The following is a 72,089-nucleotide window of genomic DNA, read 5'->3' on the forward strand; positions in this document are numbered from 1 at the left end:
GTCTTCAGACTTGATAGACTACTGAAAAGAGGCAGAGGTTTGGCTCTAATGCAACAGAGTGAGTTAAGTACTCACTGCTTAGTGATTCCTTCCACAGACTGTGAAGGTTTTCTCTTCAAAATCACACCCCTTGAGCAAGAGACGTTTAGAGGAATATGAGTATATCGTCCACCTGGTACTAAAAACAAATTTCTGACTAGTTTTCATTCCTTATTAGAACTGGGTCTCCAATCTAACCATTTTACAGTTTTAGAAGATGTGAACTTTCATTTAGAATCAATGACAGACAAAGACACATCAGACCTTCTTGAAATTACATCAGAATCAGGACTCAAACAACTGATACAAGACCTTACACCCTCAGCCTGAGGAAAATCGAATTTTGCCCTGTCATGTGTCCCTACGTGTTCCCCATCATATGTTATATGTGCATGATTAATATGCATATTTACCCCCTTGACCGAATAAAGACGCATTTACAGTTGTGTCCAACGTTAATATGCCAGTTATCCAGTCCTTCTTAAAGCAACGTGAATTAGGCTTCTAGGCCTATGTTGCCAACGTCTTTACATTGTGCACGATACATCATCGAGTTGCACCCGTTTCTAGGCCTCATAGGGCCCGAACACCAGATTCAAGCCTCAAGTCTCCTGGACCACTCCGAGGAGAGATGCAGCCCCGCCCGCATCCCTGACTCTTCACTTACTTCCTGCCAGGCAGCGCGGTGCCCGGCCTGGCCTCCCCCTGACTCAGTCTCAGAGCCAGAGACAACGACGGACAGAGCGGGGTCTCATATATCCTGAGCCAGGTCCAGGAAGAGGTGAGGTCCACTCCCCGGACACCCTGGTACTAAATCGACCAGGTGCCGAAGAGAGGAGTTGATACAGTAGAAGGAGAATCATATCCTTTTCTGGTTTTCACTTGTGTGTTTTTTGTTTAGTTTTTCACACGTTCATCACTCATAATGCAGTAGCATATATTTAGAACAGAGACCCTGACGAAAGCCTGGGCAATTTTCCCACTGGGGCTGAAACATGTTGGTCTCCTCGCAGCTATTTGTGTGGACTGCGCTGATGCTATTATACTGTTCTTGTTTTTAAAGGGGAAGGGGCTAACGTTTATTAAAACTGGTTTGTGTTAGGTTCCCTATCCTGTTTTAAATCACCACGTTTTTTTGCTTTTGCACTGCACTTCCCATTGTATCAACATCATGTGGTAGTACCGAGTGATTGTGGGTCGCTACCCCTAACTGGTTGTCGGGGTATGCCAGTCTCAATGATCAAGAGACACGATACCCGATAAGGACTACCAAATGAGAATATTGATCTATACAAGACTTTTGATGGGAATCCTCCACCAGGGGTGACTCACGTTACCTGGTGCTTCACTTTTTGGTGGTATGGTTTGTTGGATTTGCTGTGTTTGTTTCTCATGTACTGTTGACATGATTACAAAAGCATAGAACTACTTCCGGAGTTCTAAATAGACCCCTAAGTTTGCTGTTTCGTAGTCTGTTCCTGTGGGGGATACTACTTAGGCTTGGTCTCTTAAACGTCCCTCCAGCCCTACAATACTGTGTAGTTATTTCCTGCCTGCCTGACTGCCAAGAATATGTTATGCCTATAGTTATCAGTTCAGCTCCCCGGTTTCACATTCCTAGCTAACGAACCGCATAAACATCTTCATCTATAGTCTAGTCTTCCTGTCTCCATGCAAGTGATTTACTGAATTTGTATCCCAAGAAGATCCATAGCTCACGCAATACATGAAGAAATATATGCATGCACTAGCCTTAGTGACAAGTAGCTTTTGCCCTGATGACTTTTAGATTCAAGCAACATGTACTCCAAACACAAGATATCAGATATGCTATAGGTACAGGTCGTTCTGACATCCCAGACTTTAGTCTCCTCTTCTAGTGCTAGAAGTCAGAGCCCCCAGCTCTCCTCAGTTACACGTCATGACCCGTTTGCGCGCACCAGTAGGTTAAAGGTTCCAGCTGCCCATGAAGCCCCATCCATGTATCCACCCACTTATGACACTTCTGTGACGTTTACATCACACACCTCCGTGCACGCCCTGTGCACGCCTTCTTTTACGCCCATATGTTCTTATCTTCCGTTTGTCACTTGTTACGCCTACTGTATTCAATGCAATTGTACTGTTTTACTATATATACTGTATGATGTTAATGAGATATGAGCTGCAGCTGCTGTCCCTTTCTTCTCTTGTCTGTCCCTTCCTGAACCTTAGTAGGTGATGGAACCCGATGGTCCATTGGCTCGAGCCACTTAATTAAAGCCCGTATGACTCAGATATCACGGATTCTGCCTCTTATTTATTGAGCTCTCCTTTTCAGTTAATGCATAGAAAAATAGTACCGGTAATTATTTATTTATTTACCACATAAATGGCGCCCGAACAGGGACGAGCCCTTCCCCACGCGCCGGCGATGTAACGCAGGCCCCCTGACCCTTCTACAGCCGTGACGGACCCCTACTGTGCACCTGCAGATATTTCTGCTCAAGTCTCCCTCAGGCCCACGGAGGAGACGGAGACTGCGGTCCAGCATCCAGACGAGGCGGTGAGGAAGGCGGATCGTCCCGACCAGAGCCCAAGCCGAGAGAGCAAGGTCCGAGGTATCCTGAGGCCCACCTGTTTCCGAAGCCCGAGGCGCATGCGTAGTGCGTAGCAGTAACCAGACGTCGTAGCAGTCCAGTCCGAGGCCTTCAGTTTTGCTTCCCGGTGAGTACCGTTGCTGGGAACGTATCTAGACGGGTTCATTAATTTGTGCCCGGTCCGACGGGTTTGGGTACACAGATCCGGTCCGACGTGTTCACCTAGGTGGATACGGTATGACGTGTCTCTTTAGAAGACCGGTATGTTCTGTACTGTTTTAGCAGTGCATCCAGTAATTCTAGTAAGTCTGTTCTCTAGTATAGTTTCTCGTGAAGTTCCAGTATTATGTTTTTCGATGTATTAGGTAGTATCTGTTCGAACTGTTTTTTATGTGATTTTGATGTCGTGGTATGAGTGATTTGTTTGCTATTCGTTACTGTGTTCATTGTGTATTGTGTTCAAGTTCAGGTACGTTCAAATATGCCTCTTTTTTCTAAGTTACGTCAGATAAAAACCAGAAAAGCATTACTCGAAGAATCAGTTCCTGTCCCTCCCAGGGACAGTCCTGGACATTTCATGTATCATAAGCATGGCTTAGATGCCATACTGTATCTAGACTTATGGGTGGACTACACCAAAGATCTCGAAGAGAAATATAGATGGCCTGTCTCAGGAACATGGGATGCCGAGTGCATCATGAGAGTAGAGGAAGCATTATGGAAAAAGAAAGCCAGACAATCCCAGAAAGATGCCATAGAATTGTGGCGTAAAGAATGCATAAAAGATCAGAAAAGGAATTTAGAAAAGCCGAACTAAGTAGGGAATCCTCAGAAAAAGCCCAAGAAAGGGAATTACTAGAAGAAGGTGAACGAGTTAGAGCAGAACAGTCAGACAGACAAAGAAATGCCCTTATTAAAGGTATTTATCCCCTTCTCGCCGAGGGTTTGCCTAAGGCGACCCCGGAAACACCTTGTAATTTACCGCCACCATTGGTTCCGACTAAACTACGTCATAAACCGACCGCAGCTGAAATTTTCCTTTCTTCCTATTTAGACGACACTGTCCCAGAATATGCTAATACGAATCCTACTCCGCCTGTTCAACCTCAGCATCCTGTTAATAACATAATTACTGTGCCTCCAGCCGTTGGTCCCGGGAACCCTGTTAATGTGCCAGTACCCCAGGACCAACCCACATTACGTACGCCTACTTTACCAGTCACATTACCAGCAGCCGCACATTCAGTATTAATTGACGATTCTAGTTCGGGAGGGGCAGGGGGAGGTATTCCTATCACCCCGCCTCAAACAAAACGACTGACGCTGAGAGACGCAGCGTTACAGCGCACGCCAAAAGTGGCTACGTACGAAGCTCTCAAAAGGTACCTTACTGATTGTAGATATGATCCAGTGCCAGGCGAAGATCACATGATATTATATTCCGTACGTTTACGACGAGTTGCAAACTTTTTGATTACCATATCAGATATGGAAGAACATTTAGACAGAATATATCATTTCATCCGAACAGGGGAGAAACCAGAAAGTATTCACGAAGCTATGACACACAGGAAAGTTGAGATTCAAGGCATGATTTTGCAATTTTTAATAAATTGTTTAATAAGAGAACAGGATTATCCTGATAAAGACAAAGACGAGATGAAGGCCCTGACAAGGTGGAGCGACAATATAGCAGAAGGAAAACACAAGACACAAAATTGTATAGAAACCATGTACAGAAAGATTCGTAAAGAAATTATAAGCATACACGAAAGGGAGAAAGCAAGGAGAGTAGCCGAGAAAGAAAATGACTCTTCAGACGAAGATATAGACAATGAGAATCCCACCAGAATAGCGTATGTAGGTAGGACGAGACCTTTTGACAGACACACACGCCTAGAATGCAAGAAAGCTTTTTCTCCTCCCGTACCAGAACAGTGTTCTCTTGAACATTTATTCCAAGCTACCGATAAAGTTCTGAAACTACGAATAGGTTACAGTGAGCTTAGCACCATGCATGAACAAGAACTAGCCCGATCAGCAGTTCGATGGATTAGTGATTCTACCACGTATTCAGACGAAATAGTGGCCCAAATGTTTCTGAAGCTTCCCCCAGACGAACAGCGACTGGTGGGTATATATATGATCCAGCATCTCATTACACTGTATGAGGATCAGCATTCTGATCCAGGTCCTCTATATAATGTATTGAACGAGTTACTTCTAAACCGATGGAAAGGTCTAGGTACCGATTTGATTAGTGTCATTTTAGAACAGCGCCACAAATACAGAACGTTCCTGACTCCACATTTTGTTCCCGTTCCACCCCCATTCTACATAGATAGACAGAATCCGTTGCAAGAAGTGCATCCTGTTAAGGGAACGGGGGGTGAGCTCGAACGAGTATTTGTTTACACCCCCATAACGAAAATAGAACTACTAGAAATGAAAAAGTTAGTACCCTGTCACGATAAAGATCCAGCAGGGTTCCACCGTGAGTTAAAGGACATGCTCCGTATGGGAGAATACACGTATCCTGATATCCTCAAAATGTTAAAGGTCCTGTTGCCTGCGGGCATATATGAAAAACTTAAAGAAAAAGAATGGGAGGTGGGAGAGAAAAAGATTGACTGGACAGCGTTAGAGAACGAAGATAACACACGAGTTCCAGGTACTGGTCTCGGGGAAAAAGCCAAGGAATTACCCGAACTGTTAATACAAGTCTTGCCAAGATTACTAGCCACGAAAAAGGAAGACTGGGATGCCATCTCAGCCTGTAAACAGAAACAAGAAGAAGACACTAGTGATTTTTATTCCAGATTTGAGAAATGTTTCATTATCAATAGCGGTTTGAAAACAAGTAGTGAGTCGTATCCACATCTCTTTGTTACCAAACTAGTTGAGAATTCTTTACCACAAGTTAAAAATCGAGTATTAAAGGTCGAGAGTACATGGCAAGCTAATACCCCGTCCCAAATGCTACAGATGCTACAGTATCATCAGAATCGAATCAGAGAAGAACAAGAACACGAAAGGAGACGTATGAAAGACACGAAAATTAAAGTATTAGTTGCACAGACTGTTCCAGCAGATGGTCAGAAGAGGGGTACGAATCAGACTAGTCATTCTACAGCTCCCATTAAAGGGACATGCAATTACTGTAAACAGCCAGGTCATTATATAAACGAATGTGCAGTTCTGAAACACAACATAGCTACAGGTAAGACGAAAGAGAGACCGCGTCCTCCTAGACAGGAACATGTTCCGCAGAATACGCAACCACCACAGAACGCACAACAGACAGTTACAGTACCGCAGCCTATAGCTGCCACCCAACACGTTACACAGCAGATGTACCAGTACGCACAGTCAGTTTATCCAGAATATCAGCAGTATTCATGAAACAGCCTAGAGAGGGAGGTTGGCTTGCCTCTCATCGAGGTTCCTGTAGATCAAGAAGGTCCCTATGTACACAGTCAAGTATTAGGGAAAGACAGAAAGTTTCTGATTGATACAGGGGCAAGTAGGACTACCATCAGTCATGACGAGGTTCCAGGGGCTCCACTCTCAGGCTCAAGAAATGTTTCCCTGGGATTTTCAGGAAAGCCTATTGTTAACGAAATATCGAAACCAGTTTCCCTAGAAGTTGGTCCTTTGTCCCGAACTACAGACTTGTTACTTACTAAATCATGTCCTGAAAACTTACTTGGTATTAAAACATTGAAAGAATTGGGTGCTGTTATATGCTGTTCTCCGGAAGGAGTGAGATTGTTTTTACGTGATTTTAAAGGACATTATGTGTTACGAGATTTTGATCCACGATTACTGAATGTACCACAGCATTTATGGGCGCAAGGCCCAACTGATGTAGGTTGTATGCATATTACACCATATCGGGTCACTCTGAATCAAGGAGTTGTGTTACCACGAATCCGACAGTACAAATTGCCACCTGAGGCTGTAGCAGCCTTATCGAAAATCATTGACGAGCTCATTGCTCAAGGAGTAGTTGTAGAAACTGACTCCAATGTATGTAATTCTCCTATCATTCCGATTCTTAAACGTACAGACCCAAATGCTCCTCCAGTTTATCGATTAGTGATTGACCTTCGAGAACTTAATAAATGTATCATACCCCAGTACCCAGTGGTTCCAGATATCTCTTCCCTATTGACTGCCATTGATTCTGAAGCTACGTTCTTTACTGTTATTGATCTCAAGAACGCATTTTTTAGTGTCCCCATTCATCCAGACAGCCAGTTCCTTTTCGGATTCTGTTTAAATGGAAGAAGCTATAAATTCACACGTGCACCTCAAGGTTTTACAGAAAGTCCTAGTATTTACAGTCAAGCACTTAAACGTCAACTAGATAGTATTCAAATGCCGACTGACACTGCCCTGCTCCAGTATGTCGATGATCTATTGGTCACAGCCCGTACAGAACGTGACTGTGAACGTGCGTCACTGTCCGTCTTGTATTTTCTGGCGGAGATGGGGCACAAGGTGTCCCCTTCGAAACTGCAATTCTGTGTCCAGCAAGTGGTATACCTTGGACACTTGCTGTCCAAGAGGGGTAGACAGTTGACACCTGACCGTATCCAGTTAATAGCACATCTTCCACAGCCCAAGACACAGAAGGAGGTACGAGCTTTTATCGGCCTCACTTCTTACTGCAGACAATGGATTCCTCAGTATGCATATCTAGCCAAGCCACTGATACAGTTGACAACACAGGAGGCAGCGACATCGACTGTCCTCCCTTGGACCCAGGACCATACACTTGTTTTCAATGAGTTAAAGAAAGCTTTATGTAATGCACCTGTGTTAGCGACACCAAACTACAGTAAGCCTTTTACACTTTTTGTCACTGAACGTGATGGTACAGCATTATCTGTTCTCACGCAAGATCAAGCAGGACAACACAAGCCTTGTGCTTATTTTTCTAGCACATTAGATCCAGTAGCCCAGGCTTTGCCTGCGTGCCTCAAATCAGTTGCAGCCACAGCTCTAGCTATCAGACAAAGTGATTCCATAGTGTTAGGACGCTCCCTGACAGTACAAGTTCCACACTCCGTGGAAGTTCTTTTAAACCGAACACAGACTCAGCATTTGACAATTGCACGATTAACAGGATATGAACTGACACTGTTTCAGCCACACATAGAAATCAGACGCTGCAACAATTTTAAATCCTGCTACACTGTTACCCTCGATTACATAAAACCCTGCCACACATGACTGTGTGGAAGTTATTAACACCATGACAAAGCCAAGACAAGACTTGACGGATATTGCATTACTTGATCCAGACCTGACACTTTACGTGGATGGTTCATGTATGAGAACAAATACAGGAGAGTTAGTAGCCGCGTATGCAGTGACTACTGAAACTGAAGTTATAGAAACACATCGTATTGACACCTTGTCTGCTCAAGCAGCAGAGCTCATCGCTCTGACTCAAGCCTGCATACGAGCCAAGAACCTGAAAGTAAACATATATACAGATTCACGTTATGCATTCGGAGTCGTTCACGACTTTGGAGTCCTCTGGCAAGAAAGAGGTTTCCTGACCTCTCATGGAGCCAAGATTCAGCATGGCCCCCTCATTCAAGCTCTGTTAGAAGCAATACATTTGCCGACAGCTATTGCCATAATGAAGTGCAAAGCACATACGAAAGCCACTGACACCATTTCCCAGGGTAACGATCTAGCAGATCGAACAGCCAAGCTTACAGCTCAGACTCCAGACATTCCAGTTAACACGACAAAGACAGATGTTCCAGATCAGACGACTTGTATGACAGTTAAGGACCCTACACAAGATGTACTAGACATACAGACACATGCTACCCCAGACGAAATCAAGAAATGGTCTGAACAAGGAGGGGTCCAGACAGATCAAGGATGGTTGACGAAGGGAAAAGCCACATGGTTTCTCCCCGACTCTATGGTTCAAGTCATTATTAATACAGCACATAGTCCAGCACATTTAGGAGAAAAAGCCATGTTAGACAGCATCCAGAATCTCTGGTTTAACAAGCATTTACGAGCAGCAGCGAAGCAGAAAGTGCGTACCTGCATGATCTGTTGTCAGTTCAATCCAGGTAAAGGTGTTCCGGTGGAACAAGGTGGATTCCATCCTCCTGACCACCCTTTTGAAGTCCTCCAGATGGATTATATCCAGATGGATCGATGCCGAGGTTTCAAGTATGTCCTCGTAGTTGTATGCGCTTTGTCCAGATGGACAGAAGCATATCCAGTCCCAGATTACACTGCCGCGACCACTGCCGTGAGTTCTTCCCACGGTTTGCCCAGGGTCGTGTATTCAGACAACGGACAGCCATTCTCATCCGAACTCATGAAACAAGTATCACTTCTGTTAGGGTACCAGTGGAAGTTCCACTGTGTGCGACATCCCGAGGCAGCAGGCCTCGTCGAAAGACACAATCAAACTCTGAAAATACGAATAGCGAAGGTCTGTGCAGAGAAAGGTGTAGATTGGATGGTAGCCCTGCCAGTTGCCCTTTTCTACATGAGAATGGTCGCTCACTCCCGATCTGGTCTGTCACCTTTTGAAGTAGTGTTTGGTCGTCCCCCAAACATGTGGGGTACACCTATGCCACGTAAAATCACCGATGTTGACAGTAATATGCTGACAGATTACCTAGCTTCCTTGATGTCTGCACTACTCTCTTGTCGTTCACAGGTCGCGGCTGCCTTTCCAGACAACACTCAGGTGAAACCGCACGAGGTCGTTCCAGGCGATCTTGTCCTCATCCGGAACTTCGATCGTTCAAGCCCCCTGGAGCCCCGCTGGAAGGAGCCGAAACTTGTTCTGATGACCACAAGGACTGCCGTGAAGCTGGAAGGTCGAAAGGGTTGGCTTCACTCCAGCCACATCAAGCGTTTCCATGGACTGCGTCCAAAGACTTTTTTCAAGGACTGCCCCGATACTGACTCTAAACTTCCCCTGTTAGAGAAAACTCCGCAGCAGGAGTATAAACTCAAGTTAAGGTCTAGCAAGTCAGACAGCGTTTAATTGTTTAAGTCCCTCTCGGGTGAAGCGGTTAGACAGGTTCCTGACATGTATGAGATAGACCCACATAGTGAGAGAGATAGACGAAACTCCAAGAAAACTCCAAGAAACTAAGATACTGCAAAAGTCTGCGAAGCAGATGTGTTGTTACATTATTGTTTATGTTATTTCTGAGTCTTACGATCACATGTATAAGTTATGTGCTACATATATTTTTTCCTCCTCTTGGTTCGCATGTACATTTTTCCTCTAATGATACAGTAGAGCACACTTTTAGTGAACTACCCCCTCACGAGTTATCCTATCGACTTGCAATGCGCAACAATACTTTTATCTGTATGTTACACTATTCACACCAGACCAGCAATGCCACTAATTGCTGGGTGTGTGGTCGACTCCCCCCTTAACCAGACACCGAAGGGAGTTCTGCCACTCTTTCCCTATCCGTTTTATCCGTTTTCACACAATGGTTCGTGTGGAGCATGGTTTATATTAACATCATCTTTAGACGATAAATCCCTTCTGAATAGAACATGTTTCCCAGACAAGGAAGGTCTTTCCCATAGGACAGGGTTAGATCTAGAAAATGAAGTATATGATCTAGGTGATTTGCCTTCTATAACAGTTCTACCAGTGAAAGGCGAATTATGTGTTAGAAAGAATGGTTCAGTACATTTAGGACACAGTGATTGTACTACTGTGGTCGAGTATAGTGACAGTGGGAAATCTACTTTCAAAGCCTCACGTCATTCATATTTTATATGTGGTCAGACCGCATATGTACGTCTGCCCCTAGATTGGGATGGAACATGTTACATTGCCTTCCTACTGCCACCAGTTTTCCTAGCCCCATCCGATTATCACAGAAATACACATCTAGTACAAGTCAGACATAGAAGGGAGATCGAGTCCCCAATTGTCGATCAAACTGAAACTGCATTAGAACAGTATACAGATTTCAATAAAGGTTTATTTTTCTTCATAGGTCCTATCCAGAATAGTAAATTAATACGCAGGTTAACCAGAACCCTTGAAGCAGTAGTGAATGAGACTACTTCTGCTCTAGGTAACTTAACAGAAGAGCAATCTGCTATGAGATTTGTTGTTCTTCAGAACCGCCTTGTTCTTGACGTCATACTGGCCGATAGGGGCGGAGCTTGTAGAGTCATCGGATCTAGTTGTTGCGTTTTCATTCCTAATAACGCACCGTCTGTATATTCAGCAATAACAAGACTTCATAAAATAGCCCATCAGCTACACCAGAATCCAGGCACCTGGACATGGTCCGATTGGCTCTGGAGTATAATATCTGCCTGGGGATGGAAAGTACTATCATTCCTGGGAATAATAGTAATGATCATATTCAGTTGTTACCTCTGTTTACAATGTGGCCCTGCGATTTGCGGCTTGTGCGCTACCTCTTGTATTCCACATCCAAAGTCCTATTCCCAAAAGATAAAAGACGAGCAAATGATGCTCTATGAACAGATAGATGGTATCATGAATATTGATGTTTCCTGAAGGAAACGTAGGGAACAAGGAGGGAATGAGGAAAATCGAATTTTGCCCTGTCATGTGTCCCTACGTGTTCCTCATCATATGTTATATGTGCATGATTAATATGCATATTTACCCCCTTGACCGAATAAAGACGCATTTACAGTTGTGTCCAACGTTAATATGCCAGTTATCCAGTCCTTCTTAAAGCAACGTGAATTAGGCTTCTAGGCCTATGTTGCCAACGTCTTTACATTGTGCACGATACATCATCGAGTTGCACCCGTTTCTAGGCCTCATAGGGCCCGAACACCAGATTCAAGCCTCAAGTCTCCTGAACCACTCCGAGGAGAGATGCAGCCCCGCCCGCATCCCTGACCCTTCACTTACTTCCTGCCAGGCAGCGCGGTGCCCGGCCTGGCCTGCCTGCCTGACTGCCAAGAATATGTTATGCCTATAGTTATCAGTTCAGCTCCCCGGTTTCACATTCCTAGCTAACGAACCGCATAAACATCTTCATCTATAGTCTAGTCTTCCTGTCTCCATGCAAGTGATTTACTGAATTTGTATCCCTAGAAGATCCATAGCTCACGCAATACATGAAGAAATGTATGCATGCACTAGCCTTAGTGACAAGTAGCTTTTGCCCTGATGACTTTTAGATTCAAGCAACATGTACTCCAAACACAAGATATCAGATATGCTATAGGTACAGGTCGTTCTGACATCCCAGATTTTAGTCTCCTCTTCTAGTGCTAGAAGTCAGAGCCCCCAGCTCTCCTCAGTTACACGTCATGACCCGTTTGCGCGCACCAGTAGGTTAAAGGTTGCAGCTGCCCATGAAGCCCCCTCCATGTATCCACCCACTTATGACACTTCTGTGACGTTTACATCACACACCTCCGTGCACGCCCTGTGCACGCCTTCTTTTACGCCCGTATGTTCTTATCTTCCGTTTGTCACTTGTTACGCCTACTGTATTCAATGCAATTGTACTGTTTTACTATATATATTGTATGATGTTAATGAGATATGAGCTGCAGCTGCTGTCCCTTTCTTCTCTTGTCTGTCCCTTCCTGAACCTTAGTAGGTGATGGAACCCGATGGTCCATTGGCTCGAGCCACTTAATTAAAGCCCGTATGACTCAGATATCACGGATTCTGCCTCTTATTTATTGAGCTATCCTTTTCAGTTAATGCATAGAAAAATAGTACCGGTAATTATTTATTTATTTATACTCTGAATGGCATTTTTACTAACAATCCTGCCATCTCTAATCCTTCCACATTTCCTCTAGTGTGGTCAGATAATCACGCAGCACTATTCAACTATAAGATACCTCCATCTAAAACTGTGACCCCACCAGACACAAGAGTACTCAGCAGATCCTGGAATAAAAAGGACCCAGTAACTTTGGCAACTCAGTTAACACAAAGTCAACCTGACCTTGAAGTAGAAGTTGATTCATTCACCACAAATTACACCACATGACTCAAATCCAATTTTGCAAGGCTTGCGCCCATCATTACGGTAAATAAACACCGAGAGACACCATCGGCTCCCTGGTTATCTAAGTCCTTGACATTGGAAAAATAAGTCTGCAGGAGGCACAAAAGAAACTGGCGCAAAATTATAATTAACCTAACAACATTGTTATAAAGCCATGCTTACAGACCATAAAATAAAGCTCATTAATTAGAAAAGTCAGTATTATAAACAACAAATTGAAAAGGCTGGCAAATCTAGTAAATAGTTGTTTCTGGTCCTAAGAAACTCATTTTAGCTACTAAAAATAATTCCTCCAGTCACAACCAAGATTGCTGCAACTTGCTTGACCAGACATTCAAAGGCAAAGTTGAACACATTTCTGATCTTTTTGATAAACTAAGGTCTATGCCGACCATAAAGATCAGGAAATAACTAATGAGACACTGATTCTAGAATGTATCCAATATCCATAAACACAAATAGTTACACTTCTCTCTGCTGATAAATCTGGATCCCCAGATTACCCATGCCACTCCTAGGATTCTACAACTTGTAAATCAGAACTTCTCCCCCCACTTGTCACAAATATGTAATCAAATGCTTATACAAGGATCTTTTCCTAGCATTTGGAAACAGGTCTGTATTCTCCCCCTTATTAAAAAAAAGAATTTGGACTCCAGTGATCCTGCTAACTATCATCCCATAGCTAGACTCCCACTGCCGGCAAAAAGCATAGAGAAAATAATCAATGTTGAACTCTCTAATTTCATTTCAGGAAATTAACTCCTAGACCACAGTCAATTTGGATTCAGAGCAAATCATAGCACTGAGACTGCTTTGCTGAAAACCACGGAAGAAATTCACCTGATCTTTGACAGAGGAGGCTCAGCAGCCCTTATTCTGCTCGACCTGTCCACAGAGTTCGATACGGTGGAGCAAGGCTATAGGGATTGGAGTAAAAACTCTCTCTCTTTTAACATCTTTTTTATCATTTATATCTTAATCCGTAAACTTAGGTTAGATTAAATCCTTACCATATATCCTGCCTTGTGGGGTCCCTCAGGGCTCTTTGTTCAGCCCAACGTATTTCAACTTATATGTCTCTGAACTTGCCCCGCTGATTGGAAGTTTCAATCGGCATCCTACGCTGATGACACACGGTTGGTGATCTCAGGGGTGGATAAGGATGTTGATTATTCATTAAAATTACATGACTGCATGATTGGCCTGAGTAACTGGATGAGTAAGCATTGCCTAAAATTGAATTCAAATAAAACAGAGGTGGTACTGTTTGACAAACTTTGGTTGTGGAGGTCTCCTGCCTAGTGGCCAGATAATCTGGGCCCTCCTTCTACTCTAGTAGCAAAAGCCAAGAACCTGGGCTTCATTATGGATAAGAAACTCAACTTTGAGACCCAGGTATCTAAAGTTGTGTCTTCCTCTTTTTTCAAAATCAAGACCTTAAGAAAAATGCTTACCTTTATTCCCAAAAACACCAGGAAAACTGTTGTGTCCGTGTTAGTCTTGTCGAAACTGGGCTATCGTAATGGCCTATATATATGAATCTTCAAGCCAGACTTTATAGGAAGCTACAGGCGGTACAGAATACTGCCGCCATATCAATCCTGGATGTTCCTAATATCAGTCAATGGCGACAGACATCCAAGATCTTCACTGGCTCCTTGTATGCCAGCGAGTTAAATTTAAAGCACTTTGCATTGGTCACAATGTGTGCAGAGAGAAGGTCCAAACATTATTTGGAATACATTTAGCTGGTACTCTCCAAATATATCTCTTCGATCGGCCAATACCAGTCTAGTGACCACTGTTAGAATTAGAAAGGCGAGCTGGGGTGGTAGGAGTTTCAGTCACAGTACAACTAGGTTGTGGAACTCCCTTCCACTCTATCTCAGGATTATATCTACCCTCCTCGCCTTTAGAAAACAACTTAAGATGTGGCTTTTCAGAAATTAGCTACACCTCAGTGCAGTATGTTTGATCCTGAACGCGATAAGACACCTACGGGTATACTCGCGCTATAGAAGTTTCAATAACATAACATGACTGGTGCATGGCTGATTGAATGATTGCATAAGTGGTGCATGAATGATTGAATGAGTGCATGAGTGGTGTATGAATGAATACATGAGACCATGAGTCATGCATGGGTGATTGAATGAGTACATTAGAGGTGCATAGACAATTGAATGAGTGTATCAGTGGTGCATGGATGATTGAATGATTGCATGAGTGTTGCATGGTTCTTTGAATGAGTGCATGGATAATTGGATGAGTGCTTGAGTGGTGTATAAATGATTGAATGAGAGTATGAATTGTACTTGGGTGATTACATGGATGCATAAGTGGTATGTGAATGAATGAATCATTAGGTGCATTAGTGGTGCATAGGTGATTGAATGAATGGCTGAGTGGTACAGGGATATTACAATGAGTGCATGAGTGATGCACAGATGATTGAATGAGTGCATGACTGGTGCATGGATTATTCAATGAGTGCATGAGTGGTGTATGAATGATTGAATGAGTGCATTAGTGGTACATTGGTGATTGAATGAGTGTTGAAGTAGTGCATGGATGATTGAATAAGTGATGTATGAATGATTGAATGAGTGGTACATGGGTGATAAAAATGACTGCCTGAGTGGTGCATGGATGATTGAATGAGTGTTTTATGAATGATTTAGTGAGTACATGAATGGTGCATGGGTGACTGAATGGGTGCATGAGTGCTGCATAGATGATTGAATTAGTACATGAGTGGTACACGAATGTTAGAATGAGTGCATACGCGGGGCATGAATGATTGAATGAGTGCATGAGTGCATGAGTGATGTATGAATGATTACATGAGACCATGAGTGATGCATTGATGATTGAATGAGTGCATGAGTGTCACATGGTTGTTAGAATAAATGCATGAGTGGTGCATGGATCATTGAATGAGTGCATGACTAGTGCTTAAGTGGTATATTAATGAGTTAATGAGTGCATGCATTGTACATGGGTGTTTATATGGGTGCATGACTGACGCAGACATAATTGAATGAGTGCATGAGTAGTGCATGAATGTTGGACTGAGTATATAAATGGTGCATGGATGATAGAATGAGTGCATGAGTGGTGCATGAATGATTGAGGGAGTGTGTGAATGGTGGGTGGATGATTGAATAGGTCCATCAGTGGTACATGGATGATTGAATGAGTGCATCAATGGTGCATGATTGTTTGGATGGGTGCATGAGTGGTGTCTGGTTGTTAGAATGTATGAATAGATGATGCGTGGATGTTAGAATTAGTGCATGAGTAAATGGATATTTGAATGAGTACATAAATGGTGCATGGATGATTAGATGATTGCAAGAGTGGAGCATGAGTGATTGAATGAGTGCATGAGTAGTGCATAGATGATTTGTATGAGTGCATGACTGGTGTAAGCATTTTACAATGAGTGCATTGATGACTGAGTGGTGCATGGTTGGCCTGGACTTAAAACTTGGCTCCGATCATGGTGTTTGTGAAATTTGGCATCTCTGTGTTCTGAGGAGAATGCAGAGTTACCCATAAACTCTGCACGTCACAATAGAGTGACTTTTTTTTTCATTGGCACATTCATGACATCGTTTTGCACACGAGGAGCATGAAGAGAGACTTGTTTGGTGCTAGCGAGCACCCACAAGATAATAGCCACCCACAAGCTCCAGCGAGATTTTGCAGCCACTAAAGTGGCTTTAATCTGCATTAGCCACTTCCAGTGCTTCTTTTGTGTTGTAGGTGAGTGCGATGGAACTCGATCGACCACGGCTGCAACCTGAATATTCTTGCTGTGAGAAGCAGCTACATCTCCTCAAAAAGATAATTTGTAATTAAACACTTATCAAAAGGACCATTCACATTGTTTTTTTGTGCAAGGAGGAAGTGCTCCAGATACTCCAACTTTCTGTTCCTGTACAGCAGGACTCCTCCCAATGCTTTGTCCTCTACCTGGTCACTTCCCACGTGGATTCGGAGCTAAAAGCGTCACTCTGTTTTGCTGCTGCATATATACCATTGGGTCTTTAGGACTTTTCTTTTTGTGATATCACAAGTCAGTTCAGAAACTGTTGTGAAAGGGTGTTGTTTGTTTTATAAAGGGGATGCATCAGGATTTATTTGCACTTTGATTTGATTTTTTAAAAGTATTGTGGTCAGTGGGCTGCAGTTTCAGTAAGGGCTCTTAAGGCTTTAGTCCTCACTGTGCTGCAGGTCATATTTTTCCTCATCCTCCTGATGTTTTTACCTGTCCTCGTCTATTTTCTAGTTTACGTTTTCAGCCTCCTGATCTACTTAGACTATAGCCATCAAGTTGTTCCCGTGCCACGAGTGATATCCTCAGCTGGTCTTGGCCCATTTTTTCAACAGAAACTTGCTTTCTGGAATTATTAGGCTCATACTTAAAACATTGAAAAGTAAACTGCAAATACCAGAATTCATTAATCTATATGATAAAAACAGGACTGGATGATAGCATCACACATAGCATGGGATTGCTTGACAGTTATCCTCAAAAAATATGGTAGGAATAGAGAGAGTTCTCAAGGTATAAAAGCAAATGTAACAAAAGCAACACAAATTTGCATTAACCAGTCAATCAAACTGCAAAGGGCTGCAAAAAGTATGCAATACATCTTTGTTCAATTGTATTAAGTGTCCAAATATCCATATTTCATTTCTTGCACAAACACAAATGTAGACCCGAACATAAAACTCCATTCTGCTCCCGGAGTTTGCAGAATTTGTGCACTACACGGAGGAGTGCAGAGTTCTGAATTCCACCTACATGGGTGTGATGTAAAGGATTTATTTTCCTTTTGCAAGCTCAAAAATTGTTTTGAAGCTTGCCCTCGAGCCCCACAATAAACTCTGCTGTAGGCAAACTCTTGCAATACTTTGAGTTTGCTTGCATGGCTTCCGGCTGCAACAGTGCCAATGTAGTGCCGATCGTGAACACACCGCTTGAGTATCTTTTGTGCACAAGAAAATGCTGAGAAGCTTTTCGAGTGGATTTTCTTCCGCAACGGGCTTTTGATGTTATTTATTTTGTGAAAGAGCCCTTTTTTAAACTTTTTTTTGCCAATGGGAAGTAAGTGTCCCAGAGACCCATCTTCCTCTTCCTGTCCAGCTGGCTCCTCCCAGTGCTCTGTCCATCTGGTGTCACTTGTTATTTGTATTTGGAGCTTGAAGGATCGCTCTCCTTGTCTGTCCATATACACCATTGGATTTAAGGACTTTATATTTGAGATTTCACAAGTAAGTTTATAAACTGTTGTATAAAGTTGTTTGTTTGATTGGGGACATTCACCAAGATTTATTTGTACTTTTATTCAATTTTCAAAAATGATTATGGTGGGTGATCTTCAGTTTCAGTAGAGGCCTACTTTTTTGTGTGTAATTTTTCTGTTCTAAGGAAAAATGTTGCACAGTTCAGTACATTTTCTCCATGTTTAAAAAAAATGTACAATATTAATTTTATTCCCTATGTGGCCTAGTCTGCCAACAGGCCTTCAAGTCAGTAGGCCAAATACTAGTCATGGGTAAATGAAGCAACTGTTTCTGTGGTCAGTTGTAATGAAACATCATTTAGGCAATGGATGACGTTGGATGAAATTACAAAATTCGTTTTTGAGGGGTATTTCATGTTTTTTCCCTGCAAACCTTGTATCGGTGGGGTAATGTATCTGATGCCTTTGAGGGATGTGTTGTTGTAATTTTTTTCAGCCCAGTTAATTTTTGATTTTGACATTCCAGAATTATGGCCTGATTAAGAAGCGGCTGGATGAGCATGTGATCACTATCACAGTAGTAGTGGAAACACCTGACACCCGTCGGTTTCACTTGCCAAATTATGATGCGAACGCTGTATAGGTGGTCTGAAAGATGTCTTTTTGCAATGTGGCTTGTGCTAGAGCCTGGAAAAAGACCCCAGCACAAGCTGCAATGGAACAAGGCATTTTGCAAATATCCGTGCACTGAGTGGTAGGTACCATATGGTGCCTGTCACACGGGGCATGAGTGTTTGGTGGTACCACATAATCCCTCTGGTGCCATAGCAGAGTCCCACAGGGGGGGCACTGCTAGCGGCCCTCAAAGTCCCCGTCCATTTGCCTTCACATGATGGTCGGACCACCATGTAAAGGCAGAAGGAAAGGGACACTGTAATCCCTATGGCAGTGCTTTCACAGGCACCGCCCACATTGTAGGGATTACAGTACTGCCGACACCCCGATTAGCTCCTTAATCCTTTCAAAGGCATCAGTCAGTCCCTCCTACCTTTGCACTCCTACTTGCTGCTTCATAATGCAGTGATTTGACTGCTATCCTGGCTGTCAGATGGATCAGTACCGACAGCCTGTTGGTGGAAGTCCACCACCATCCTAACTAAGACCTTAATGCTGTTTTGTTCTAAGTTACAATGATTCCATTGTCTGGACAGTCTGTGTTAGTTTGCAATATGCCACCATTTGTCTTTGTTCTCCATGCCATGTGGCCAGGGGAGATTTTTGTTTTTATAGTCAGTGTCCACAGGCCTGTAGGTGTTCTTTGTTTTCTATACCTCCTGCTTGTTATTTGAGCTTGAGACTGGTGGCCATTTGGTGTAGACAGCCGGTGTGCTTTTACCATAGGTCTGCCTGTGTTCTTTGTTTCCCATGCCTCCACCTTGTTATTTGACTATGTGGCTGGTGGCCACTTCTGTGTAGCCAGCCAGTGTTCCTTTGCCATAGGCCAGCATGTGTTATTTGTTGTGGCCATACCTCCCAGCTAGTTGTTGTTGTTGTTTGACCATGTGGCTGGTGGCCATTTCAAATAGCCACCAGTGTGCTTTTGACATTAGCCTACATGTGTTATTTGCTGTGGTCATGCCTCTGGCTTGTTGTTTGACCATGTTATTGGTGGCCATTTTGTGTAGCCAGCCAGTGTGCTTTTGCCATAAGCCAGCATGTGTTATTTGTTGTGGCCATACCTCCCAGCTAGTTGTTGTTGTTGTTTGACCTTGTGGCTGGTGGCCTTTTTGTATAGCCAGCCAATGTTCTTTTGCCATTGGCCAGCATGTATTATTTGTTGTGGCCATGCCTCCTTGTTAGTTGTTGTTGTTGTTTGACCATGTGGCTAGTGCAATTTTGTGTAGCCAGCCAGTGCGCATTTGCCACAGGCCTGCATGTGTTCTTTGTTGAGTCATTGCCTCCTTGCTGGTTTTTGTCATTGTTTGACCATGTGGCTGGTGGCCTTTTCATGTAGGCAGCAAGTGTGCTTTTGCCATAGGGCTGCAAGTGTTCTTTGTTTTCCATGCCTCTTCCTTGTTATGTGGCCATGTGGCTGGTGGTCATTTTGTGTAGCCATCCAGTGTATTTTTGCCTTAGGCCTACATGTGTTCTTTGTTGTAGACCTGCCTGCTTGGTGGCTGTTAGTATTTGACCAGGTGACTGGTAGCCATTTTGTGTAGGGAGACAATGTGTTTGCTGAGTCATTGCCTCCTTGCTGGTTTGTACCGCTTTTGGCCGCCATAAGTGTGGCAGGGTATGCTTAGACGTGAGTCCCTTGCTCACTTTGCCACTGGATTCAAGCAAGCTGGGCTGAAGACGGCTGGAATGCCAGAAACCAGTCCTCGGAAGCTTGTTTCGGGTCCAGGGAAGGCATGGCTTGGCAGTTCGGGCTGGACTGTTCCCATGAGGCACAGGGTCAGACTGATTTGCATATAGCCATGTCTGAACTGGGGTGGTAGAGTGGGCTAAAGAACGGTGATGGATCAAACCCAGATCTTTTGACAGGGTTTGAGTGTTTGATTGGTTCTGATGCTCCGTCCATCACCACCCCCTTTTGTACTGCTTTTGGCCGCCATAAATGTGGCAGGGTATGCTCAGACGTGAGTCCCTTGCTCACTTTGCCACTGGATTCAAGCAAGCTGGGCTGAAGACTGCTGGAATGCCAGAAACCGGTACTCAGAAGCTTGTTTCTGGTCCAGGAAAGGCATGGCTTGGCAGTTCGGGCTGGACTGTTCCCATGAGGCACAGGGTCAGACTGATTTGCATATAGCCATGTCTGAACTGGGGTGGCAGAGTGGGCTAAAGAACAGTGATGGATCAAACCCAGATCTTTTGACTGGGTGTGAGTGTTTGATTGGTTCTGATGCTCCGTCCATCACCACCCCCGTTTGTACAGCAGACAATGTGTTTTTGCCATAGGCCTGCATGTGTTCTTTGTTGTGGACATTCGTCCTTGCTGGTTTTTGTTGTTTGACCGTGTGGCTAGCAGCCATTTTATATAGCCTGTCAGCATGATTTTCCATAGGCCTCCATGTGTTTTCCATGCCTCCAGCTTGTTATTGGTCACGTGGATGGTGATCTTTTTGTGGTTTATGCTTGAGGCCTTGTAGCTTAATGGTCATGCTAAACGTACTGTTAAAACAGTGTTTTATAATATTATATACTTGTTTTGTATTTTTCATTTGCACCACTCCTTGCCTCCCAAATCCCAGTGGGTTTCTCATGATAGTCACCTTCGTGTAATATATCAGCAATCATATTTCTAATGTTTTTATTTTGTGGGTAATTTTTTCACAAGTATTTTTATTTTATTTTTTGTAAAAATTCAATTTTAAATAAAATATTTTTTTAATTGATGTAAATTATTTTTTTCCCCAAATGTTTAAATAAATGTTTACTCTTTTTAAACATTTAAAAAAAATTAAATAGTTTTTAATATTTTTTTTTTCAAATTGTCTTTCCTTTTTTCCATTTCCCTAATATCCGGCATCAACTGACTCCATGTCTGCCAAAGGCGCTCAGCCACACAACAGCATTAATTTTCTGAGAATTGTTCCATTGTCACTTGCGCATCCCTGAGTGCCACATCCCAACTTGATGCACGTAAAACAAACAGTTATATCTGCATTTTGTTGCTCTTTCTTATCCTTACTGAGTGTACATGAAAGTGTATGTTGGTGTGGTTTTAAAAATGGATATACTGTATTGTTGTCAAATATTTATAACTTAAGTAACCACACTAAATGATATTCATTGAACTACTAAATCAACTGCAACAATGCTATACTTCACTGATGTCCTTTTTGCTTCTTTGCTTTTAGGTGCACTAGAAAAGAGACATCACCCACATTACAGACAGTCAGAAGGTCTGTGTACAGCATAACGCCTGACCACACAACATGGATATCTCTTCAGCCTTTCAAGTTAAGTTCCACTGCCATCTGACAGCTTCAAGACGGCCATAAAGAAAGGTGTTACCAAGAAAGTGGTTAGTGATAAGATGGAGCTTACCACCACTGGTATGTCACCCCAGACCTTGTGCACTGGCCTCTGGGGAGTATGGAGGGAGCAGCATTACCATATCAGTGGCCCAACCACAACCTAGACCCAAGCCCATGTATGGCACTGAGGCAGCCACTCTAATCACAGCAGTGACTTTGAATTGGAGTTAACTCTTTCACAAAGTAGCACTCAATTACTGCCGGAAGCTCAGTTAAGTGGACAACAACAGCCATAGTCAGCCATAGTAGTTCCTCCCGAAGTAGGAGTACTTCAGGATATTGAGCTTCATCCTGAGAAAGTAGAACAAGCCCTTCTTTCACAAGATTCATTGTCTCCTAGTTCTCCAACAACAAAAAGGAAGGGACTCCAACATCGTCTTCCAAGTTCCCTTTCTGATGATCAAGACTCCACTTGAATGTTGCCTCCGTCTGAGAAATGCCAGGAGAGTCTAGTGAAAAGGAAGGTTCCTGAAAGCCTTAGAGTTATGGATGAAGAGGAGGAGGAGGAGGAGGACGGCGACGAGCCAGTCTTCATGAATGTTAGTCCAGCCCCAGTGTAGACTGGCACTACCCCATCTCAACCTGATCTGAGGGATGTAGCACAGCTACCACCACCACCATCACCAGCTTCCATATTTGCAAGGCACCGACTGCAACCTAAATCCAAAACTACCTCATTCGAAGTAAGCACTGCAGAGTGGAAAACTTCAAAATACCCACCTACCACCACTTCTTCTGAAATTGGCAATGGTACCTTTGTCAGAAAGTTGACCTCCCCATTTTGGGATCTCTTTAAAGTTAGTGATAAGGAGCTGAACATTGCCATTTGCAGAGCAAGTGTTAGTTAGGGAATCTTGGTACAAATTATGGTACTGGAGGCCAAACAACAAAAAATGCTGGGAGGTACTTCTTAGAGGCCAAACAACTCCAAGTGGTGTTGGTCATGTTGAAGAGAGCAAGGAATCTCATCTGATCACAGTGGAAGGGGAAGGTAAAGAATAGGGTGACATTTTCATAACGCAATTCAGCCTTGTCCTCTGCAGTGCAGCAGTATAGCCCACATCAGCAACATTGCAATGGCACAAGACTCAGAATTAGGTCCAGACACCAAAAGAAGAGCATACAGTGACAGCCCCGCTGAAAGCACTATGAGCCTACGACCTTCTGCTCTCAGGAAGTCGCATGCATCAGTGGCCCCTGAAATGAAAAAAAAATCCAGGCTGCTATACCTGGCATGTTTAGGCAGTAGGGGCAGTACGAAAGCAAACACCAAAAAGCAACTTTGTAAAGTGCAAAGCTGGCTAAACTGTTCACACTGGACTTCCTCCATTTTTTATTTGTGGAAGGAGTGGGTGTTTTAGAATATGTGGTGCTCATTCACCCAAAATGAAAGGTACCCAGCCTGACCCATTTTGCCAGAGTTGCTGTTCCAGCGCTGCATCACGACATTGTGGAAAAGTAAATTTTGCCATGTTCTGTGTCCCTACGTGTCCCCCATCCTATGTTATGTGTGCATGATTAATATGCATATGTATTCCCTATGTTTGATTAAAGACGCAATTACAGTTGTGTCCATCTCTAGTACGCTAGTTTCCAGTTCTCGTGAATACTACGAATATCAGGCCTATGTAAAGTTGCGTTGCCACGTTTCTCAGTGTGCACGTTATTTCATTGTAAAATCCCCGTTTCTAGGCCTCAAAAGGGCCCGGACACCAGATTCAGCTCCTGTCTCCTGAACCCTCGCTGAGGAGCGATACAGCCCCCACCTGTATTCCTGACCCTTCACTTACTTCCTGCCTCACAGTGCCCGGCTCAGCCTGGCTCTGCCTACGAGTCTGCCAAGAGTATGTTATGATTCTAGTTATCAGTCCAGCCCTCCTTCTCTGCATTCCTAAGCTACTGAATCGCATCAATAGTTTCCGTCATTGTCTAGCCCTTACGTCTCCATGTAAGAGAAATACTGCATTTAATGGTCATTTAATATTCCTCAACACGCACTACATGTAGAATAATGCATGCTCCAGTCTTAGAGTCTGTTAGCCTTTACCCCGATAACTTTTGGATTCTATCAACATGTTCTCTAAACATCAGATACTAGATATTGTTTAGGCACATGTCGCCCTGACTCTCCAGACTTCAGTCTCTGCTCCTAGCACAGAGTTCATAGCCCCCAGCTTCTCCTAGTAACACGTCATTGTCAGTTTGCACGCACCATTAGGTTAGAGGTCCCGGCTCCTTAGGTAGCCCCCTCCATGTTTCCGCCCCATTTATGACATATTCTGTTACGTTTACATCACATGTCTATGTATACGCCTCTTGTTACACCCACTTTCACCCTTATCTTTCGCGACTGCTATTGACCACACCCACTGCTCCGCCTACTGTATTCACTGTAATGCAATTGTTTTAGTATATATATGTTGTACATTGTTATTAAAGTTAGCGCGCTCATCCCAGATCCAGCCCCGGCAGCTGTCGGGCCCTGTCATCCTATTCCTGTGCAGGTTGTCCTGTTCCTGTCCTTTATGCTGTATTAAACCTGCAAACTCCTACTACCTCGAATCTTGACTCTTATTTATTGAGCTATCTGTTATTACTATGTCCAGTCAAACCTAGATCCGGTATTATTTATTTATATACCACATAATGGCGCCCGAACAGGGACTTGCCCTTTCCCCACGCGCCGGTGAAGCCACGCCGGCCCCCTGACCCTCTGCAGCCGTGACGGAACCATACCGTGCACGTGCAGATATTTCTGCTTCAAGTATCCCTCAGGCCCACGGAGGAGACGGAGGTGGCGGTCCAGCATCCAGACGAGGCGGTGGAGGAACGTGGCGAGTCCCGACCAGAGCCCAAGCCGAGAGTCCAAGGTCCGAGGTATCCGGAGGCCCACCCGTAACAGAAGTCCGAAGTTCGTCCGTCCGGCGTCGAAGCAGTCCAGTCCAGTCCGAGGCCTTCCGTTCTTGCTGCCCGGTGAGTACCGTTGCTGGGGTAGTATCTAGACAGGGTCAATCTAATTGTCTCTGGTCCGTGGGGTTTGGTGGTACACAGATCCCAAAACGAAGTGTCCACTCCGGTGGATGCGGGTCCTGACGTGTCTCTTTATGAGACCGGTAAGTTTCGTACTGTTTTAGCAGTGCATCTAGTTTCTGTTCTAGTCCGTTCTGTTCTCGAGAAAATTCATGTATTCTGTTTTCCGTATTCCAGGTAGTATTCTGTTCGAACTGTTATTTTAAATGTTCTTCATGTATTTTAATGTCGTGGTATGAAAGTGGTGTAGTTATCGTGTTCATTGTGTATTGTATTGTGTCTAGATTACAGTTCAGTCATGCCCCTATTTTCCAAACTACGTCAGTTGAAAACTAGAAAAGGTCTGTTAGAAGCAGCAGTTCCTGTCCCGCCTAGGGACAGTCCAGGTCATTTTATGTATCAGAAGCATGGCATAAGTGCCATATTATATCTAGATTTATGGGTGGAATACACCAAAGAGTTAGAAGAAAAGTATAGATGGCCCGTATCAGGTACGTGGGATGCCGAGTGCATCATGCGAGTAGAAGAAGCATTATGGAAAAAGAAAGCCAGACAGTCACAGAAAGATGCCATCGAGTTATGGCGCAAAGAATCTCATAAAAGAACCGAAAAAGAAATCAGAAAGTCAGAATTAAGTAGAGAATCCTTAGAACGAGCCCAAGAAAGGGAATTAATCGAGATAGGTGAACGAGTCAAAACCGAACAGTCAGACAGACAGAGGAATGCCCTCATAAAGGGTATGTACCCTCTTCTTGCCGAGGGCTTGCCAAAAGCAACCCCGGAGGCATCCAGTAATTTTCCGCCACCATTAGTTCCGACCAAGCTACGTCACAAACCGACCGCAGCTGATATTTTTATCTCATCCTATTTGGACGACACAGTCCCAGAATATGCAAATCCTGTTCCGCCAGTCCCTGTAAATCATGTAATTCCTGCTCCTCCAGACACCGGAGTACCTGCTACGGTACCCCCGGTCCAGCCTACATTACAATTTCCCACTCTGCCAGCACGAAGAGTATCAGTCGACGATTCTAGTATAGGGGCCGCAGGAGGAGGTCCTCCTGGTACCCCGCCACCACACCAACGTGTAACGTTGGTCGAGTTACATGAATGTGCGTTACAGCGTACGCCCAAATATAAGTCCGTTGCAGATATCCGACGAGCTCTCACTGAATGCCGCTATGATCCAGTTGCAGGTGATGATAGTACAGTTATATATTCCATCCGTGTAAGACGGGTGACCGGGTATTTGGACACCCTACCGAATATGAAAGAAGATCTAGACAGAATATATCGTTTCATCCGTACAGGGGATGATCCAGGAAGTATTGGCGAAGCCATGTCTCAAAGGAAAGCTGAGATCCAGCTCATGCTATTAAAGTTTCTGATTAATTGTTTAATAAGGGAACAAGATTACCCGTCCAAAGATCCGGCCGAAATGAGAATCCTGACAAGGTGCAGTGATAATATAGCCGAGGGTAAGCACAGAACTATCAGTAGTATAGAGAGTATGTACAAGAAAATTCGTAAGGAAATAATAAAGTTACACGAACAACGTAAAGCAGCACAAGTAAGCGAGAAAGAGAATGACTCTTCTACTGAAGAGGTAGACGACGAGAATCCCGCCAGAATAGCGTATGTAGGAAAATCTAGATTTCCAGACCGCCATTTACGCCTAGAACACAAGTCAGTTTTTCATCCTTCAGCACCAGAACAAGGTTCTCTAGAGCAAGTATTTCAAGCTACCGATCACATTCTGAAATCCCGAATCGGTTATAGTGAGCTAAGTACTATGTATGAACAAGAACTAGCCCGATCAGCAGTCCGATGGATTACTGATTCTACCACTTTTCCAGACGAAATAGTGGCACAAATGTTTCTGAAACTGCCCCCAGCCGAGCAGCGACTGGTGGGTATGTATATGATCCAGCACCTCATTACTCTGTATGAGGGTCAGCATTCTGATCCAGGTCCGTTACACGATGTCCTGAACGAGTTACTCCAGTATAGATGGAAAGGTCTAGGTACTGATTTAATTAGTGTCATTCTAGAACAGCGTCACAAATATAGAACGTTTTTGAACCTGCATTTTGTTCATGTCTCACCTCCAGAAAGTAAACCGTTTTACATAGATAGACAGAATCCGTTACGAGAAGTACACCCAGTCAGGACAGCAGATGGTGAAATGCAACGAGTGTTTGTTTACACTCCGATTACAAAGATGGAACTCTTGGAGATGAAGAAATTAATTCCCTGTCATGATAAAGATCCAGCAGGGTTCCACCGAGAATTAAAAGACATGCTCCGTATGGGAGAATACACGTATCCAGATATAATTAAAATGTTAAAGGTCCTGTTGCCCGCAGGGGTATACGAGAAACTCAAGGAAAAAGAATGGGAGGTGGGAGAGAAAAAGATCGATTGGACAGTTCTAGAAGCTGAAGATAAGATACGAGTACCAGGTACCGGTCTAGGAGAGAAATGTAGAGAATTACCTGAACTGTTAATACAAGTTTTGCCAAGATTATTAGCCACTAAAAAGGAAGACTGGGATGCAATCTCAGCCTGTAAACAGAAACAAGATGAAGACACTAGTGATTTTTATTCTAGATTTGAGAAATGCTTTATTATAAACAGTGGCTTGAAGACGAGTAGCGAGTCATACCCTCATATTTTTGTTACTAAACTAGTCGAGAATTCAAGTCCACAAGTTAAGAATCGAGTTTTGAAAGTCGAAAGTACCTGGCAAGCTAATACCCCGTCCCAGATGTTGCAGATGCTTCAGTATCACCAGAATAAAATCAGAGAAGAGCAAGATCATGAGAGAAAACGTATGAAAGACACGAAAATGAAAGTACTAGTTGCACAATCTGTTCCACAAGACAGTCAGAAGAGGGGTCCGAATCAAGCCAGTAATCCTGCAGCTCCCGTTAAAGGGACTTGCAATTATTGTAAACAGCCAGGTCATTATATAAACGAGTGTGCAGTTCTGAAACACAATATAGCTACTGGTAAGACTAAAGAAAGACCACGTCCGCCTAGACAAGAACAAGTTTCACAGACTTCTCAGCCACAGAATGCACAACAGACAGTTCCAGCACCGCAGCCTATTGCTGCAACACAGCATGTTACACAGCAGATGTACCAGTATGCACAGACAGAGTACCCAGAGTATCAGCCATATTCATGAAACAGCCTAGAGAGGGAGGTAGGCTTGCCTCTCATCGAGATACCTGTAGACCAAGAAGGTCCCTATGTTCATAGTCAAGTACTAGGGAAAGACAGAAAGTTTCTGATTGATACAGGGGCAAGTAGGACGACCATCAGTCACGCCGAGGTTCCAGGGGCTCCGCTCTCAGGCTCAAGAAATGTTTCCCTTGGATTTTCAGGAAAGCCTATTGTAAACGAGATTTCAAAGCCAGTTACTCTAGAAGTAGGTCCATTGTCCCGCACTACTGATCTGTTACTTACGAAGTCATGTCCAGAAAATCTGTTAGGTATTAAAACACTGAAAGAATTAGGTGCAGTTATTTGCTGCTCCCCAGAGGGAATACGATTGTTCCTACGTGACTTCAAGGGTCACTATGTGTTACGAGATTTTGATCCGAGATTGTCTAATGTTCCGCAGCATCTATGGGCGCAAGGTCCAACTGACGTTGGTTATATGCAAATCACACCCCATCGTGTGACTCTCAAGACAGGTGTAGTGTTACCACGAATCAGACAGTACAGATTGCCACCTGAGGCTGTAGCAGCCTTATCCAAAATTATTGACGAGCTCATCGCTCAAGGAGTAGTTGTAGAAACTGACTCCAATGTATGTAATTCTCCGATCATTCCCGTCATGAAACGTACTGATCCAAATGCACCTCCAGTATATCGATTAGTGATTGACCTTCGAGAACTCAATAAATGTATTATTCCCCAGTACCCAGTTGTTCCAGATATCTCTTCCCTATTGACAGCCATTGATTCCGAAGCCTCATTTTTTACAGTCATAGACCTCAAGAACGCGTTTTTCAGTGTCCCCATTCATCCAGACAGCCAGTTTCTTTTCGGATTTTGTTTAAATGGAAGGAGCTATATGTTCACACGAGCTCCTCAAGGTTTCACAGAAAGTCCAAGTATTTACAGTCAAGCACTTAAGAGACAACTAGACAATATTCACATGCCAACAGACACTGCCCTGCTCCAGTATGTCGATGATCTACTGATCACAGCCCGTTCTGAACGTGCTTGCGAGCGAGCATCACTTACAGTCTTGTATTTCCTAGCCGAGATGGGGCACAAGGTGTCCCCTTCGAAGCTTCAATTCTGTGTCCAGCAAGTGATCTATTTAGGCCACTTACTGTCCAAGTGGGGTAGGCAGTTGACACCAGACCGTATCCAGTTAATAGCGAGTCTTCCTCAGCCCAAGACCCAGAAGGAGGTACGTGCTTTTATTGGCCTTACTTCTTATTGTAGACAATGGATTCCTCAGTATGCATTTCTAGCTAAACCACTGATACAGTTAACGACACAGGAGGCAGCCGTATCAACTGTCCTCCCTTGGACATCTGAACATACACTTAGTTTCAATGAGTTAAAGAAAGCTTTATGCCAAGCTCCAGTTCTAGCTACACCGAACTACAGTAAGCCTTTTACACTTTTCGTCACAGAACGCGAAGGTACAGCATTATCTGTTCTCACACAAGATCAAGCAGGACAGTACAAGCCTTGTGCTTATTTTTCGAGCACATTAGATCCTGTAGCCCAGGCTCTGCCTGCGTGCCTCAAGTCAGTTGCAGCCACAGCACTAGCTATCAGACAAAGTGATTCCATAGTATTAGGACATTCCTTGACAGTACAAGTTCCACACTCCGTGGAAGTTCTTTTGAACCGAACACAGACTCAGCACTTGACAATTGCACGTTTAACAGGTTATGAATTGACACTGTTCCAGCCACACATAGAAATCAGACGCTGCAACGTTTTAAATCCTGCAACACTGTTACCATCAGTTACTTCAAATCCTGCCACACATGACTGTGTGGAAGTAATTAATATTATGACTAAGCCAAGACAAGATCTGACAGATATTCCATTACCAGATCCCGACCTGACACTTTATGTGGATGGTTCATGTATGAGAACAAGTACAGGAGAACTAGTAGCCGCGTATGCGGTGACTACTGACACTGAAGTTATAGAAACACACCGTATTGACACCCTGTCTGCTCAAGCAGCAGAGCTAGTTGCTCTGACACAAGCCTGCATACACGCTAAGAACCTGAAAGTTAATGTTTATACAGATTCACGCTACGCGTTCGGAGTTGTACACGACTTCGGAGTGCTCTGGCAGGAGAGAGGTTTCATGACTTCTCATGGAACCAAGATTCAGCATGGTCTCCTTATTCAAGCTCTGTTAGATGCCATACATTTACCGACATCTATTGCTATCATGAAGTGCAAGGCACATACGAAAGTTACTGATATTATTTCCCAGGGTAATGATCTAGCAGATCGCACAGCCAAGCTTACAGCTCAGACACCAGACATTCCAGTTAATAAGACGCAGACACATACTCTAGATCCGACTACCTGTATGACAGTTAAGGACCCCACTCAAGATGTCATAGATATCCAGTTACATGCTACTCCCGATGAAATCAAGAAATGGTCCGAACAAGGAGGGGTCCAGACAGATCAGGGATGGGTAACGAAGGGTAGAGCCACATGGTTCCTCCCCGACTCTATGGTTCAAGTCATTATCAATACCGCACATAGTCCAGCACATTTAGGAGAAAAAGCAATGTTAGACAGTATCCAGAACATTTGGTTCAACAAGCATTTACGAGCTGCAGCTAAGCAGAAGGTCCGTACCTGTATGATATGTTGCCAGTTCAATCCAGGTAAAAGTGTCCCGGTGGAACAAGGTGGATTCCAGCCTCCTGACCATCCTTTTGAAGTCCTCCAGATGGATTATATTCAGATGGAGCGATGTCGAGGTTTCAAGTATGTCCTTGTAGTTGTATGCGCTTTGTCCAGGTGGACAGAGGCATATCCAGTCCCAGATTATACAGCCGCGACCACTGCCAAGCAGTTGGTTCGTGAATTCTTCCCCCGTTATGGACTCCCTAGAGTCGTATATTCTGATAACGGCCAGCCATTCTCATCTGAGCTCATGAAACACATCTCCCTTTTGTTAGGATACCAGTGGAAGTTCCATTGTGTACGCCATCCTGAAGCAGCCGGTCTCGTAGAGAGACATAATCAGACCCTGAAAATCCGCATTGCCAAAGTATGTAAAGAGAAAGGTGTGGACTGGCTAGTAGCTCTGCCAGTCGCTTTGTTTTATATGCGCATGGTCGCACATTCCAGATCAGGTCTGTCCCCGTATGAGGTCATATTCGGCCGCCCCCCTAATATGTGGGGTACACCTAGACCCCAAAGTATTACAGATGTTTCAAGTAATATGCTGACAGATTACCTAGCTTCCTTGATGTCTGCCCTACACTCTTGTCGTTCACAGGTTGCCGCCGCATTTCCAGACAATACCGAGGTGGCACCGCATGACATCGTTCCCGGATGCATGGTTCTTGTCAGGAACTTTGATCGTTCAAGTCCGCTGGAGCCTCGCTGGAAGGAACCAAAACAGGTCCTCCTGGCCACCCGTACTGCCGTCAAGCTGGAAGGCAGGAAGGGCTGGGTCCACCTGTCTCACGTGAAAAGGTTTTACGGACTAAAGACTGTTTCTAAGAACATTTCCGAGGATTTTAACGACTGCCAAAGTACTATTCTCAAGGACTGTCCCGCAAAAGACATTGACACGAATCCCTCCCTGTTAGAGAAAACTCCGCAACAGGAGTATAAGAAAAAATTAAGGTCTAGTAAAATAAGTCAGCCAGTTTGATTGTCTAAGTCCTCCCCTAGGTGAAACGGTTAGACCGGTTTCTGACATGTATAAAATAGACCCCCACAGAGAGAGAGTTAGTGAGAACTCCAAAAGTTGCACTATTATTTTATGTTTTCTGCTATATTTCAGCATTATGATTTCCTGCACAAGTTATGCATTTTATTTGTGTTTTCCAGTTTCTCATGTAAAGAAGTCTTCTAATGTTACAATAGAGCACACGTTTAGTGATCTGCCTCCTCATGAACTCTCTTATCGTCTTGCTATGCGTAATAATTCCTTTATCCGCATGTTACATTATTCACACCAGACCAGCAATGCTACTAATTGTTGGGTGTGTGGTCGACTCCCCCCTTTCCAGACACCGAAGGGAGTTCTGCCACTCTTTCCTTATCCATTTTCACATAATGGTTCGTGTGGAGCATGGTCCACGTTAACGTCATCCTCAACAGATATGTCTTTTCTTAACAGTACATGTTTTCCAGACAAGCAAGGTCTTCCCCACAGAACAGGATTAGATCTAGAAAATGAAGTTTATAATCTAGGTAATTATTCTTCGAATTTTATGGTCCTGAATGTTCAGTCTGATTCTACTCCAGACTTACCTGCTATGTCAGTACTACCAGTCAAAGGTGAATTATGTGTCCGAAAGAATGGTTCCGTACATGTAGGACATAGTGATTGTACTACTGTTGTCAAGTATAGTGACAGTAGGAAATCTATTTTTAAAGCTTCACGTCATTCTTATTTTGTTTGTGGTCAGACCGCATATGTTCGTCTGCCCCTCGATTGGGATGGTACCTGTTACATTGCCTTCCTACTGCCACCAGTTTTCCTAGCCCCACCTGACTATCATAGGAATTCCCACCTAGTACATACTAGACACAAGAGAGACCTCCCGATTGTCGATTATACTGAAACTGCTCTAGAGCAATACATAGATATCAATAAAGGTGTCTTCCCCTACTTAGGTACTGTTGTAAATAGTAAACTGATACGTAGATTAACCAGAACACTTGAAGCAGTAGTGATTGAGACTACCTCTGCTCTAGGTAATTTAACCGAAGAGCAATCCTTTATGAGAATTGTCGTGCTCCAGAATCGTCTCGTCCTTGACGTCATACTGGCCGATAGGGGCGGGGCATGTAGAGTCATCGGATCTAGTTGCTGCATTTTCATTCCTAATAACGCGCCGTCTGTTTATTCAGCTATAACCAGACTCCATAATATTGCCCATATGTTACACCAAAATCCAGGCACCTGGACATGGTCCGGTTGGTTCTGGAATATAATTTCCGCCTGGGGATGGAAAGTATTGTCATTTCTGGGTATTGCAGTAGCGATCATATTCAGTTGCTGCCTCTGTTTACAATGTGGCCCTGCGATTTGCGGCATTTGTGCTACCTCTTGTATTCCTAGTCCCAAGTCCCGTTCTAAATCCAGTTCCCAGAGAATTCGAGACGAGCAAATGATACTGTATGAAATGATAGATGGTATCATGAATATTGATGTTTCCTGATGGAAACGTAGTGACAAGGAGGGAATGTGGAAAAGTAAATTTTGCCATGTTCTGTGTCCCTACGTGTCCCCCATCCTATGTTATGTGTGCATGATTAATATGCATATGTATTCCCTATGTTTGATTAAAGACGCAATTACAGTTGTGTCCATCTCTAGTATGCTAGTTTCCAGTTCTCGTGAATACTACGAATATCAGGCCTATGTAAAGTTGCGTTGCCTTCTGCTCTCAGGAAGTCGCATGCATCAGTGGCCCCTGAAATGAAAAAAAAATCCAGGCTGCTATACCTGGCATGTTTAGGCAGTAGGGGCAGTACGAAAGCAAACACCAAAAAGCAACTTTGTAAAGTGCAAAGCTGGCTAAACTGTTCACACTGGACTTCCTCCATTTTTTATTTGTGGAAGGAGTGGGTGTTTTAGAATATGTGGTGCTCATTCACCCAAAATGAAAGGTACCCAGCCTGACCCATTTTGCCAGAGTTGCTGTTCCAGCGCTGCATCACGACATTGTGGAAAAGTAAATTTTGCCATGTTCTGTGTCCCTACGTGTCCCCCATCCTATGTTATGTGTGCATGATTAATATGCATATGTATTCCCTATGTTTGATTAAAGACGCAATTACAGTTGTGTCCATCTCTAGTATGCTAGTTTCCAGTTCTCGTGAATACTACGAATATCAGGCCTATGTAAAGTTGCGTTGCCACGTTTCTCAGTGTGCGCATTATTTCATTGTAAAATCCCCGTTTCTAGGCCTCAAAAGGGCCCGGACACCAGATTCAGCTCCTGTCTCCTGAACCCTCGCTGAGGAGCGATACAGCCCCCACCTGTATTCCTGACCCTTCACTTACTTCCTGCCTCACAGTGCCCGGCTCAGCCTGGCTCTGCCTACGAGTCTGCCAAGAGTATGTTATGATTCTAGTTATCAGTCCAGCCCTCCTTCTCTGCATTCCTAAGCTACTGAATCGCATCAATAGTTTCCGTCATTGTCTAGCCCTTACGTCTCCATGTAAGAGAAATACTGCATTTAATGGTCATTTAATATTCCTCAACACGCACTACATGTAGAATAATGCATGCTCCAGTCTTAGAGTCTGTTAGCCTTTACCCCGATAACTTTTGGATTCTATCAACATGTTCTCTAAACATCAGATACTAGATATTGTTTAGGCACATGTCGCCCTGACTCTCCAGACTTCAGTCTCTGCTCCTAGCACAGAGTTCATAGCCCCCAGCTTCTCCTAGTAACACGTCATTGTCAGTTTGCACGCACCATTAGGTTAGAGGTCCCGGCTCCTTAGGTAGCCCCCTCCATGTTTCCGCCCCATTTATGACATATTCTGTTACGTTTACATCACATGTCTATGTATACGCCTCTTGTTACACCCACTTTCACCCTTATCTTTCGCGACTGCTATTGACCACACCCACTGCTCCGCCTACTGTATTCACTGTAATGCAATTGTTTTAGTATATATATGTTGTACATTGTTATTAAAGTTAGCGCGCTCATCCCAGATCCAGCCCCGGCAGCTGTCGGGCCCTGTCATCCTATTCCTGTGCAGGTTGTCCTGTTCCTGTCCTTTATGCTGTATTAAACCTGCAAACTCCTACTACCTCGAATCTTGACTCTTATTTATTGAGCTATCTGTTATTACTATGTCCAGTCAAACCTAGATCCGGTATTATTTATTTATATACCACAACATGCTGGAATTGGTTGGACAAGCTTACACTATTCTCCTGATGTCAGACATGAGGACTAGTTTCTAAGCCACTGATTACATGAGCACCACTGCACACTGGCTCTCTTTTGTGGGGACTAGGCAAATGATATTCGCAGGTGTTGACCCGGCTGACATTTTTAATGGTGCTCAGAAACATGTTCATCATGGAGAATCCCACACAGCTACAAACATCTTGGATGACTTTAACAATAAGGTATTTATATGGGTACAACCTAGAGGACTTAACATTAGATTTGTTGCCACAGACAATGGCAGTAATACAGTTAAGGCCTTGACAGATGGTGGCTATTTCAGGGGTCTGTGTTTGGCAGACTGCATCAAGATCATTGTACAGGACTTTCTCAGAAGACCAAATCAGCAAATTACTGTCCACCTGCAGATGAATTTGCACTCATTTTAGCCATAACTTTAAAGCCTGGAAGCACTCATACAAGCGGTTCCAATACTTTGGAACTCAACTTACTGCATGTTGCAATGTCTTTTTGAGCAGTGCAGACCAATCAATAAATATGTTATGTAAGTGGTGATGCAACTGTGAAATCGGGCCTAATCAAATGCCTGAAAGTGATGCTGTTCCTTTAGAGGTTTTTACACAGGAAGTCGATAAGGAGGACAGTGTCATAGGCCAAGTATCCTGTTGATGTATATTCTACATGAACAGTTAACGGAGGTGTCCTAAATGTGTGAAGGTGCGGACAAAAAATATGTTGTATGAGTTGGTAGAGAGTTTATTCCTTTGCTTATCAATTAATACAAGCCTACAAAGAGACATTGTATCATCCAAGCAGAACATAAGTGCCTCAATTCTTGATCCACTGTACAAACAATTATTGGCCAATTCCATTCCTTTTTCAGAAAGGGATGTTTAAAACTACAAGATATGGATCGCTGAGCAAGCCAGCATCCTAGAAAAAAATATCTGGGAATTAGAGGCTCACTCCAGGGCACATACTCTGCAGTGCAGCAGTCAACTCCCATAGAGCCCGAGAGCAGTGCAGTGCAGTTGGCTCACAGCAGCCAAAATCAACAAGAAGAATACTGGTAACAACAGGAACAGAAGCATCAGCCCGAACATCTCCATTTGATTGGCTTCTAAAAGCAGAGCTTAAGTGCAGTGCAGAGGCGAAGGCAAAAGAGACTGAGCAAGGTGGAGCACTAATGAGTATTTAGAGGATGGCCCAAGACTATCTGGATGACCTAACAGAGGTCTAGCTGGATCAGAACCCATTGGTGTATTGCTATGGGAAGACATACCAATGGCCAGTGCTCAGCAGGCCCGCGATCAAGTATCTAGTTTACCCGCTAGGCACTGTCTCTGCTGAGTGTGTGGTCAGTGCAGCTGGTGCAGTTGTCACAGTGAGAAGGACCAGTATAATATCACCTCAAAACATAGAGAGATTAACCAGGATCCAAATTAATTAGCACCTTATACCACCGAATTACACCTTACATGAAGTACAAAAGGAGGAAGATAAGGGTCATTGGTCAGACTCAGGTCATGGTAATGAGTTACCTGACCAACTTCTGGGAAAACCACCTAAGTTTGAGGACAAACTCTACTTCCTTGACTATTGAGTAGGCCTGGGCCACAATAGAACTTTCTTTTACCGAACTGCTTAAAATAAAGAAAAGAAAGCATATAGTTAGGGGAACTTTACATTATGTTGCTCAAAGATTCAAAATAAGCTTTATTTGATATTTACATTGAATATCATAAAGCATTCATAATATTGGTTAAAAGAAAATTATTTTACAATTATAACACATAATTATCATAAAGAAGCAGGATATAAAGTTTAAAAAGAGACATTTTCATAAGAATTAATTTTAAGAAGGACACAATATTAGAAACAGGCTAATGTACAATAGGATCTTTAGCTGATTGCCGAATCAAGTTGTACCTGCTAACGAATTTCTAAATTTAAGTAGTAGTTTTAAAAAATATTCCATTTTGCATATGACATCCTTGTCCTCTAGCTCTTGTAAACGTTCCAGTTCATCTCTGCAAGACCTTAGTCCCCATCTTTTCAGCAAGGGTCTCAATAAGGATTTCCTAGGGGTGGTATAATAAGTACAAAATAATATAGAGTGAATGTTTGATTGAGCAGAAGTATGATCACAGGGGCATAGGCTCAAATTTCGCGACCAATCGTTACATATCTGAAAAGTTATTAAGCGAAAAAAAGAGCCCAACCTAAATCTTGTAAGCAACATTCTTGTGAAACAGGAATAGTCAGTGAAAAGATATCGTTGTAACCCCTTATTCACGGTGATCCTTTGATAGGCCTGGATTGATTTATTTAATTTCTGAGTCGCCCACCTTTTGGCTTCTAGGTAGTCCAATAGAGTCTTTCTCAGTTCTTTCCCTGAGATGTTCTCCAATGTCGTTGGGTCGGTATAATACTCAGGCCGATCTATATCTTGAAACATCTTTTTAACATATGATAGCCATTTCATATGTTTTGCCCCCTCCAAATTAAGAATATCCATTATTATATCTCGATTTAGAGCAGTCTCGGTGGTGGTCCAGATTTTATGCCATAGAAGCGGTGGCTCAACTTTAATTAGATCGGTGATAAACGGTAAGCCTAGCTCTATATGAATCATATAGACTGATGTTGCTTTTGATGTCGCTAACAGGTATCTTAGGAAATTGTTTTCTGCCACTTGGATTGATGAGATGTCATTTTCAATACCCCAGAGGCCGGCCCCATAGATCGCTGTAGAAACACACTTGGCTTTATATATCTTAATGAGTTGTTTTAGGATGTATGACGTTACAACGCATACTTTTACCACGCCTACCATTACCACGCATTTTTTGCAACGCAGGATCCATTATAACGCATACCATTACAACGCATGTATTTACAACGCAGGTACCTTTACAACGCATACCATTACAACGTAAGTATTGGTAAGTATATAATATTTTTTAAAATGTAATTTAATTAAAATGAATATAATGTAATTTAATTTAATTTAATTTAATTTAATTTAATTTAATTTAATTTAATTTAATTTAATTAATGTAATTTAATTTAATTTAATCAATTTAATTTAATGTAATTTAAATTTAATTATATTTACTTTTTACCCTGTACCCCTTTACCCAAAAACCCAAAACTGACCCTGAACCCTAAAAATACCCCTTTACCCAAAAACCCAAAACTGACCCTAAACCCTAAAAATACCCCTTTACCCAAAAACCCAAAACTGACCCTGAACCCTAAAAATACCCCTTTACCCAAAAACCCAAAACTGACCCTAAACTCTAAAAATACCCCTTTACCCAAAAACCCAAAACTGACCCTGAACCCTAAAAATACCCCTGTACCCCAAAAACCCAAAACTAACCCTGAACCCTAAAAATACCCCTTTACCCAAAAACTGAAAACTGACCCTGAACCCTAAAAATACCCCTTTACCCAAAAACTGAAAACTGACCCTGAACCTTTAAAATACCCCTTTACCCAAAAACTGAAAACTGACCCTGAACTCTAAAAATACCCCTTTACCCAAAAACTGAAAACTGACCCTGAACCCTAAAAATACCCTTTTACCCAAAAAACTGAAAACTGACCCTGAACCCTAAAAATACCCCTTTACCCAAAAACTGAAAACTGACCCTGAACCCTAAAAATACCCTTTTACCCAAAAACTGAAAACTGACCCTGAACCCTAAAAATACCCCTTTACCCAAAAACTGAAAACTGACCCTGAACCCTAAAAATACCCCTTTACCCAAAAACTGAAAACTGACCCTGAACCCTAAAAATACCCCTTTACCCAAAAACTGAAAACTGACCCTGAACCCTAAAAATACCCCTTTACCCAAAAACTGAAAACTGACCCTGAACCCTAAAAATACCCCTTTACCCAAAAACTGAAAACTGACCTTAAACCCTAAAAATACCCCTTTACCCAAAAACTGAAAACTGACCCTGAACCCTAAAAATACCCCTTTACCCAAAAACCCAAACTTATAATATTTTTAATAAAATGATATACTTACCAATACTTACGTTGTAATGGTATGCGTTGTAAAGGTACCTGCGTTGTAAATACATGCGTTGTAATGGTATGCGTTGTAATGGATCCTGCGTTGTAAAAAATGCGTGGTAATGGTAGGTCGTTGTAAAAGTTACGTTGTAAAGCGTGTATACCGTTGTTTTACTGGCCTCCCTCCTATTTTACTTGCAAAGTCACGTATACCTCCAATTGCTCTCACAAAGGCAAGTTTCCTAGCTTTGACAGCGGGCTGCCATAGTACCTTCCTATTTATACTTATACCAAGGTACGTGAAATTGTCAACTGTCTCCAGTTTCTGATCCTTGATAAATATAGGACATGGAATTTTCTTTCTACCCTTACTGCAGGCCATAGAAAAGGTCTTCCCAATGTTGACTTTCAAGCCCCTTTCATGCAAGTAGTTGGTAAATGCAGCAACAGCTCTTTGTAGCCCCAATCTTGTTTGTGAGATGATAGCCGCATCGTCGGCATACAACAAGATTGGGATGGCTTGGCCTCCCACCTTAGGGTAGTCACATTCGATGTTTTTTAAATGCTCACCAATGGCGTTTATATAGAGGGAAAAAAGCAGGGGGGCTAAGATGCACCCCTGCCTAACCCCTCTATTGATGGTGAACCTTGGTGAACATTCTCCCTTCAAGCCAAACCGCACCCTGGCACCAGCATCTTTGTACAGTTTCATTATGAAGTCAAGAATTGATGGGTCCATCCCTAGACGGTCAAGAGTTTCCCATAGTTGGTCACGGACCACACAGTCAAATGCAGAGCTTAAGTCTATATATGTTATGTAGAGACTTCCCCTCTTAATCACCACATATTTCGACATAATAAGATGTAAATTCAAGCTCTGCTCGACTGTGCCCCTTCCCGTTCGAAAACCATATTGGAATCTTGAGAGTATGTTCTCCTCTTCTGTCCACTTTTGCAAACGTTGCAGGATGATTCGCCCCGCGATCTTCATCGTAGAATCGAGCAAGGAGATAGGCCGATAACATGATGGCAGGTGCCTGTCTCCTTTTTTATATATGGGTATCACTATTGCTTCAGCCCAAGTTGGAATTTGGCCAGAGACATTCGCTGAGTTCAAAACAGCGGTTAATATTGATGCCCACATATATATCTCGGCCTTAAAAACATCTGCAGGGATGGCATCCGGACCAGGTGCCTTCCCCGTCGGACTCTCCCTTATTGCTTCCATCACCTCTTCGTTTGAAAACACAATGTTAGTAATACTTTTGCTCCTGGAGGGAGATGTTAAATGTGGAGGCAGGATGGAATCCAAACGGGTGCTATTTACAAGACTAGGTTTGCTGTATAAATCTTGGAAATGGGCAGCCCAGGTATCACCATCAATTGCAAGATCCAGGTGTCTCTTAGGTGTTTTTGTCCATGGGAGTGGGGTGTTTAAAAATTTCCAGAAAGCTGAAGAGTCCCTATTTTCACTTGTTGACAAGAGAGTCTGCCAAGCTTCTTCCTTCAGAGTGTTTTTCCTGTTTTTAATGGCAAGATGATATCGGAGTCTCGCTTGACGTATCTCCATAACTTGTTTAGGTGTTGTATGAAGAGCTTTCTTCAGTGATTTTAGGGCTCTTGTGCACTCGTTATCGAACCACCCTTTTGGGGTAGTAGGGCCTTGCTTGAACTGTCTTGTAAGAAGCCTTTTAAGACTCTCTTGAATTTTCAAGAAGGCTTCCAGGATAGATTGAGGGTGTTCATTTATGGACAAGCAAATGTGTATCTCCTCCCATCTCAGCTTAAGTAAGTTTTTAAGAAGATTAGCTGGATTAATTTTGTCCCATTTAAGGGTATAACCATTTAGTGTACCTAGTCTAATAGGTTGTTCATAGTTGGGTCCGAGGTTTCCGTGGCTAGTGCTGGGAAGGGATAACACAATGGCTAAAGCCAAGGGATAGTGATCACCAAAAAGGTGGTCCAATGTATCCCAACAAGATATGAAGGAGGCATGCATCTTTGAAAAAAGGATAAAATCAATGGTAGAATTTACTGCTCTGCCATGAAATGTCGGTTTAAATGGTTTCAAGGGAAGTGATGAGACATTTTCAAAATCTAAATTAAACGATGCCATAAAATTATTTAGTAATTCCCCTGTGTTGGTATGTACAAAGTGATCAGGCATATCGTCCTCTAATTCCTTATCATGTGGGGGAGAAAAGTCACACACCCCCCTGGAAATATTTTGACAGATATGACAATTAAAATCACCCATGAATGCTGTCACACACTCACCGCCACGCATTTCTTTGATCGAAACAATAGAATGAGACAGGTCATCTAGTGTTTTCTCCAAACGATCTAAGGGGATATTATTATACAAATTAATGATTAAGAGACTCAAAGCTGAGCCCAAATCCATAACTATAATTTGGTAAGAATCCCTTAGTACACATTTCCGGATTCTGTGTCCCACGGCTACACTTACGTATATGCACAGTCCCCCCCGGTGTCTGCCCTGGTTACTCTCTATTGCTGCTGAATGAAAAGTTTGGAAGCCCAATAGGTGTATCGGGGTGAGCACCCAAGTTTCCTGGAAACACAGGACAGAATAGGAATTAACTATCTCCAGCCATGCTGGTTGAATGATTTTTGAAGATATACCTGCCAAGTTCCAGCTAAGAATATGTAATTTGGAGGATAGATCTTGCATTTCCATACAAGTAGGCGAAGTTTTTATGTTATTTCGCTGACCAGCTGGGGGGAAACGGTGTACTGGGAGCTGCATCTTTGTCCCATTTACCAGATCTTTTGATATCTTGCTATTTTTCGGGAAGCTCTTCATAGATGGTATATTTGAGAGTATACTAGCATTATCCTCCCCCTCCACCCTTTGGTCCTTCTCTAGAGAGAGTCAGTCTATATCCTCCAAACCATAGTGTGATGTATTCTTATAGGTTCTGTATCGATCCCCCTATTCCTGACCCTGTTCTGGTTAACAAGTTAACTAGCAGCCATCCCATGATGCAGAAACCGTTATCTGATTAAGCCACACTACGGCACAGGAACGTGTTATCTGATTAGGTCATAACGCTTGCCATCTAATTAGACAAGCGATATTCCTCCAGCCCCTGATAAGGCATACGGAGTTCTCAAAACAAATCAAACCTATGACAACCTGGGGAAAACCCTGCGGCCATTGTTTTGATTTCATCGAGAACTTCAGCAAAAGAATGTGCTAACGACCAAGTCGTATGACATCCTTATTGACGTATCTATGTCCATCCTTACGTCAATCCCGGCACCTTACAGGTATATATATTACCGGTATTGCCTTAAGCAAACACACGCGGTGCTGACGAGATCGGAGCAGCCAGACTTGCCGAAGCCCAGAGCAGAGCAGACCCCGCTGGCGCAGCCCCGCCTTCCTGACTCGCTGAGAACGAGACGCTGCTTTCTCCTGCCGAGAAATCCAGCTCCGGCGCTTCCGAGCAGCCCTCGCAGGCAGCTTGGAATATCGAGACCAGAGACGAGAGATACCATCCCTCATTCATCCTAAATTCCAGGTACAGAACTGAATAACCCCTTGCAGAGAATTCTTGAGTCAGTCACTTGGCAAAACAAACTTAACTTAAACTGCTACTTTCTATTCCCGCCCACGTATTAGGCTTAGGTCAGGTACACCGGGGTAGGCGTAGTTAGAGCACCAGTTGAGTACGATTAGTCAAATGTATATGTGTATGTATCTATTTTATCCATTTTAAACCACCTTATGGCTTAGAAACCATATAAATGTTTTTACAGTATTATTTTTTACTTCTGCTTTTATTGTATGCACTTTACTTAACCATAAGTATTGCGATAATATCGATCCATTTCTCTTGTATGAGAAAAGAGACTGATCAATAAATAACATCTTTTATTGAACACGCCCGTCTCTTCCTTTTCTCTACAATCTGGTGAGACTAAGAATGCACGTACTGACTGAGTAAAATAAGTTGTCTTTTGTTTTCACACGACTCTAGAGATACACTCTTGATTAGGGGAGAGCAAAGTTGTCATGTTCTATGGTTGTCAGAAACTAAATCCCTTCTTGTCTATCCAGGGAGGTTCAACTCCTCCTTTCCTATTCGAGAAAGTTTCTAGTGAACTCTGAGCTAGCTGGCAAACCCAAAACTTTAAGTCTAATATCGACAATAGAAGACCTAGTTAACGTCTGGTCTAGGCCTATACTATTGAAGGTATTATTCCAATGCGCAGAGCCTATTGGGATAATAGGAACTACACTACATGGCGCCCAAACGTTTGGAAAGGCGATAAAACTAACGCAAGACATTAGAGTAACTCAGTCGTGCTTTTTCACTCAGACCCCTTTTTTTCCCATAATACTCCAAAGACGTCTGGAGTGGGTGAAAGGTCATATCCGCCAAACCTCGCAGGAAGAAACTCCTATGTATGGTTCTTGGTTTAGTCAACGTTGAAGGATACACTGTTCCAAAATATTGTGCATCTAATCTTTGTTTCCAAAGAAAACTGATCTGCAAACAAACAAAATAACCTTCCTGACAGTAGAATGTCAGACACTGAAGAAGAAAGAGAGATAGCTAGAGTAGCAGCTGAACTCGTAGCAGCTGATAATACTATGCAAGAAGCAGACCCGGATTTAATACTCATCCCGGTCAACATAAGAAAATCTATAACTTTAAAACTTATAGAAAATGGACTGACACCTAGAGGTGGCACAGTCATATTCGTAATAGAGGCACACGAATATCGGCAGACAGAGGTATTCTATTCATGGATAAACTTTCCAGCAGCAAACGCTGTAACAAAGTACTTCCACCATTACAAAACAGAGGAACCTCCTGAAGAATACACTCCTTTCGAGGAGGTGGAAGTACCACTTAAATTTCAAGAGCACCTGCTCTTGTTTAATGGCGCCCTAAAACACAACAATCACATCACCAGGCTCGGTCCATTAGGTAGACCAGGAGCAACGTGGCCGGTCCTAGCCGGAGACACACCACATCCAGACATCGAAAGAATGTCTGCAGCAGATCTTCTAATACAACTAAAACAATTAATAAAAGTACATAGACAATTAGTCCAATATGTAATGCGGACTTCAACAATCCAACCAGCAATTAAAATTCCACAGCTGACCCCTCATCAGGGGAACACAAATAAAATTACACCACAGAACATACAGTCCTGCCTAGGTAAAGTACCAGCTAAAAGGGAACAAATACCATTCTGGTTAGCACAAAAAATCACACAAATAGAGGCGGTGTTTCCAGACACCACTCCTGTGGATAAACACAGGATTCTGACTATCTGTCTTCCAATGGGAATCGCACCACACGTGGAGGACTGTGACACTTGGGGTACAGTCTTTGCTTCCATTTACGCAAAAACGCATGGTGTACCATCCATCTCGGTAATACCAGATGTGCTAAAACAAATTCAAGAGGAATACGGTCCAGAACCCGCTTTAACTCTTGGTATGAAATTACTGAAAGACTTCAAGCAGGTCTCGGCTATATTACTAGCCAATATAAAGGGAGAAGCAGCAAATGTGGCGATCCGCCAAAGGTTAAAAGAAACAGATATAGCAGACCAACCAGCTGAAATTGCCAGAATTATAGAAAAATCCTATGAGGAACTAGGTAGAGATAGTTTAGGTGGAATACCAGTAAAACCCCAACTGATTGAAAGTCCTGAAAAAATATTTATTAAAAATAATCTAAACAGTCAAAAGAAGAACTGGGATGGAAACAAACAATCCTATCCAAAAGAAAAGAAATTCCAGTCCAGAGGAAGGTCTCCTCGGCGGAGAGAAAAATCTCCGGACCAAGGACCTAGGTCTCCCCAAAGTGAGCCCTCTGTGAAAAAATACAACCTTAGAAATAGGGATAATATAAAGAAACCGGATAGATATCAAGATTTTGATACACGTCCCTCTCAATCTTTTCAGACTTCCTCGCAGAAATCGGAAAGAAGAGGACGATCGGAACCCAGGGAAGGGCACGTCAAGTCCAAAGACAAGGAACCTGCTCATCCAAATAAGAAATTACAATTTCCAAAAAAGAAGGTAGCCAGTATTAAAGTAGTTAACAATGCCGAGAATACTGAGGACACAAGTGAAAAACGGAGAATGGGCTCAGACAATGCTAGACAGCGCAGCAGAAGTGAGCATAGCTCGCAAAGTCCTTATGAATCATCTGGAGACAGTGGACACAAATGAATATCTTCAAGTGGAAACTGCAGACACCAGAGTTAGCAAACCTCACAAAATATATGAAATAACTTTACGTATAGAAGGGGATAAGACTAGAAAAATAAGGGGACTATTTTGGGATAATCTCTCCAAGGGCTATGACATCCTTCTAGCTGAAAAAGACTGGCCACCAGAGTTTGTCAGGGACTGCCCTCATGGCGAAGAAATAATTATGCCTACCTTCTCAAATCATATCCCAATTCATAAAAAATACACACTTGCTAGAAAGTGGGCAGTAGCTCAAGCTCCTGCTTTATATAAAAATCACGTAGGATGGGATGAGGACTCTCCTCCTCACAAAATCCAGTTAAAATCACAACCTACTGCACAAAGACAGTACCCAATTAAGCAAGAAGCTAAAAAACAGGTAAAAGAAATCCTAGATCAACTAGAATACCAGGGGGTGATTGAAACTTGCACCTCACAAATGAACAACCCTTTGTTTCCTGTTTCCAAACCAGACAATTCATATCGTCTAGTTTTGGATTACAGACACCTTAACTCATGTTGCAAAACTTTTGCAGTGCAAAACTCGCATAGTGCAGCGCTAATGAATAACATAATGCGCAAAAAATACAAAACAACATTAGACATCTCTAATGGATTCTTTTGTCAAAATATAGCACCAGAGAGCAGATATTTGTCTGCGTTCTCAATAAATGGCGCTCAAAAACAATTCTGTCGGTTACCCCAAGGGTTTAAGAACAGCCCAGGATTATTCTCAGCGAGAGCTACAGAGTTACTACAAACATATGATGATGAAGCATTATCTTATGTCGACGACATATACCTAACAGATGATGACTTGGATACTCACTTGAAGAGAGTGAACACCATAATACTTGGGTTCGCAGCAGAGGGTTACAAATTCAACTTTAAAAAATCTAGAATTGCCCATCTAACAGTCCTGTTCTTAGGATATGAATTATCAAGTGAAGGCAAAAGCCTGGCTGACAATTTCCTAGAGAAATGTGCCGTACTCCAAGCACCTAGAACACTAAAAAACCTACAGTCAATTCTAGGCTTCCTAAATTTCGGAAGAACATACATTGCAAATTACGCAGAAAGGGTCAAACCCCTTTATGATCTAATAAAACCAGATTTTAAAAGAACCAATTGGACTCAAACACACACAGAAATTTTGAGATCCTTACAAACAGACATGTTAATTAAAACAAAATTAGAAACACGTGATAACACACGCAATCTTGTGATTCGAGTCATCCCAGGAAGATGCGGATTCACATACCTGACCTCTAACGAGGGAGAAAAGGTACCAATTGCATTCAAATCACACTTGTACACAGAAGCTGAAAAGAAATTCAGCATTAAAGAAAACATTGTTCATGCAGTTCAAACCGCAATAGCTAGAGAAAAAGATAAAGCTGACGGTAGACACACCACAGTCAGAACAGCAGAATCAGCCTTTGAGGCATTAACAACACCGTGTAATTTACCAACAACTGCATTGAATCCGGAATGGATACAATGGGTGAATTATATTACAACGGACAAAGTAAAATACTACTTTGATCCAGAATTAAAAGAATTGAAAAATATAGAATATAAAAGAACATTCCCTCTGCCAATCAACATTCTGCCCTTACGACAGTACGCTTGTGTAATCTATACAGACGGACATGCTCAACCCTCAGTTTGGGGAGAACAAGCATACAACCCCACATGTGAGATTACAAAAGAAGTGTGGCGCGGAGGAAAACTAAGACCTCTATTAACAAAAACACACTCAGTAGAAACTAATTCAGAATAACAGACTGAAATATTTGCATTGAAAATGGCGCTAGATAATGCAGATCGCGAATTCCCGACACTTATAGTGTCCGATTCGTATTACTGCGTCAAATCATATAACAGCGATTTGCAGAAATGGATTCAAAACGGTTACAAAGATGACACAGGTGCAACAATAAAGCAAAAACTGCTTTGGGAACAAATAGTTCTGTTACAAAAAGAACTACCAAAGACTCACGTGACACACTCACTGAGTCATCAGCGTGATGGCGTTCACGTTGCAGGGAATTCATTGGCTAAGACAGCCACAGCGGTAGCAACTAAATCGGCTTCCGTAGCTAGAAAAAAGCGTACAATGAAATACATTGACGGTGAAACTATGCTGGCGGTAAAAACGTCATCAAAAGGCGACTGCTCAGCGCTACCGATCAACTATCCACTCAATTATACATACATAATCGATGCAAACTCCGTCCCTTTTGCTCGAATCCCTGGAGTGGGGGATAGAGTAATTCCAAACATGGACAGGAGAACTTTGTTAATTGCAGACGCACATATGGGCGAGGGTCTCAGACACCTCAAACTAAAAGATTCTCTGGAGGAATTACAATCAGTGTACTGGTGGCCAGGCATAAGCCTGCAGCATCACATTTTTGTAAAAAAATGCCCGGCCTGCAATAGAGATCGCAGTGGCGAGAGAAACGGTATACTACCGTGGCGTTTTACTCCAGAAAGGATCAGCAGTAAAAAGCAGAGCGTCCGATTAACATATACAGGCTAGTTTCCACTTATAATGTAGATCCCCAGCACTCGGCTGACGTCTGGACTGTTATACAAAGATTTGCGAGTCTAAATGGCATATACGCTAGGAGCATGCTACGTTTGACCAATGTTTTCACTTTAGCACTCAAGCTTGTGGGGAAGCACGGCCAAATGAGCATAGCAATGCGGGATTCTTCTCACTTCCTTCCTGAGGAATACGGGATGGTGTAAAGAAAAAAACAAGGCATAAAGCTATCTATAACAGAAAGGATATTAGGTTCGGGAGCTGGGTGGGTCAAACATCTAATAAGTGTCCAACGTAGTCTAAATAACCTGCCAAGAAATTCTCTGAAGGGATTCAGTCAGTACGAATTATTGTTTGGAACTAGGATGTTAGTCTTAGATCTTGACAGTCAGACTTCAGTGGTAAAGGAAAAAAGCTTTGATATCAAAGATCGTTTGGCTATTTTGCAGGACTTAAACAAAACAAGAAAAGACCTGAGCAACATAAAGTTGAAACAGCAGCCAACAACCACTGAAGAACCACCACCTGTCCCAGCAAGACCTGTCTGGATTCCAAAAGTCGGGGATCTAGTCAGAGAAAAGATCGCGGTAAAGAAGGAATTTGGGCCTTCTTACAGAAAAGCAGTTCCTGTCTTGTCTATTAACGGGACAAGATCAGTTGTACTACCGCCGCTTGCTGGTAAAAAGGAGAACCGAGTTGTATCCATCGACCTGGTAAAACCACAATCATGTGGCCGATAACAAACAGTAGTCCAAGTGGACTCCCGATAAGTAGTAGAACACCAAGATTTGCTACCAATACAGAGGTCCAAACTAAGAGGCTAATCACTTTCGAAACGCCTACAGAAGAACAACAAGGACTATGCAACAATGCATTGGAACTTAAACCTCTGAAAACCCAAATAAAAACATTTAGTAGAGACACACCAACCTACAATGAAGTAACAAACGAATATGCAGGAAACAGTAATCCTGAAGCAATTGGAACAATTGACAGAACTGCATCCGGCTACTTCATAAACTTCGATGATTCCTCTGAAGACCTAAGTGAATCAAAAACACAGCCATCAACAAAAACCTTTAAAGATAAAGCTAAAGAACTTTTGAAACAGCTGAAAGAAACATATCTGATTTCTCCATGGATTGAATTTTGGGTGGGCTTTGGGGCATTTATCCTTATCCTTTGGCTCATCATGGTACTAACTTTGGGACGCTTCATTGAGGGAAAATATGCTACAATGGACACAGCAAGTCAGAAAATCAACTTGATCCTCAAGCCACACACATCTTCACACGTCGAGAAAAGAGAACTTTCTTCAGTCAACTTCACAGCCAATCCTATACCGGGTGGGGTAGCATGGGACAATACTGACTACGAAATTTATGGTCCGGTTGAGATCCTGAAATATCCACACCAAATTAAGATCTCGTTGAGTGACTTTGTAAAAACAAGCTCATTTGCTGATGATTGGGACTTTGAAAGTATAAATAATATGATGTCTGACTTAGTGATGTCTGCTAAATTTACCAAACATGATTATTTGCAGGGTTCGACTAATTATGATAGTATGTACTGTTACAACCACTATGGTAACCGTTTTCTACATACATCTGCACAACCTAGAAATGTTTTAAATTATAATCAATGGGAACATTGTGCAACCCCTCCAAAAGGAAGCTCAAGAACCTTTTACGACAAATATTCATACTTTTCAGGGTTTAACACAAGTAATGCTGAAACATTTTATTTCAAATTGTCAAATAAGACAGGGACAAAGACCATGCTAACAAACACGAAATTGATATATTCAGACTCATTTTTTGAACAAATGAATACTTTTGGTTTTGATTATTGGGACAAAAATGTTGAAGTTAAAAGTGTTTGGGGTACAAAAGAATGGCAAGTACAAGGTATAGAATCATTGTTTAGAGCCTGCATGATCCCAGAACAAATTATATTTTTAAATGATACTGTTCAACAAACCACCTGTCTTGGCTTAGCCAAAATCAAAGACTTAAATAAACCGTCTATTCCAAAGCCAACAATGGACAGCAATAGCTCTACAGATGAAGAGATAGACGTAAACTATATATTAAACCAAAACAGAACACATCCTGATTGGAAACAGTGGTTGATCTGGCCCACAGATACTAATAACTGTCAAGACAGATTCCTGAACAAAAAACAGGGGTTCAAATTGACCAGGCCAGACCCTAGATATTCCCAAAGACAACACCCAGGGATAATAATCACTTACAGTGTGGGCAAATTATGCCTTCAATGGCTACAAACTTCCACACTGACAGAAATTAAGCAACACCTAACTTTTCTTACTGATGGTGCTGACTTGCGTGATTTCATTATGGGACCGCGCAAACAGCGTCAAAAACGCTTCATAGCAGCCTCTGTATATGCAGCTTACAACGAGGCCTGGAAGGTAACTCAAATTGAGACAGCAGAAAGTATACGGGAAATTGACCGTATTAATTTGGAAAAATCACTTTCTGTAGTGGACAATGGGTTAATGACTCTGTCCTCCGGAATTTTTTCTTTGGACAGCATTGTGTCTTCAGCAATCGACATAATATCGCAAGACTTACTGTTGTTACAACACGGTCAGTCTCAATTGCGTTCTATTGTACAGCTTGGCTGGACGTTACAAAATCTGCGTTCAGGCTATGTGCCTTGGCGTTTAATCAACACAACGTCACTATTCAATATCTTTAACCTTACTGAAAAACAAATCAGTATGGCACAAAAGGGTGCTGATTATACAATCCTGAGCATTGAGAAACTCGAGAGATTACCGGTGACAATGTCAGAACGACCTGTCAGTGAATGGATAATACATGGGATAATTAATATTCCAATATCAACCTTCAGGTTTCAATACTGCCAAAAATATATACAGGCTGGCATGTACGAAAAATTGGGAAAAGGGTACATTAAGACAACATGGAACTTGCCCTATTCACATGCATGTGTCAGTAATAAAGGACAGAAAGTGTTTCTTAGTGGCAATAATTGTGCGATGTCACTAAGCGGTACACTTCTGTGCAATGGAATTAGTTTGCATGGAGCCTGTGAAGGGAACTCAAATAACCTTTCATGTCACCAGCTAGGCACATCTGCAACGGAGATAGAACCATTCCTTAAAAGACTCTATAACGGGAGTTACATTTTAATTGTGGATCGCAGATGTTGTAGTCTTATGCCCGGGACTCCTTATCTCGTAACTACGACGGCGAAGGTCATGTGCTGTGGACACTCATTGTTCCCCAGCTCCTTTCCAGACAGGGAGGCAAGGGCATGGCCTAACTTAAAAATTACTTCTATTCGAATAGATACTTTAAGCAGGATGAAAACAGTGCTTCTTCAGACGCCGACCAGACTCACGTCATCAAAAGAAACGTATGATCTCCTAGTCGCAAGGACGACTGCAGAGATTCACTCATTGTTATCAACTAATTCCCCCATACATTTCGCGGAAATCCTGAATGAAATCTTAAATATTTCTGATACCAGTGGAGTCTCAAAAGTATTTAAGACAGTATTTTCAATGGCATTAACACCATTCAAAGCCATACTGGGTATTTTTCCAGACTTCGTCCATTCGATTTTTGGCGGACTTCCCCTCATTTTGGGACTAATTGCAGGAATCCTATTCTTGGTCCTAATATTTCGTTATGGCAAACCATGTCACAGACAAAACACCTGCGACAAGGGAAGAAACAATCCGAGCCATTGGATATCGGGACCGGATATCAAAAATCCTGGGACTATCCCGGCTTAGAGACCTGAACATGACTTGGTTTCTTTCATTTCGACCAATGTGGCATCGATGTGTTTTACCTGTATTAAGGTGCTTGCTGTGCGGAGAAGAATGCGTGTTGGACACCTGTCTGACGCTACATTCAGATGCGCCAATGGATGCAGAAACATTGTTGAGTCCAATAACGGCTCATGCTTTGTGCTGCCCTCAACGGCTGCCAATCCTGATGACGGCATTCGTGGAAACTTCACCACTACGATTAAGGGGTAGTGGAGTTCAAGATGAAAGCAGCATCGATCAGGTACGACCTTCTGTCAGCAATACTAATCAAAACGTCAATGGAGACAATCATGCGCACGAATGCATGGTTACACCTTTTTCCGAGTTAGTGGAACTCTCCCAGGAAGCTGTTGACAGCTTTTTCGACAGTCTAAATGATATGATGTTCTCACCAGAGCAGAAATAGAGACTTTTGAGCAAGCTAGCACACGGCGTTCCAAACACCCTGAATTTGGCCTTCAACTTTAATGATAAAATTACATGAACAATTTTCCCTCCAGTTCACGGACAGCGATTTTTTCAGCAGCCCCAAAATATTTTTATGATTTTTCTGGACAATTATCTTCTGCTTAAAGTAAAAACTATTCTTAGAGAACTAAAATTTTCTATTTTTAGAAACTTTATAGACATTAGCTGCCCGCTGGTATGTTCATAATTATTTTTATTCTGTGATGAAATGGTCTCGAACCTTTTTTCTTCTGTATTAAGAGCCATTTCATGTGTAAATTCTCATATACCATTTAGAAATAATGTATACATATGCGTGATTACTTTAGCATTATTCTACAGCTTGAGTGCATATAGTACATGTGAATATTATTTCCGTATATTACATTATGCGAAATGCATTATATGTATTTTGGGGTGGTAAGGTATACACGATACTCTACAGTATGTTTTACTATGCCTATATTCGTAAACATGGCCATAGTTAGCGTGGAGTGGGTGTGATGTATTCTTATAGGTTCTGTATCGATCCCCCTATTCCTGACCCTGTTCTGGTTAACAAGTTAACTAGCAGCCATCCCATGATGCAGAAACCATTATCTGATTAAGCCACACTACGGCACAGGAACGTGTTATCTGATTAGGTTATAACGCTTGCCATCTAATTAGACAAGCGATATTCCTCCAGCCCCTGATAAGGCATACGGAGTTCTCAAAACAAATCAAACCTATGACAACCTGGGAAAAACCCTGCGGCCATTGTTTTGATTTCATCGAGAACTTCAGCAAAAGAATGTGCTAACGACCAAGTCGTATGACATCCTTATTGACGTATCTATGTCCATCCTTACGTCAATCTCGGCACCTTACAGGTATAAATATTACCGGTATTGCCTTAAGCAAACACACGCGGTGGTGACGAGATCGGAGCAGCCAGACTTGCCGAAGCCCAGAGCAGAGCAGACCCCGCTGGCGCAGCCCCGCCTTCCTGACGCGCTGAGAACGAGACACTGCTTTCTCCTGCCGAGAAATCCAGCTCCGGCGCTTCCGAGCAGCCCTCGCAGGCAGCTTGGAATATCGAGACCAGAGACGAGAGATACCATCCCTCATTCATCCTAAATTCCAGGTACAGAACTGAATAACCCCTTGCAGAGAATTCTTGAGTCAGTCACTTGGCAAAACAAACTTAACTTAAACTGCTACTTTCTATTCCCGCCCACGTATTAGGCTTAGGTCAGGTACACCGGGGTAGGCGTAGTTAGAAACACCAGTTGAGTACGATTAGTCAAATGTATATGTGTATGTATCTATTTTATCCATTTTAAACCACCTTATGGCTTAGAAACCATATAAATGTTTTTACAGTATTATTTTATACTTCTGCTTTTATTGTATGCACTTTACTTAACCATAAGTATTGCGATAATATCGATCCATTTCTCTTGTATGAGAAAAGAGACTGATCAATAAATAACATCTTTTATTGAACACGCCCGTCTCTTCCTTTTCTCTACAATCTGGTGAGACTAAGAATGCACGTACTGACTGAGTAAAATAAGTTGTCTTTTGTTTTCACACGACTCTAGAGATACACTCTTGGTTAGGGGAGAGCAAAGTTGTCATGTTCTATGGTTGTCAGAAACTAAATCCCTTCTTGTCTATCCAGGGAGGTTCAACTCCCGCAGTCCTTGGTATAATGAGACTCTTGCCGAGCTCAAGAGAACCTGCCGGCGAGCTGAGAGGACCTGGAGGAAATCCTTTGATTCCACGTTAAAATCGCTGTACTTTGCCCAGCTGAAGTTCTACCACAGAGCTATCTGTCAAACCCGAGCCGCCTATTACGCAGCTGAGTTTTCCAACAGCCCCAACCCCTCCAAATGAATCTTTAAGGTACTCAAAGACCTGATGGGGAAGCGGGCCACCTCGCTAGAAATCTGCACGGACTCGCACTGCGAAAGCTTGGCATCTTTTTTCGTGGAGAAGGTGCAGGTAATCTACCGAGGATTTATACCATCTGCTCCTGGAGATGCTCTTAGTGCTGTGAAGGTCTCGGTTTTTGAAACTCTGTCCTCCTTACCGGCCATGTCTAAAGAGGTATTTGACACTCTGAGCCTCAAAATTAAATCTGGTTCTCCCTTAGACCCGCTGAAGCCAGAGTTCTTTACTCTTCTCCCGCCCCTCTGTCGTGAGCCCATTCTGGATCTGATCAATCTCTCCCTCAGTGAGGGCGTGGTTCCTTCCTCCTGGAAGCAAGCGGTGGTCAGCCCTATTCTGAAGAAACCTAATCTAGACCCCTTGCTCCCGGAGAACTATCGGCCCATCTCCCTCCTGACTTGGACCGCCAAGGTCACTGAGGCACACGTAAATTCCATCCTGTCTGCCCATCTCTCTCGTAATAACATTCTTGACGAGAGTCAAAATGGGTTCCGCTCACAACACAGCACTGAAACTGCGCTGCTCTTTATGTCCGAGCATTTGCGGTCAGTGCTGGATGCGGGGCAGACTGCGGCGCTCCTATTGTTAGACCTGAGCGCCGCGTTTGACACGGTGTCTCATGACATCTTGTTGCGGCGCTTGGAGGAAGTAGGTATTGTGGGGAAGGCTCTTCGGTGGTTCCACTCTTTCCTCTCGGACCGGTTTTTTAAAGTAGCCATTCCACCTGGCCAGTCCTCGTTCCACTCTCTGGGTCTGGGAGTCCCTCAGGGCTCTGCTTTAAGCCCCACACTTTTCAACCTGTATGTGAAACCGCTGGCTGCTGTCGTCAGCGAATGTGGCCTTACCATGACATCGTATGCCGACGACACGCAGCTGGCGGTGACACTTAGTGGGGACCCTGAGGTGAATGCGCCCAGATTCCGTGCAGGACTTATAGCTGTGGCCAATTGGATGCGTAGCAATTGCCTACAGCTTAACACCAAGAAAACCGAGGTCCTGATTTTAGGGAAGCAGGCGGAACTTTGGGGAGACCAGTGGTGGCCTCCCGAATTGGGAGTGTCCCCCATTCCAGCGGCCGAAGTTAAAAATCTGGGGGTCTGGCTGGACTCCAACCTCTCTTTTACCAGTCATACAAAGAAGACAGCAGCTACCTGCTTTGGTATCCTGCGAGGACTGAGACCTATCCTCAAGTTCTTCGACCCTCCCACGCGGCAACTGGTGGTTCAGGCCTCTATCCTCTCTCGGCTGGACTACGGGAGTGCTCTGTTACTGGGAGTTAATCAGGCAGAGGCTACTAGGCTTCAGAGGGTGCAGAATGCTGCGGCACGGGCCATTCTGGGTCTTCCGAGGCGATGTTCTGTCTCCGCTGCTCTGATCTCCCTTCATTGGCTTCCGGTCAGACAGAGAGTCAAATTTAAGGCTCTCTGTCTGACATTTAAAATCCTGAAGCTTTCCTCCCCTCCTGCCCTCGCGAGCCTTATCTCTCCGTATGTCCCCACGCGGTCCCTCAGGTCTGAATCTCACCATCTGGCGATTAAGCCTAGGTTCAGACTGAGCAGGATGGGTGGACGATCTTTCCGTGTTCTGGCGGCTGATCTAAGGAATTCCCTTCCTGTACACATCCGTGCCCTAAATAGCCTAACTCTTTTCAGGCGCGCCATTAAAACCCACCTGTTCGCTTCGGTTAATTGATTCTTCCCCTTTTCAGCTCTGACCTGTTATGTTGTTGTACCTGATCTGGCGCCAGGACGCCCCTTCGCTGGGGCAGCTGTGCGCCGAATAAAAGTTATTAACATAACATAACATAACTCCTCCTTGCCTATTCGAGAAAGTTTCTAGTGAACTCTGAGCTAGCTGGCAAACCAAAAACTTTAAGTCTAATATCGACAATAGAAGACCTAGTTAACGTCTGGTCTAGGCCTATACTATTGAAGGTATTATTCCAATGCGCAGAGCCTATTGGGATAATAGGAACTACACTACAATAGAGCGGCTCATAGTAGTTATTGCAGGGAAAATTCCAGGTGGGAGTTATTGGCGGGAAATAGTTACCATAACCCGCTTGGTCATATCTAGGAGTTAAATAGGTTTTATTTCTCCACGGCCTGCCATTATGCAAATGTAGATTGTGGGTAGGAAAAATGTCACCCCTATTTCCCTGTCCTGGCAAATGGAAATTTCGCGGTAGTCTTTGGTGGTATTGGGTGGTAGGATTCTCATGATAATGTGTAGAGCGATATGGTTTTGGGGGCATTAAGGCTTCTGGATAAAAATATAGTAAGTATTTGGGTAAAATCGGGCCTTTATTGGTAGCGGTAAACCAGTCCATTATATGGTTGGTGACTCTAGGATCTTTAAAAGTAATTATAATTACATCGCCCTCAATATCTTTGGGGCGTAAGCCCACCCAGCTAGTTCTCCTCACCCTGATGATATCACCGTTTAGGTGTGGTGGCAATGGCCTGTTATTTTTTAGCCAATAAATGACCTTATTTTTGAGGCTGACAGGGTCTTCATATCTTGCTTCAGATGGTAAAGGCGGAACCCCCGTTAAAATAATAACATTGTGAGATGCTGTTGGAGGTAGATCCACATGTCTCTCACCCAGTGGTCTCTTATGTTTCTGAACAAAAGTTTTCGTATCCCGCGTGGATTTGGTATTCCCCATTCTTGCCGAATCCACAAGAGATTTAATTTGAGCTGACTGTGCTCGAGGATCTATGGGCAGTTTGGATGAACCCAAAGGAACTTTATTTATTCGGCGCAAAGCAGCTGTGGAAGTTGGTATAGTAGGGGTATTTGATACTTTTACAGTTATATCAGAGTTGGACGTTTTTACCTCTTTAGTAACTTTCTCTCTCTCTTTAAGAGTCGGTGGGGGGTTTGCCAAATCATTACTAATTAAAGTGTTTAGGGTGGGGCATCCTATGAGGGTATCCAATTGAGTTCCTAATTTCCTTACTTTCTCCACTATTGGGATGAGTAAAGCTTTCATAAGGTGCTCCATCGCATCTACGAAGTCTTTTATAGTTGGAGGGACCTGGGCGGTCAGTGTGTTTCTAAGGACGTTGGGTGCCCCTTCAGCTATTTTATGTAATTCTTTCATTAATGAGTCCTTTTGGGGCATTAAGTTGTGAATAATTATATCAGCCTGGCCGAAACTTTTTTTCCTTCGCTTTTTCGGTGGAGATCTATTGACGACCTTTTTCCTTTTCACCGAGTTAGGGCCTCTCAACGATTTAGGGGCTTTATATTTAAAGGTGAATAGATCGCATTGTCTTCTCTGTCCCGCCTCTGAGGATTTAGATGCCTCCATAATACATGAGCTTTCATGGATGTTAGGAGGTTTAGGAGTATCAAGGTCAATAAGGTCAATAATTAAATTGCTGCTAGGAAGGGGTTGCTCCAGTAGGTGACTGATGAAATTATCATCTTTGGGAGACGAGCTGGACTGGAAAATTAAAGGAACATTGTCCGTATTGAATAAATCATCATCAGAATTTTCCCGAAGTCCAACTGGACGTCAGGGATTGCTTTAATACCAGGATCCAAAGCTGTGTTTTTAAGTTGCTCAATTGATAGACGTCGAGCTGTACGGCGCTCTGCCAGGGCCAGCTCTCTGTCAACCTCTGCCCTGGATTTTATAAAGTATTTATCCAGTGGGCCCAAAAAGGAAGTACCCACCCTAGATGGTAACACGTCATCAGTGGGTGTAGACATACCTGGCATATAATCCTGATGATACGGTGTATTAAGATGAAATCCGTAAACTGATTAGTAAACGACAGGGGAGTGGCCAAGCCAAGCCTTGTCTGGCCTTGGAGGGCCATAGAGGGCCCGCCCTTTGCCCAGGCTGCGACTCGCGCGCGTCCCGCGGTGCGCGTTGATGACCTTGCTTAAGTTCCTGTTTTGGGAGAGGAGGCATGGCACTGGGAGGGGGCGCGGCTCACACGGGAAGAGGACCCAGCTGGTGGTGGTGGATGCTGGTCCTCGCAGTCCCGGGGCCGCGCCTCTCGCCTCCTCTGCGGCCACGCAGTTGGTCTCCTCCTCCCGCTGGAAACAACAAGCTGCAGAAAGTACTGTTGGCTACTCCTATAGCAATGCGGACACAACACAGGGCAAAAGAAACCTCACGGCGAGCAGCTCCCGCGTAGCGGGGGCCGCGAGAGGTGAAGAAGGTTTTTGGTGGGGGCATGGCACTGGGAGGGGGCGCGGCTCACACGGGAAGAGGACCCAGCTGGTGGTGGTGGATGCTGGTCCTCGCAGTCCCGGGGCCGCGCCTCTAGCCTCCTCTGCGGCCACGCAGTTGGTCTCCTCCTCCCGCTGGAAACAACATGCTGCAGAAAGTACTGTTGGCTACTCCTGTAGCAATGCGGACACAACACAGGGCAAAAAAAACCTCACGGCGAGCGGCTCCCGCGTAGCGGGGCCGCGAGAGGTAAAGAAGGTTTTTGGTGGGGGCGTGGCACTGGGAGGGGCGCGGCTCACACGGGAAGAGGATCCAGCTGGTGGTGGTGGATGCTGGTCCTCGCAGTCCCGGGGCCGCGCCTCTCGCCTCCTCTGCGGCCACGCAGTTGGTCTCCTCCTCCCGCTGGAAACAACAAGCTGCAGAAAGTACTGTTGGCTACTCCTGTAGCAATGCGGACACAACACAGGGCAAAAGAAACCTCACGGCGAGCGGCACATTATGTTGTTTGTTTTTCACTGACTAATGCAGCGCCACCATTGTAGACACATGTGTGGCCTGATTAGACCTGTATGTAGTGAAGAAGCCTCTTCCCGTTGTCTTCAAGAATATTGGTGAGACAATGCCTGCCTCCATCCCATGCCCATCCTTTCTTCTTGAAAATTAATTTTCAAGACTAGCCAATGTATGTTTTGTGAATGGAAAAGGATTGTCAATGTATCACAGTGCTTTAATTGGAACAGGTAAGTAATGCAAAAATGAGTGCTATATGTGTGATTGTTGTTTGTGAGTGTTGAGATAATTCATGTGGTGGCAGACAGTGAGAGTGGGTATTTAACTTTTTCTATTAAGCTTGATTATGTTTGTGATGATTTACAATGTTGGTGGCCAAATGGGTGAAGTTAATTTTCCTTCCCCTTTCACACTAAGCGAAACTTATTTGTTTGGACCACACTGCTTTGTTTTCTGGTTCACACTCCTCAAAGACCCGACCTGTCCATTGAGCTAAAAAATTCAAATCTAGGGTACGTAAAAGTTCATCTACAGCATTGCACTACCGGTCAATCTCTTCCATTTGAGTTGGGAATAGAGTCAGAACATAGTTGGACATATTTGTTACTCGGAGCCAGAAGGATGATGGAAGGACGCAGGGTGTAACTACTTCAATAAATGCCAGAAGAAGGTAGTTATCAACTTCACAGAAACCAACACAGTGATGGCTCTAGGAGGCCTACACAACATGTGGGTTATTGAGAGATGCGTTGATTACTTGATTTGACAATGCTGCTGAGGTGTGTGCTGGCTGGCTCAAATTTTAAACTATGGGGTTGGGTGGAGGGCCTTTTGTTGCAGGTCACTGGAGACAGACATGTGATCATGTTACAACATCACATTATGCACTCGCTAGGCTCAATATTATGATGATCATGACAGTTGTGAGTTTGTTCAGCTCTCTACCTGCATCCACTTGTCTTTGATTGTTGATTGATGTAATTGCTCTTGCTTAATTGATTGCACATCAGTCATAAAATGAATGATTGCAAAAGACTATGCTCTTGTTCTGCATCTGATTCTTCTTTGTACGCTCCTCGTGAAGCTTTCCTTCTGTTCTGTTTTTGATTCTACAATATAATTTCTGTTTTACAATCTGCAGGCTTTTTCTTCTGCCCAAAAGGTAAAATCACCATAACACTCATGCTTACCTTACCGGACCACCTCAGCCAGGCACTAACCGAAGATTAACAGAAAATCCAAGATGAATGCAGATGCACCACCCAAATTGGCAACGCAGTATTATTTTTCTTTTAATAATCTTTCCTCACTCCTACATAATTTGCATTTACTATTTTTCAAACCTAGGTGAAGGAACATTTACATATATAATAATATAATAACATGGATCTCTCTGAGGCTGACACACTGTTTGCAATGAATTTAGGTCAACTGTGTCATACTCCTTCCATCTTTTCCTCCCACAACAGATTGATGATAGTTGGCTGCTCAAAACCCAGATGAATATTGTCTATGTGTAGTGTTTGCCTTTGCCACATCTTTCTCCAAATCCCCTTTCTCATCTGTTCATCAAACCCCTAATCATCTTCCTCTGGGCTGTGTGATTTATTGAGGTGTGACTTATTCATTTACACCATAAATTGAGCACACACTTGGGGGCGGATGGGGGAAATCTGAAGTTCGGTAACCTCCAAAACTGATCAAGGGATGCTTGCTTCCGGTCCAGGGAGGACCTGACCTGGCAGTTCGGGTGGACTGTTACCATGGGGAGCAAGGTAAAGACTGGTTTGCATATGGCTGTATTTTCAACTGAAATGTCATGGATTTAGGCCCAGAACTCTGTACTGGGATGAACTTCTGATATCGTTCAGAATTCTGTCAATCAATTGTTGCAAGTTTCAAAAAGTGGCATTTCCAAAATTGTAATGAAAAATCCTTTACAATTAAAGAGGGTTTAGCTTTACAATCCCAAAGGTACCACACATAACATATCAACCTGCTCCCCAATAGGAATTACAATTTATTAAATGCAATAAAGAATCCCCAGTGTTATTCTATGGGATTGGTAGGCCTCATAGTAGTGAAACACGAATTTGGAGTTTTAACTGCCAGGACATGTAAAACTTAAAAGAACATGTTCAACCTTTTAGTTTTGCAGCACCATGCTATATGGGCTACCTAGGGCCTTCCTTAGGGGTGACCTTATGTAACAAAAAGGGAGTTTAAGTATTGGGTAGAGGATTTGAATCCCAAATCAACATGGCAGTTTAAAACTACATTCAGGTTTCAATGGAAGGCCTGGGGTATATTTTAAGGTACAACTTAAGTAGGTGGCACAATAAGTGTTGCAGGCCCAGTAGTGGCCCTGGGTATATGGTATACTGCTCTACATGGGGCTTGCAACTAAATTAAATATGCTTATCATGTGTCTTCCAAGCAAACCACATTTAGGGAAGTGAGCACAGGTACTTTAGCACAGGTTAGCAGTGGTGAAATGCACAGAGTCCTTAAGCCAATAAAAAGAAATTCAGCAAAATAATGTAGCGTAAGGCAAAATATATCACTATGATCATGCAGCGAGGGCCAGGTCCAACATGCCCCCATCTAGGGTCAAGCTAGGGGAGAATAATCCGTAACATGATTGGCATCCCTGTTAGGGAATAGGAAATGGACACTGGGCCTCTATTGCCGAAGCTTGGGCCAGTTCTATGCGGCTATGAATTCAGATGGATCCCTCTATTTACACTCTCCAGAGCCACTGACCAGGCCCATGGGGAACCCTTCTCACCTGTGGGTTCTATCTCTGCAGCACCTAAGCTTAATTTGCTCACAAATACATCCCAGTAGACAGACAGTACCACCATGCCCAACAAAGAGATGTGGCCCATTTAACACTTTGGATCACACCTTCTTGTTTTAGGTCGATAGCAGGACCAGGACCAAAGTTCCAGCAGGAGAAGATCGGAAGCATCCCGGATTTGGCTGGGTGCAGAGTCCTGAAAGTGCTGGTAGCTGGTGCGCTATGATGAAGCGGGCCATCTGGAAAGACACTGTACAGGAGGACTTAAAGGTAAGTCTGGTTGGTCACACTTGAGAGTGGAGGTCGCAAGGGTCGCAGTACCAAGGGATCACAGCTGGGTCATCATTACCAGGACTGGTCAGGTGGGGTACAGAGCAGTTGGTTCTGCTGGGCGTCATGCGTCGAGATGTCCTTGTGGTCAGGAGCAGGCACCTTGGAGAGGCAATTTCATGACAGCTGGGCCACCCAGGATGTGGGCTTCAGAAGTCTTGAAATCGCTCAATATGTGCTTGTTTCTGTTGTAGCTGGAGGTTGGCACAGAGTCTTTATCTTGCTGTTTGCTGAAGGTGGTCCAGTTCTCCGGGCACTCGTATGGTGCAGCTCTTATAGGTCCTGGTGTCACCAATCTTGGTGGGGAGGTAGACCTCACCCTCTGGAGCTAATGCACCACATTTGATGTGGCTGCTACATTGGAGCCATTAGAGAGTACCACGTCCACAACCCAGACTTAATGAGATTGTTGACTGCGGTGTACAAGGGAGTCATACCTCCACACCAAGGGAGGTTCTTGGTGATTTCTTGAAGGCTGGAGGAGCTCCAGGTTCTTGGAGTCTTTGCATTTCCAGGACAACAAGGCACACCACCATTATCTAGCACTAGAGGCAGCAGGCAGGGTTGGTGCCTAGTTATTCTGCCGTAGGGCATCGGCTCTGGGGCAGTGGGTCTTCTTGGTTGTCCATCAGTTCTTAGTTTCCAGGTATGGAGATGCTACCTAAATACTAGATTTAGGGGTGTTAAAGGAGTGACAGGTAGTAGCCAATGAGCTACCTACCTTTAGGTTGTCTACACGCTCTAAGTGACCACTTCTTGTGTGAAGGGGCACTACCCTAGCCCTGATAAGTTGTTTCTCTACCATCTTAAGATGGTGGATTTTTGAGAGAGGGGTTTGCGTCACCTGCAACACCTTTGGTTGGTGCTGGCTGACTGGGGAAACTCCTCCTCATCCAACTAATTTTCCCGCCTGTACTCTAACCAAATGTGGAACAGGTATTGGGGGTTGGCATCTCCAACTGTCAAGGGAACAATGGGCTGAACTTTAAAGGCAGAAATATCTTTGAAACTTCCTGTTCTGAGAGACTATTCCAGCTTGACGGAGATGGAAAGTACCACCGCCCACAGTATGCTTTGTTTCTAGCCTCTGAGAGTGCAGACTCTAACCCCAGAGGTCAGAAACATGTCTGGTGGTGGTAGGCTGGCTTTGACTCGTCAGAGACCACAACAGCGCTTGGTAGGTTTTCAGGGGACCCTCTAAAGAGTTGCCTGTGTTAATTTATCAATAAATCAAACACTAGCATCAGTGAGGATTTAATAATACAAGATTTTTGGTACTAAATATCACAGGGTTCAGTGAAGCCAAGCCATCCTGGAGCTAAGAAACTCCTAATGGCAAGCATCCAGCCCATAATATTTTATGGCTTCCCTGTGCACTTATAATATCCAAGAATGGCTCAGATATTGCAGGATTATAGCTGCTCATATAGATATGTCCACAGATGGGAAATAGTGCACTTTTGTCTTATGGCTATAAGGCCTGCATTGGGGTGACTTACCTATATCTCATGGAGTGTCTGTGGGCATAGCTCAAAAGGTTGTGTGCCATTCAAACTCTTCAGATTTCATTGCAGCAAGACATGCAGCCTGGAATGGTAGTGCGCATGGTCTTGGTGAGATGTCCCTAGAGTAGCAAAAAAGATGCTGCAGCCCTAGACAACCCTCTTCATTATCCATGCTCTAGGTACCAGGGGTACTATTTACTAGGAACTTACAGAGGTGACTAAAGTGGAGGCAATTGTGGTACAGTTTTAGGAAAAGGGTATGTTACTGAGTACCTGCTTAGCAAGGACCCACTGCACTTACAGTTTAAAATCAAATAATGCATCAAGCAAAATGTAGTGGCTAAAGAGGTCAAAAAAGGTGCTGTGGTACAATCTTTGACCTTTGAAATTGCTCAGAGTGAGGGCAAAAGACCCAGGTGTTAAGCACCCTTCTGCTACTCTCCTTCCACTCGGTCCGGGGGTGGTACCTGAGACTTGTCATTCAGGCCGGGTTCTGTACCTAAAGGCTAAATTGGGGTCAGGGTCAGTCTGAGCTTTCAGGGCACTCTGGTTGGCGACCTCTCCTAGCTCTTCCATTGCTGGTGGCAACTAATTCACCTAAATGCAGTCAATGGGCATCTGAGGACTATAAGGTGACTCTCCTCTGGGTCATCTCCCCACCCCACTCCAGTGTGCCAGGGCCAGACAAAGACCAGCCCCTGTGCCTGAATTACCCAACCCTTCTGATTGGTGTACTTCTCTGGGGAAAACAGCGTTTCCACTGGCTGGCCCCTGTGTCCCTCAGAACAGTGAGAGGGACCTCATTCACCTTGACATGGTGAAAATGACTACGTCCACCCTCAGGGATCACCAGTCTACCTTCTGAGTTAACCCCCCCACTAATGGAGATTAGGAAAAATCTCCTGCCACTGGAAGCTGCCGACCTATAAGGTACTATTGGCCAACTCTGTAAAGATCCCACATGTGGGTGGTTTGTTTGGCCAGACAGAGCCCCCTCTTGTGTTCCAGTTGGGAGCAATCAAAGCAATGGGGTTGAAAATGAGGCACCCTGGGCCACCTCTCACCAGAACCTCCCTCTTTCTTCTTAGACAGGCATGCAAACCCTTTAGTTCCCCCTTAGACTGAGGCGTGTCTGGTTCTCCCTTGACATCCCCCTCACTCTGCTTGGGGGAACATGAACCACCCTTATTGGAGTTACTCCCAGGTACCTTTTTAGGCACTCTGGGGCAGACCCAAAGGTATGCCTCCTTAGCCAGATTCCTGGGTTCACCAATCTTCCTATCCTTTGGTATTAGTGCTGCTCTGTAAAACAGATATTGAGCATGTGCTCTCTCAGAATTAGGTTGCACAGCCAAACAAAATCATCTACTTTGCTGCACCTCACCCAACACTTCAGTGTTTTGCTGGAATAATCTAAGAAGTCGACCCAGGACAGGTGTAGGAGTTTGTGTGTGTCCCTGAACCTCTGACATTACTTCTCAGGGGTCATCCAAATTTGGCAAGACGATTGAACATTATTGAGGTATACTTTGTCTTATACTCTACCTCAAGTGTCATGAGTGTGTCCCACCCTACAGTAGGCATGTAGCTCCACACGCTACCCCCAGTACTCCTCTGGGATCTTGTGTTCCCTCAGATCTACCTTATATGCTGAAAATCACTCATCAATATCATCTCCCACCACATGACCGGGCACCAGGTACTTGAGTATGCCGACACTCACCTCTCCAATGGGCATTGCTGATAAGCTGTCACCAATAATGCTAGACTCCATGTGTTTTACTCTTAAGTCCATTTCCCTAAGACCTAGCTCATGGGCCATCCTTCTCTCCTCCATGGCCAGTCTCTCTGTTGACATCCTCTCCTAAGGTTCCAGTTTTAGTTTGGCTAGCTCCAGTTTTAGCTTCCTCTTATTTCTGCTCCCTGCTTTATCCTGGGGATCAGGGACTTCCTGGTCAACTGCAGAGCTTTGGTTGGGCTCTCAGGACATTGGGCTCGGTCTTCTCTCTCCTCATCTTCTGTGTGTGCCTCCTCCTCTTCATTGTCACCCATGTCCTCCTGCCATCTTTACTCCTAATTTCAGGCCCTGAGAGCTACCTGGAGATCCAGTTTGGCATCCTTCCTATCTACTTGCAGCCCCCTCTGTTTACAGAGTGTCTTCAGCTCAGCTCTCCTGAGGGTGTCAAATTCGTACAGATCCAACTCCATGGTGCAAAAAGGAAGGTAGGGCTCTTAAATTTTAGTTAGAAAGAAAATAGCCAATAGAAATACTACCAAGAATTTAAAAAAGGGTTCAGTCTGATATCAAATTATTTATCTGGGATTTTTGTGGAGCACTAATCACTGTATGATAGTGTGCAAATACAAGTCCTGCTCCAAACCACTGAAAACCAATATGAGAAATCAGCTTGTTGTTTGACTGGGCTGTGACCACTGGTCAAGCAACAGCCACAATAGCTTGCAGGGTAAACCACAAAAGCCACTAATTTAACCTGTGCTGAACTCTGGGTAGCTTGTCACAAAAAGCAGTGCATTATAACTTAGAGGCAATGTGTAAAGTATTTATGCAGCACAGAAACCGCAATAAACTGAAAACACAACACAAGAAAAACCCATACTATTTTAGAAAAAAAGGAGTACATTTTAATAAACTATTTGACACTAAAAGAACAACAATGCAATTAGTAGAAGAGGAGCTAAGAGATTTTAAGATTTTTTGTGAAAACTAGCACCTAAAAAATTAAAGAGCCAACAGTCCATGTATATCTAGAATCGCTAGACAGGGTCAAGTTGAAAAGTATGAATCACAACGATGGAACTTGGTTCAGATGGATTGGGCCCAGTCAGCGCTTACCTTTGGATTTTAAAGAATACTAAGGAAAAATGTCTGAGAAGGTAAAGGTTCAGCGGGGCAAGAGTGCAGGAGGTGTCCGAGGAAGGAGCGTTGTCATAGGATGACCTTAGTTCAAAGCTGTGGTGAAGATTTCTACGTTACAACTTAGTCGCCAAAATGGAAGTTGAAAATCTTCAGCGGGACAAAGCATAGGGCTTTTACCAGCGACAGTTCCATGTGGATGGATACCCCTTTGGGACCACTGAAAAGGATTTGATGCTTTGGAAAAGAACGTAGTAGCAGAAGCCGTGAAATTTCAAATTGACTGGTAAGGCACCTCAGGTGAATGGGCAACCATGTTGATGCTGGCCTCCAACTGGGTCTCGGAGAACTTATCTAAGTCCTCAGTTTGCGACTTGGCCATCTGGTTACCTTTAGCACTGCAACCTAGGGTCCAGGAGTGGTGGGCAACCTCTTGGGGGTCAGGACTCACTCAGGGTGCGCCCAGGTGTGGGTTCAAGGTGGTTGGAGCCTTTTGTGTCCCTCTGGCTCTAAACAGAAGGACAGGAAACTAGCCCTTTGAGTCACTTCTGGTAGTTAGGGCTGCAGTTGAAGATACAGGGCTCAACAGCAGGTCTAGCCTCTGAGGGTTTAAGGCAGGCTCCAGGCAACAAATCAGTGCTTCCAGGTACTACAGCAATCTGGCAGTTTGCACAACAGGTCACAGCAGCAGGTGGTCCTCTGAGAGTCCTTCCGCAGGTCCAGTAGTGAACTGAATGGTGGGTCTGAAGGTCCTATGTATATACCCTGATGCCTGTCTTCAGGAAGATGTGAGAAGCTTCTGAAAAAGCTATTTCAAGTGCATGGAATTTTCTGATTCCCCTGATCTAGATTCATTCTGGCTGCAGTGACAAAACAGGACTTTTAGGCCCTTTGTGTGAAGGCAGAGCACATGGTATTCAGATTTAATTGGGCTGTGCTCATCCTCTATCCAAGCATGAGAGTTGGATAGACCCGCACACACACAAACAAAAGTAAAATGGACCCAATATCAGAAAGGAACAATTACAGAGAATCTTTGTAGTAATCTTGAGGACGGAGTGCTACATAGACCACTATCCCCCACTACCAAGAGGGATCAATGTCAATCGAGAGAGTGACAAATATACAGCCAAAGAAAAGGGGTCACAGAGAGCACAATCCTGGGGCACATGTGAATAGAGACTAGTAAGTCATGTAATGTCCACAATATCTGAACTATGTATATCATACAATTTCAATTTCAGGACAAAATAGAGGAGCAGAAAAAGTTCATGTTCATATTTTCATTGTTCTTTATTTGAAGATCCCCCAAAAAATGTCCACAGTTGATAAAACCAGCCAACATGTGTTTCGTCAGTACTAACAATCAGTACTCAGACTTTTTCAAGGCTGTGAAGTAAGAGAAAATATATACATAACATTGCATAGATGTATATAACACTTAGGGGCCTGAAGAACTATGATAAGAAACATTATCATAATCGTAGAAAATACATTAAAAACCATTTTAATGGGTAAAAGAGAGAAAAGAGAAAAGGAAACAGAAGAGAAGAAGAGGTATAGTGCACCAAAAAGGACCAGATGAGAAGAAGCAATAAAGTGGCCAAGTGCCCAAATGTTAATAAACACCACATCAGATTCAAAATGCAGAAAGTGACCAGAGTCAAGTAAAGAACCATCACCAAATAGGTAAATGATCTAAAATGATCTGAGCGCACTAACCTATGAGATAGAAATTTCCTGACGCGTGTAACCTAATGTCATATAAAATGACAGTAGTGGTCGTCGAGCTCAGAAATCTAGCAAAAGAAATAAAATGAAAATAAGATTCCTTATAACAATAACACATAAGTATGAAGGACTCGTAAACCATGAAGTGGTTCTGATATCTTAAGAACAAGGCTGCAAGAAACAAAGTATGCGTTAATTATGTTAAATGAGTGTCACTCATGTATAAAAGACACAACATAACAAAATTCTAGAATTCCCAAGCAGCTCCTGATGCAGTAACTAATTCTAACAGTCTGCACAGGGAATATGTAATAGGTACACAAAGAACATGAAATGCTCACCAGAGTAAAGAACAAAAGGCCATCTTGTCCACTAGGTTGATCCAGGTTTAAATGTGAACTGTAGCGCAAAGAGACCTTAACCGCTCGTGCTCTATAAAGGAGATATATAGTATATATAACTGATAGTGTAAAAATAGTGTCCATATAATTCAGTCACCAAGACATGTTACATGTGTTAATATCTGGCTGGACTGAATTGTAATATAATAGCTAGCTTGGGACTGAATCACTTCCCGTGAGAGGCAGCAAGTAGATCATTGCTACGGCTAAAGATGCTGTTGTAGTAAGAAGATGATGTCATAAAATGCCAGATTTAAAGTATAGAGAAGAAATGCATAGAAATAAATAGTCTAAGCTCTAGCTTTAAAAACCACAAAGTTGTAAGTAATGTTATGCGATTCTGCATCTGATGTTAGGAGGCAGCCGTAAAGTGAAACTCACCAGGAAATAATATATACAAGATCCAAAACCGTGTCAGGTATTTTCAATAAGAACGAGCAATTGGGGTTCCTAGAGGGAAAATTGTATATCAAATGGGAGCCAAATATCTATTAGCATATACGACATTACACATAATTAGTATGAGCCATGGCATAATACCAAAAATACATTATTGAAGTAATTAAAGTCGAGAAATTGAATGAGACATGTCAAATATCAGCAACACGGTAGCTGCCAGAAATGCCCTGGAACAACTTAAAGGATACTTACACTTGACCATCAGAAAGGCAGACAAGGGAGGCAACATTGTCCTTATGGATAATGTCTTCTACTCAGACGAAATTGAGAGACAATTAGCTGACACAAAGTCGTATACACTTATGCCATATGACCCTACATCTTTGACCATTTCATTAATTGAAAGAACTCTTCGGTATTGGCAGAGTGTTGGCCTTCTAACTGATCTGGAATTTATATATCTATTCAACCCAACACCTAGGGCAGCATATATATATACGTACTTCCCAAAATTCACAAGAATATGACCAGACCCCCGGGCAGACCCATCATTTCGGGGATAGGTGGACTAACGGAACATATTTCGGAGTACATAGATATTTTTCTTAAACCCTTGGTTACACAACTCCCCGCCTTCATTGAAGATACTAAAGATCTTCTAAATAAGCTGGCACAATTCTCTTGGTCTGATGATAACATCTTGGCAACTCTCGATGTTAATGCACTATATACCTGTATACCTCTAGACAAGGGAATAGAGGCCCTTAGATTCTTTGTTTCCAAAGGGATGCATCCCTTTATGATCACACCAAAATGTTACTAGAGTTTACCAAACTAACATTAGAGAATAACTATTTTCAGCACAAATCCACCTTGTACAAACAGCACTCGGAGTAGCGATGGGGGCCAAATTTTCCCCTTCATTCGCTAACCTATACATGTTTTTTTTTAACTTCACCACATTTGGAGAGATGGTCCTCATCATTTAACTAACAACATAATCTACTGGGGACGTTTTATTGATGATGTGCTGCTGATTTGGAATGGCGATACTGACTCCTTATTGGAATTTGTAAATTATCTGACTTGTAATTAATATAATCTCTCGTTCACCTACAGATATGACAAAAAAGAAATAGATTTTCTTGATATCACATTGTTTCTTAGGGATGGGACTTTGGAAACCAAACTTTATCGCAAGACAACTGCGTGCAACTGGGTTTTGCACGCTAGTAGTGCCCACCCTGCCAGTCAAATCCGAGCCATTCCCTTTGGTGAAATGACCCGCATCAGTAGGAATTGTAGCACTGACAATGATTTTGGTAATGAATTAGATCAACTGACCAGACGGTTTATCCAGAGGGGTAATAGCCATGAGACTCTAAAAAAAGCTACTACTGGAATCAAACAGTGCAAACGCAGTGACTTATTGAAGATAAAGAGAAAGAAGTGCAGAACAAGTAATCAAAGACGTGCAGCATTCATTACACAGTACCACTGCTACAGCAATGAAGTTTTTTGCAAACTGCGCAGACATTGGCACTTGCTTCAATTGGACCGAGATCTTGATCCTTTTATAAAGAAAAAAACCCAAATCACATACAGAAGGGGACAGACCCTACGTAATCTGTTGGGTCCAACTGGTCACAGCACTAATACCTCTAGCCTTAAAACGTGGTTTCCCCCTAAACCTAAAGGCTTTTTCAGTTGTACTATGTGTAGTGTTTGTCAATTTGCAAGCAATAGAACCACGGCATTTTGTTACAACACCAAAAAGACCTTTCAGATCTAGGATTTTATTAATTGTAACACCAAATATGTTGCCTATTGCATCATATGCCAATGCAAAAAGATTTACATAGGGAGCACCATCCGTCCGCTCAAGGAGCGCATACAGGAGCATATCAGGGCCATCCGCACCAACAATTCCAACTATCCGCTAGCAGCACATTACAACACAGACCATAAAACGTCTGAGATAATCAACATCAAGTTTCATGGAATAGCAAGTCTTAAACATGATTCCAGGGGTGGAACATGCGTTGGTGACGGAATTATATGGACACTATTTTAACACTATCAGTTATATATACTATATATCTCCTTTATAGAGCACGAGCGGTTAAGGTCTCTTTGCGCTACAGTTCACATTTAAACCTGGATCAACCTAGTGGACAAGATGGACTTTTGTTCTTTACTCTGGTGAGCATTTTATGTTCTTTGTGCACCTATTACATATTCCCTGTGCAGACTGTTATAATTAGTTACTGCATCAAGAGCTGCTTGGGAATTCTAGAATTTTGTTATGTTTTGTCTTTTATACATGAGTGACACTCTTTTAACATAATTAACGCATACTTTGTTTCTTACAGCCTTGTTCTTAAGATATCAGAACCACTTCATGGTTTACGAGTCCTTCATACTTATGTGTTATTGTTATAAGGAATGTTATTTTCATTTTATTTCTTTTGCTAGATTTCTGAGCTCGACGACCACTACTGTCATTTTATATGACATTAGGTTACACGCGTCAGGAAATTTCTATCTCATAGGTTAGTGCGCTCAGATCATTTTAGATCATTTACCTATCTGGTGATGGTTCTTTACTTGACTCTGGTCACTTTCTGCATTTTGAATCTGATGTGGTGTTTATTAACATTTGGGCACTTGGCCACTTTATTGCTTCTTCTCATCTGGTCCTTTTTGGTGCACTATACCTCTTCTTCTCTTCTGTTTCTTTTTCTCTTTTCTCTCTTTTACCCATTAAAATAGTTTTTAATGTCTTTTCTACGATTATGATAATGTTTCTTATCATAGTTCTTCAGGCCCCTAAGTGTTATTTATATGGATAATATATATACATCTATGCAATGTTATGTATATATTGTCTCTTACTTCACAACCTTGAAAAAGTCTGAGTACTGATTGTTAGTACTGACGAAACACATGTCGGCTGGTTTTATCAACGGTGGAAAATGTTTGGGGGATCTTCAAATAAAGAACAATGAAAATATGAACATGAACTTTTTCTGCTCCTCTATTTTGGCCTGAAATTGAAATTGTATGATATACATAGTTCAGATATTGTGAACATTACATGACTTACTAGTCTCTATTCAAACGTGCCCCAGGATTGTGCTCTCCGTGACCCCTTTTCTTTGGCTCATCCTCTATCCTGTCAGCTGATGGC

Source organism: Lissotriton helveticus, chromosome 4_1 (genome assembly GCF_964261635.1).
Source record: "Lissotriton helveticus chromosome 4_1, aLisHel1.1, whole genome shotgun sequence".
NCBI classification, from domain to species: domain Eukaryota; kingdom Metazoa; phylum Chordata; class Amphibia; order Caudata; family Salamandridae; genus Lissotriton; species Lissotriton helveticus.